Raw genomic sequence first — 71,855 nt, 5'->3', positions numbered from 1 at the left:
AAGGGTGTGCCCATCTGCAATTATAATGGCAAGATGTAATTCACTGCTGTCAGCTGAGTCCTGGCATGTCAAGTGCAGCAGTGTTTCAAATGAGACAACCAGGTGGCAGCTGGCACTGATGATGTAAGCAAGAGTGGGAAGTGGGTGGTGTTTGGCCCTGTTGGCTCTGACAAGACACAACCAGAGGCCTGAAATAGTGAATGGACTCAATAAAGTAGTAGGGGTCTGGAGCTGGAGTTATGCAAGTATGGAGACTGAATATAAGGATTTAGGGAAGCAAATGGTCTAGTTGGGGTAGGGGCTGAGCCAGGAGGCTGTGGCAGGATTGAGATATGTGCAAACAGAGGGCAATGGAAGACTAAGGAAAGTCTTCTTTTTCTTAGAGCAGAAAGTTAACCCATGGAAGTTAATTCCCTTTCAGGGAGTCTCCCTTCCCACAGCAGCTCATCCCACTGGCCCCTTCAGCCTCAAGTAAACTGGGGAACTGCAGCATCTGCTGCTGAACATCCTCTGCTGGCAAAATTGCTGGGGAGAGGGCAAGCTGTGCAAAGCTGAGGGGCAGCTCATAGATGCAAGAGAGTGTGTATGTTTTTTGGTGTGCATGTTTTTTGGGCTTTGGAGACCGAACAATACTGCACATCTTCTTGCCCCATCATTCCTCTTCTCTCCACTGGGTTCATCTTCACACAGGGGAGAACAATCTGCCACTGCTATCTGTTATTTCATTAGCAAAATTGGCAATGGTTTTCAAGCACTTAGGGGCATAGGCTTTTTAACTAAAAGGAGTTTGTCAGCTTCATAAAAAAGCTCCACAGTGTGCTGTTACATTTGTCCCAAGATTAGTGCAGTTGGTTAGAGCGTGGTGTTAATAATGCCAAGGTGGAGGGTTTGATCCCCATAGGGGCCAGTCACGTAAGAGTTGGACTTGAAGATCCTTGTGGATCCTTTCCAACTCATTTCTGTGAAATGGCAGGAAAGGTAAACATCTAGTTTCTTAACACTCAAAGTACATTTGGAGGAGTTTTGAAGCAGAAGGTGAAGCTTCTTTTGTTCTAGTCTTAAGTAAGTGATTTGCCTAAGAAGAGGACTCATGCCATTGACTAGCAGCAGCTGTTATATTTAGGTTTGATACCCAGGAAAGGAATCATAAAGGAGCAATATTTTGTAAGGGGAAGACTTCACTAAAAACTCAGTGTTAGTTACAACAGATATCTTAAAGGAAGTAAAACCCCCAAAAGTAATTTAGATGTGACTACTGAAACTCAGAAAAGGTATGCACCACCAAGAAAGAAAGGAAACCAGGGAGGCAAGAGACTTACCAGTGTAATGATAGCAATAGGGTTCTTTGAGAAAAACTCTTCAGGATTTAGAAATTTGACACAAAAAAAGTCAATTAACAAGGACATAAATTACAGTAGGAACTAGAAGAGAAAATAATTAAATTGAATTTTTCATGGCAAATAGAATGAGGCATAAAAAGAAACACGAGCGGATCTCTTAGGTGTACCTAAATAAGCAAGCCTGTGAAAGAAATGGGAGAAGTTTGAGGACTATTAATGAGAAGATATGCAGCTTCTTTGCATTAATCTTCACTGCTTCAGTAACAGCAATGAAATATCTGCTACAATGGAGGTGTCAGGGTAAAAAGTGAAAGTAAAATTATCATCTGAACAGTTCTAGATGACATACACCCACGGTTCACAACAGCAATCAGGAAAAAAGGAAACAAAAAAGGTCAGACAGGTAACAAAAACAGCAGTTACAGTCCAGTAGGTTGAAGAGTATGTAATGCATCTGTATTTAGGTCATAAATAACAAAATGTCTTAATCCTAGCCATAAATATTTGCATTATATCATTGCTAGCACAGTTAGAAATAGTTCACTTCTTTCAGTGTGCATTTAGAAGCTTGAGACTGAATTTCTTCTCAGTAAAAGAACGATTTCTATTTATAAGGATGATGTGATAACTTTACAGAGGCAAGCCTTCCTGGAGTTGAGAAGGGCCCTCCTCAGGCTGAATGTTCCTAGAACCCATCATCCTCTCTGGGACATTGATGAAGGCTCAACTTTTGAGTCCCCTTTTCCTCTACTGAAAGAAAAGAAAATTGACAACCTTAAAAATGACAGAGAGAAAAAAACTTGAAAAAAGTGTCTTCTATAGCTTTGGATTCCATTATTTTTGTATTAAGTTTTTTTTCTCCTGTCACCATTCAGTTGTTCTCTTAGTCCTTTATTATTTACTTGGCATTTTATTTTCAATTTTTTCATCACATTGTCTCCATTTGCCCCTTTTTGCCTTTCTTTCTTTCTTTCCCCTGCAAGCTTTTTTCCATAACCGAGACGTCTTATTTTTCCTCTTTGCAAACTCTGGTATAGCAGTGAATAGATAACTGATAAAACACCCCACTCTCTCTGTCTTTTCCTTATCTCATGAAGTGCTGCAACATGAACATCACTTAGGTAGTGGTCTGTGGCATCATGCTCACCCTTCTTTGCCCTCTGATGCACAACGCTTCCTTCTCAAGACAACATTCCAAGCTGAGTGTTCAGACTTGCAATCCCCAAAACTCATCCAGATTCCTGGCTTGATTTCTTCTCAGCTAAACTATTAAGAGTCCCTCTAGCCTTGCAATCTCCCTTCTCTCTCCATGTCTCCAGTTTTCCATAAAGGCACATGCATAGCCTACTACTGCTGTCAGTAGGGCTCGCACGAAACAAACCCTCCTGGAACAGCATTCCTAAACGATTTGGAAATGATTTTCATTTATGCTGCAGCTCAGTGTAAGCCAGAAGCAACATGCTTTTGTGCAAACAGCAATGCAGTTGTGCAGACACAAGCTGTGCTAATGTGTTTATCTGTGTGGGCCACACATCCTGTAGGAGACTCTCATCTGGGCAGCTGCCAGCAATGGCAGCAGCAGTCACATGGAGGCAGGAGGGCAGAAGTGGGAATGAGCTGATGTGCTTCCCCTCTCCCTTCACTGCTAGTTCAACCAGCTAGGGTAGCCTGGGCACAATTTAATCCTTCCACTACATACCAGGGCTTGCGCTCTGTTTCCCTGCAGTCATGTTTCTGAGAAGCTATCCTTCTCTGGTAGTCTGTATTGAAACCCGTGACTTGGTTCTCCAGGCTTTGGGGGCATATGTCATCACACCCACATAAAATCACAAAATGTCAGAGGAACAAAAGGACACAAACAGCAAGAACATTCTCATGCCTCCATTCCAAGCATGCAGTTCCCATTCACAGCTCTGGATCTGAAAGCTCCCTGGCAGATGTCCTCTTCACATTTTACACCCCCTGATTAAGGGTGTGGGAGCGTGTGTGTGTTACTGCAAATACCCAGCGAGAGCCCATTTTTGTTGGATGAGAGAAGCCTTCTGAACCGATATTTTGGAAGACATCATGTGATGTTTGCCAAATGCTAACATTATTTTTCTTCACCCACATACTGCTGGGAGCCAGAAAATGAGGCAGCTGCCTGCCTGCTGCTGTAAGTTTGCCAGGCTGGCACCACAGCCTGCCATCAGCTCCAATCAGCTCACAGGTAGCAACAGGCACACATAATTCACATTTATGTTTCAAGAACGAATGGAGCTCAGCATTTCTGAGGCTTGCAGCAAAATTCCCATATGCCCTTTGGTTTATTTGCTGAATTAGAAATACACTTGAAGAAAGACCATCAACTTTGAATTAAATGTGTAAGAAACTGTGTATGTATTTCAAGATATAAGCTTTTCATCAAAACTGAAATATCACCAAGTCATGGTGTGATGGTTCGAACTTGGCTCCCTGCCAAATGCCCAACCCCCCAGAAGCAGCCTCCCCCCACTTCCCCCTTCCTTCTTCCCCCAGGGCAAAGGAAAAAAACTATGCAAATTGAAGAACCCGAAAAAATCAAGCTAGTTATATAAAAAAATATATATATATTTTATGTATATTACAGTTAAGATGCTATGTACACAGCAAACGGGAATCCAAACACCCCACGAAGGGATAGGGAAAGGGGAAAAAGGGACAAAAGGAAACAAAAAGGGACACCGAATAGATATGCGCAATCAAACCCGAGAACTAGTAAAATAACTAGTAAAAGAAATCTCACCACGTCCCTTAGAAAGCAGGATTGGCAGACACGGCCAGCACTCCCCAAGCTTCCACGTGGCAGGTCAGTGGATGCTGCAGGCCTCAGCCTTAGATAAATGAGACCAACGCAGGGACCCACTGTTCCCGAACTCCGGCGGAAGAGAAGAAGAGTGAAGGCCTCTCCTCCCTTCTTATTTATACCATGATTTATGTAAAAATCGTATGGAATACTGGGAACACTGCCCCTTCCTTGGTTACAAACTGGTAACCAGGGAAGGCCTAGATTAAAACCACCACACATGGGACGACTATTCTCTTTACCAGTAAATTTTTAATGTATTCTTTTCTGCTTTTAGTTCAGCCAAGTAGGTTTTGGGTTGTCAAGCTTTCACGAGATCTAGTGCCTTGGCATGTTTCCAAAGCAAGTGATTTACTTGGAGCATCTAGATATCCCAGACATTGTTCTCTTCTTACCTAACAAATGTTTAAATAACAAATAAATTAAGTCATTTTCCCCGCTATTGCTGATGCATGTGGCTCACCTGGTGTTTGCATTTCTAACATGATTCTATTGTTGTGTCTCTTTTGGGCAGGATATTTTACGAAATTAGACAACAGGAAGCAATTTAGAGAGGCTTCTTCAAAGAGCTAAATGACTGGAACACAGCTTTTTTTATGCCTTGGAACAGAGAATTTCTAGATATCAATCATGCTGACAGCTCTTTCTACCCCAGATTTTTAATAGTCCATAAATTGTGGTCTTTTTTTTTTTTAATCCTTCTTTAGAAAACAAATTTAGTCATTTTCAAAATAGTTGTAGGTAGTGTTAAACAACATTTCCAAGAGAACATCTTACCTAAGACAACTAATCAAAAGTGCGAACAGAAGGAGAAATCATTTCAGACTTCAGTTCCTTATTAGCACATTCTGAAAAGTGGAAAAGTGTAAGACCCAACTGCTGTCACTGATGAAAGGGGTATGAAACAGCTGAACAGCACATTTTGGGACAGACTTTTCTGTGCACTTCTGCAGCCGTGAGCCAAGCCCTGAGCAGACATGGTGAACCCGACCCTCCCCTCATATAAATCAGCCTAGTTCCAGATAAATTACCAGAGCTGTCTCACGAAACACAAGAGCTCTGATACCTCAGTACTCATAAACACGCATTTCAAGTGTGAGATTATTGTGTGCTCTGAGTTCTGAAGGACAGGGAGGAGCACTTTGGCGGATTAGGGAGGGAAGAACTTACCGTAGAATAGAATAGAAACATCTTCCAAATTCTCAGTTTTAAGAGTCCTTCCTTCAGGCTGGATTTCTACCTTTTGGATTTGTCCCATGCAACTGCAGTGAAGCTGACTGTGTCACTGCTTCCTCCTTAGAAATCTTCTGGGGCCACTTTACTGCCTCTGCGTGATAGATTATAGAAATAGGCTAGCTGTTCCCTGCAGCATTGTCCTGTAGTTACAGCAACACAACACCACTGACATTCAGAGAGCTGCATCAGGTTTACACAGGCCTATGGTGTCAGGGAGAGAAAGATTCAGTGAATGGTTTATTTTATTTAAATTCATACATTTCTGAACTGAGAGAGTGCTCCACAGTAAAGTACCTTCACATGTTATCAAGTCTATTCTCATGAGGATAGGCATAGCACATGCATATTGGGAGTGGGAGGGAAACGAAGCACATCCTCAGATGTATGCATCCATATCTAAACCTGAGGACTATGTTTCTTTCCTCCACATTGCAGCCAGAAGCTGAAGCAGCACAGTGGCCTGACAGATTTGTTCCCAGGCATTTAGAAATCAAGGTGAAACATACCAACCATATCTCTTAGTCTAAGTGCCAAAAGCTTTTTCATTGTCTTCTGAGAGCAAAATCAGCTCTTAAGTTGTTTTTACATTTTCATTTATATATTGGTCCATCATATTCTCAAGACCTTGGAAAGACTTGTCTTGGCTTAACTAAGGGTTGGATCATGCCTTTAACAATGCATCAGAGAGAAAAAATTTGGGGGAAAAGGAAAGCAGAGACAGAGATAAGAAATCATTTCAGGTTTTGTTGAGTTTTCCCTTGCAGTTTTGAATTTAAGGAGGAAAATTATCTTCAAGAGCAGATAATTTTTCCCTTTTTGATGAGGGTTTGGCACAGGCTTCGATAAGGGAGCACTGGGAGATGGCGATCACAACACTGATGCTACGGATCCTACACGCGTGGTGTTGCACTTCAAAATCCTTCTCCAGCTGACAGGAGACAAAGATATACTCTTGTGTTTCTTGTGTGGGCAACTATTGGTAAAAACAGGATGTTGTGACTGGACAGTCATTTACAGAGTTAGGGAATCACAAAATCATTAGGGTTGGAAACCACCTTTAAGATCATTGAGCCCAACTGTTAACACAGCACTGACAAGTCCACACTAAACCATGTCCCCAAGTGCAACACTTACACATCTTTTAAATACCTGCAGGGATGGTAAATCAACCACTTCCTTGGGCAGCTTGTTCTAATGCTCAATAACCTTTTCAGCGAAGAAATTTTCCCTAGTGTCTGATTGACACACCCCCTGGTGCAGCTTGAGATTGTACATATACACAAGTACAATTTCAATTCTCAGTTACAACTGAAAACTGGTAATGGTAGAGGGCTGGAAGATGCTATTGACCTATCTACACTACTCCTACACAACTCACGTGTTTAGTAGGGCACATTCCCCATTGATAAGAAGTTCAACAGAATTTTTAGGAGGACCTGTTTTCTTTTCCCAGTGTGGGCAAAATATATGACTTCATGTATCCTTTATCCTAGATCTCAGTGTAATGAAATACTCTGGGCCCAGGTAGCTACTTGATCTTCCCATTCTTTGGACAATGTTTTTACCATTGAAGCAGTGTGGGTTAGTTAACTAAAGCACCTTGATATAAAAGCAGCATGGGCTTTTAGATAGGTGTGAATACCACATCCACCCTTGACAAGGGAAACATGAAAAGCAGTCATATGGACACCAGACTCAGAGAAGCTACAGTCACTCACAATTTACAATAACATTTCTATTTACAGGATGAAGAGAAGGCCTGAGTGTCTGTATGTGATCTACTGGTCAAGTAACACCTGCTAAATACTGGTTTGCTTGGGTATGAAGCTGTTGCAGTCTTCACAAAATGGAAGTGCCCTGGTTCTAAAAAAGTTAAAAATAGCCACCTTTGTACTATTTATAGTAGAAGAAATGCCATAGTTCCTAAATTCACTTAATCAACTAAGTAATATTCCTTAACCTGAGAATCCAATTCATTTTACACTTTAACAGTGTAAAACAGTGAAAAATTTGAGACAGACACAGCATTTGTAGCTGATTAAGGAAAACTGAGTAGAGCCCAGATGTGGATTATGCAAACTGATTACTGGTGTTCTTTAGAAGCTGATAATTTTGAAAGCATTTCCTTGTGTTTGCTCACTTTTTCCAGTAAACCAAGATATTCCAAAGGGAGGAAAACAGGTTTCTACAAAGCAAAACTGAAACTGTCAATGACAATTATTTCCATTATTTCAAATTTATATGTATGGTAGTTAATGACTAGGTCACAGCCATTCTTTCAATCAAATTTTGTTGTTTAGTTGCAATCCAAAATAAGCACTGCATATAGTTTTCGAGCATTTAGTGACGTTAAATGTGGAACTCCACACAGCAATTCCCACTGGGAATATCTGTGAAATAGTAATACTTAATTTGTGTTGGGAAAAAAAGGCAACTTAATAAGTACTAATTGTTAATGGTAAGATTGTGCTACGTTTAATAACACTGAGCTGCGGAAAAGAGTGAAGCTGCTTGTCAAGTAAGAAGCCAGTCAACCTAAGGAAAAGAGAGAGAATCAGACTTCATAGAAGAAACTGCCAGCACTATGCCAGGACCCTTGATACAGCATGAAGAAATACAAAAGATATGTTGCACAAATAATCAGCAAAATACCTGTAAATCTCCTTTTGAAAGAAAATTTATTATAAGATTTCTTGATAGTTTATCAAATTGCCATCAGAATATTGGGCTGGAAACTGCCAAAAAATGTAAGCAATTTGGAAATTAATTCATGCTAATTTTGTGGTGGGAAACTTGCCCATGTGCTTGATTTTACAAAAGTGAGAAGTGGTTTGGCAGTATCTGTAGTAGGTTCTGCTTTCTCTCTTTTCTCTCTCCACCTTTAAGTTCTACTGATCTTAAATATTAGCAATTTGGCATAACTGAGCCTTAGAATTCAGTAAGAAAGTTTCCAAACAGAAAAAAGTGACATTCTGCAATGCAATCACCACAAATTAACATGATTTTTAAGACCAATATGACCCTTCTGGGTTTTTGTAATCACTTGTTGAATTACTCTTCTCTATTTGTTGTAGTTAACGTTAGCAAATATTGCAGTGGAAATATAAAATATATTTTGGTTATGAAACAGAACAGATAGAATTTTCTATTTCCATTCTGCCATGGTGAACTAAATTGGACTGTCTTACATTTTCTGTTTCTGTTCTTAAGGACATTTAAGATGACTACTGTCCTATGAACACAAGGGAATTTTCCCACTCCATGATTTTCTCAGTCTACTGTCCATGGTAGCAGAGCATAATTTGTAATTCTCCTTCCTAACAGTCACCTCCCCTCCATTAAAGCTTCAGGACACCCTTGAAGCACTTGATATCTATGCCCACATCATATCTGAGATCACCTACTAAGGGATAGCATAACCAGATACGCACCTGGTGGGTGCCAAGTATAGAACCAGCCCCATGGGCTGATGCAGTGTGAAGACAAGTGGACTAGACATCCATGAGGCAGTAGAAGCTCCTTCACAGCATGTTGCCGTGGAAATACCATTGCCCAAGCAGCCTTTGATGGAAAGAGTTTGCAACCAAGGAAAGAGGTTAGAAGCAGATGCAGACAGTCTGTGAGTGCAATAACTTGCTAGTTGTCTCAATATCCCAAAAGCTCAATTGCTGTCTGCTTCTTGGAAGCACTACAGAAAAGGATGGTTTTAAAAGAAAACAAGTCTGTTTGGGGGATGTTTCCCACAAGTTCTTTTTGAACAAGAGAACAGCATCATGACAGAAACCACAAAGGCACTTGTTTGTCACTTAGAGAAGTGATGAAAACCCAGTCATTTTGGAGATTTTCAGCTAGTTCTGGACAAGATGAATGTATGGGCAGACTGGATTTTGGGGAAGCAGGTTGGTGGATGACAGTGTCTGCTTCCTTTTTATTACGAGAAACAACAGCAGGCATGAATAATGAAAAGCTGCACACTGTGCACATTTGTTAAGATTCACAGCAAACCATGCTGCATTAAAAGACTTGTTAGCAAAAGGGACTTTATCATGTTATCTAAAGCCAAAACACAAACATCTGGAAAAAAAATAAGTAGTCACAGAGTAATAAATAATTATCACACACAGGACTGACCTGTGGTTAAGCAAAGTGAGTGCAGATGCAAGAACTGGAGCTGAAATGGACTATATTTCTTTTGTGAGCATAAGTATTGCCCTCACTGTGCTGAACTCACAGAACTGCGCATACAAAATATTGTTAGAGAAAACAGGAAAACTATATTCCATATTCATTAGTCTGAGATAGAGCTCTTTCCTTATACAAAGACATATGCTGTTATTCCATGTACTCATAAAGTGTCTGCTCTGTTCTTCATTTAAATTTTGGCCTCAGCACAAAACAGCCTTTATTTTCATAGTTACATATTCCCAAACATAGCAATATATGTGGGAGAATGTATTGATATCTATGTATGGTATCTGTTCATGAGATCAAGAAATAAACCTGTCTGTATAGATAATATTCCATTCTAGTCATATTATTAAAACCTTAATTATAAGTTTCCTAGACTATTTTCATTGTTTGCAGGGACTGAAATTTAAAAAGTGACTAGCAGCAGAGAAAGTTAAAGGTGAAGTTGATTTAAAAGCCTTTCAGTTTCAATAATTTACAGTAGTAATAGTAATTCAGCTAAAGATGTTTATAGGAATGCACAAGAAAAAATTCTGCTTTATATCCATCCTTGCAGTACCAGAATTTAGCTCATAGGTTTTGCCTTGATAACATCTTAGAGACTGAAGTTGCAGTATCAACTAATGTTCTTTCCTGTACAGAGCTCTTAAAAAAGTGCATGGTGTCATCATAAGTGCCAGGTATTTTTCACAGTCTTGAATTTCCTTAGTCAGAAAGATTCCTGTAGGTAGAATAAAGGTGTGTTTTCTCAGTGACTGCAATGATACATAAAGCTTACAAAATGCAATGTAGTGATGGATACAGTCCCAAACTATTTGGGGTCTCCTAAACTTTATTCTGGGCGTACATAAGAAGGCTTAGCAAGGTGCCCTTTGAGGGGTGTGCACAAGCTCCTCAGGATCTCCTGCCCTACATGTCAGCCACATGACTTTCACACAACTTTCTTGGCTACAGTTCTCTACATCAGGAGATCCACCAATGTTGTGTTGATTTTCTCAGCCCCAAAGCCCCAGGTAATGCCCTTGCCCCACTCCCACTGGCTGAGCACCGCAGCCCTCCACTCACCTCACCCATTCCCTCCACTCACCTTCCATCTACAGCAAGTCTGTCTCAAGGCATCAGTGAGATCAGGCTCCCAGATTTATTTCCAGAACTTGCTAAATTCCAAATTTTGGATGGTTTCAACTCGAAACCAGGAATCCGACCAGATTTTCTTGAAAACAGGCCCAGTTTCATTCAAAATGTGTTACAGACTTCAACAAATAGAGCCTGGGTTTTGACTTTCTTGTGAAACTTGAAACCACATGTGTTCCACATGGTTTAGGGTTTTGTTGTGAATATCTTACACAGCTCTATGGGAATAACCTTTTCTTGTGGGCTTTTAGCATTTCCTATCCCAGCCAGAACCATAAAAAGCAAGGGCTGGAAAATACGAAAACTACAATTATATGGCAAAAAAGGGGGACTTAACTTTTTAAACCTCAGACAATGTTTGTGTTCATTTAGAATGCAGAGTGAAGTTTTGAATTAATTCATGTTTTATTTTAACTGTTAGCTTTAATTAGGTGTACTCAGGAGAAATCACTTCCCCTCCAATATAAAATCCTGGAGCTTGCGACACATGGAAATTATAAACACTTTGGAATTACTTGGGAGATGGGTGTTGGCTTTGCAGCAGCAGAAGAGCAAATATTTACAGTACATTATGCTTCGTTTCACTTCTAAATTATTATCGTCCCCTTTGGAATAATCTATTTGCCAAAGACAGATTGCTACTAATGTTAGTGTCGTCTTCATTCATTTTGTTGCAGGCAATTATTTTTACTAATTTATATATTGAAATTTCTTGCTCTAGCTCTCTGCAGAGTCAAATGAAAACTTAGGAAATTCTTAATTTGATGTCTCTTTGTTCCCTGAATCACACCGTGGCATCTGACAAATTGTTATACTTCTATGAGCCTCAGTCTTTCTTTTTTCAAAGAAATACTTAACTTCCCAATAGAGTTGTTAATTAATTCATCTCCATGATAGGACTTTAAAAAATATAAATTGATATATAATGTTAGTTAGTGGTATTATAATTGCTTATTCCAAAGGCCCAAAGAAGCTGTTACAATACAGATTACTTAAACTAATGTTAAAGTATTTCCATCTTGGTCTCAAGGGGCTCAGTTATGGGAAGTTAAATATAACAAAAGCAATGCTATGACATAAAGGGAAAGAAATAATCACATATGCTGTTTTTACTCCCCTGATATAACTTCTGCAGTGCATGATGTGCCATTAGGTTTTGCAATAAAAGTATAGCAACCTGGCTTTGCGCTTACAAAAGCTAAAACCATCTGCGTACGTGTAAAACCTTTGCTGGCAGGTTTCCATGTGTGGTTCATGCATTCCTTTGCCTGTGCAATCTGAAGCTGTCAAAAACTAATTAAATAATTATGTGGTTGTTACTGCAGCTGTGTGTATTCTTCATTACGTTATAAGGCTGTGGTTTGAGGCACTCTCCTGCTCTAGGTTTCAAACTATTAGTAATGGAAGGTGTGTTGTCAGTGCATGTTCAGCTGCTGCCAGAAAAAGCAGAGAGGGAAGGGAACAGCCTTTCATGTCAGTCTATGATTGCACTTTTTACTGTATATTTCTTCCATACAGCACAGAGGTGAAAATACAAATTGACTTCTCACAGCCTCCTCATGTTGGGCAGAATTTAGCATGGCCTATCCTGAGTACAAGACAGAGAAAAGCCCCTGCAGTACTCCATAGTGGGTGACTGTATATCTGAAACACGTATGTTTTTCTTTAGCGCCCCTCAGCCTGGTGAGGTGATTTGGAGGCTGACAGCAAAAGGAGAAGACAGAGACTGTGGAGAAGACCTGTTCCTCACCTCCCTGGCCTGGAAGAACACTGCTGTCAGTTGTGCTTTTGATTCACTCTCTGACCCCAAGGCAATGACTCTCTGGGTCTACCTGCCCTATCAATAAATCATGGATAACTTGGTATTACCTGCTCCAAAAACACATCAGCAGGGTTGTTCAGGGTAGTAATTCAACTTGATCTCTGAGGGTGCTACCCAGATGCAGTACAGTGTTACAATATTCTGTCATTGGCAGTGATGCCAAACTACCACATCACCACTCACTAGCGCTTTTAGTTGAGGAACAAGGAGCTGTCACTGTAGTAAAATAATTCCTACTCATTCCCGTGCCCCTCCTGGTGGAAATTACTCTTGTACACAGAAAAACACGGCTATTGTTTACACTGAATACAATAGTGCATATGAGCACCAGGAGTCAGCCCTGCCTCACATCTCCTGCCTAGTGTGAAATAGAAGGGTAGCAGTCCCAAAGAAGAAGGCATCTGAGATCTCTTCACTGAGGGGCACTTTTCTCAGGGCTACTTAATGAGGTCACTGAGGCAGCTAAATCCAAGTAGTGCTGCTCTTTACAGACCAAACCAGCCCATATCAAGGATGTTTTTCACTGCTACAAAAGGCATGCCCTGGTTGCACATGCCGTGTACAATTTAGAGTCAGCACAGCTGTTGGAGGAACAGTGAGTTACTGCAGCAGCAAAGCTGCATCATACAGAGTGTCTCCAATTTATTATGTTTATGGAGCAACTTTACTTGTGGTAAGTTTTTCTTCTAATTTATGGAACTGTCCCATCACATCTGCAGTTGTCTGCTTGGCTGAATGTTCAAAAATACTAATAAAGGGAAAATCCCAGATGCTAATTTTCCCTAATATTTTTCGTGTATGTACCTGCAGCATAATACATGAGAGCAGATGCCTTCTTTCTACACGTCTTCAGATGGTTTACAGCTATCAGTCTACATGCCACACAGCCTTCCCTGTTTCACCTGGCAGCCATGACAAAGTTGTTTGAATTACCTGTTATCTACAATAGCCTTTTATCTAAGAGTCTTTCTCAGACTTCCCTCCAAAAGCTTATAGGTGAGCAGTAGAAAAATTCCTCAAAGCTAAAACAAAATAAGCTGCTTTCTGAAAACCCAAGCTGGAAGCTAACGATCCTTCGAGTTTGCAGGGGATACCAGAAAGCAGTGCATGTCTTTGGGTCCCTCTTGTGGTCTTGCAGTAACTATCTGACATCACCAACATACCCTTTCATGACCTCAAACACACCAACACACGGGGAGACACGCACGTTCTCAGACACACAGCAAGATCCGGAAGACAAGGAAGACAAAGGAAGGACAGAGTGCCAGTAATCCATCTGAGAGCTGAATGTCCATTTCTCATCATTACTACAACTGAAATTCCAGGGAACTACCATGTAGAGCCAAACAGTATCTCCATTTTCTTGTTGAAACCTTCTTTATTCATAAATAATATTCATTATTTATGAAACTATTGTAGATTACAATACAACATGCATAAAGGATATCAGAACATGACTGTGTCTCAGATTATTTCCAGATATACATCCAAGATCATATATTTGAGATTTTGAGTAAATGTACACCAAATATTTTGTGCATTCAAGTTTTGTATATGATATATTTGTATACTCAAGATTTTGAACACACTCTCCTTCTGAGGCATAGCCATAGGCTTTGAGATTACTACAAAGCAAAGTTTGTTTGGGGCAATATAAATTTAGTTTTGGAGAGAATCTTTCTAATGATTAAAATATAAAAGCTAACCTTACCCACTCTTTCTGAATTTCAACCTGTTTATAACAACCTCAGAAACCACTTCAGACAATTAGGCCATAGCTTGAAATTACAAACTTGAGCAAGACAAGAGGAAGACAGAGTGAGAAAAATTCCTTTAAAACGTATAGCCCTGGTCAGAGCAGCAAGCTTCTTTTAGTATCTGTCTCCTCCAAGCACCAAGAGGGGACTCAAGGAAGGTATATGTTATCAGGTCAGGGGTGTTCCAGAGAAGCTTAAGTAGTATTGTCTTCTGCGTCCAGCTGCTCCCTTACTACTGCAGATTCTGAGAAGGCATAAAAGGGTCAAAGAGATATGAACCAACAGCTGGGCAAAGAGACCAGCGCAACATCCGAAGTCATAAAGAACAGCAACATGTGGGATCGGAGGAATGCGTGCTAATGAAGGAGCCTTATCCCAGACTGCTTGTTGCACTTCTGCCTTCACCGTCATTCAGCTGCTTGCACTGGCAGTATTGTGCTTAACTTTGCTAACAGCTTCATGTCCTTTCTATTGCCCAAGTACCTATCATCTCAGTTCATCAGTGATTTCCTACCTCTCCGAGAAATAACTGTACAGCTTTGACCATGTTCCTAAAGCAATTTTCCTGAAATGCCACTTATCCTTCCTTGCCCTTCCAACAGCTCCCCAGACCACCAGGGCTCCTCTGAGCTTCTTTCTCCTACCTCCAATTGATCCCTCCCAACTTTCTTCATCTACCTACATCTTTCTCAGGTCTAACACTTCCAGGTCTGAAGCATCAGGTCTAACACTTCCACAAAACCCCACTTTTCTGCCCCCAAAGAGTTATCTTACTTTCACCCATAGGGAAGCAAAATTCAATGTTGCCTGTGCTACAGGGAAGCCTTAAGCTACTCTCAGTTTATTTATAATGTTGGCTCACTGTTATTTGCCACAAAGGAGCTGTTAAAGGAAGAACTGATTTTCTCCAGACTGAGGGCAAAAGTACTAGTACATATATCAAACATCCAGCAGTGCTGTGTGTAACAACTTGCATCTTCAATTTTTGCAACGAAATTCCTTACAGACATTCTTGGAAATTATAAAAAACAATACATATCAGTATGTTCAAGGAAAACCTCATTGTTTCTTTCCAAATAATTCTCTAATCCATGTATCTAATGACAAAGCATCAGAAAGAAAATCTTGAGCTTTTGGCTCAAGACTGTTCACTTTTATAGCTTCCCCATTTCAAAAATATTTACATCTTCCTACATTCCTCATATACTCAAGACGCTTTATAAACTTGCCTAAATACAAATAACTTGATGCATGTGAAAAGATAATACAATGTATTTCTAATGCTGGATAATCTGAAGTGCATATTTTGATAGGAATACAAAAAACACAGTAGAATTTGTTTTATGCATTATTGTTTTTCTGTTTCCTTTCAGAGGGAAGGCAGACCTTTTCCCACATAAAGGTAATGTGTCCTAAACATTAAGCAGTGTTTTCCACTGCTTGGAAAACCATTCCATAACAATGTTAACAATTCCTTAAATGCCAGCACTAAGTAGGTAAAGCTGACTGGACCTAAACCCGCATTTCTGCATTCAACTGCCCTCTTAAGAATACACAGGCTTGCAAATGAAAACTAGTCAAAAGAAGTTATCTTATTCAGTAGTTCTTTTTATTCCTTTTTGTGACTTCCATACTGAGCTGTTCTTTGATTTTCTCAGCTATGTCCTCTTTTCCAGCTCATAGTCTTTTCTGGAAAGATTTTGGGGACTTTCAATAATTACATTAGATTTTCAGGCATCCAACAGCCTCAGCAGAGAGGCAGTACTTGTTCCCAGTAGACACCTGAAAATCCTCCATATTCCACTCTGGCAAAAATAGGGCATCCAGCCTTCAAAAGTCTGCAGCAGAAGTCCCATCTTTCTCTGTTTATCCAGAGCAGCTGAGGCAGAAGCTACAGCTGTAGAGGCACAGAGGATGTGCTGTCCCACCACAGGGGCTAGTGCAGATCCTTCAGTGAATCCATGGGGGCCACTTCCAACACAGCCGTGTTCACCTACACTTGTGCTGTGCTGCTACAGACACACAAGATAATGTCCAGAACTGAAAAATTTTCTGGGTCCTGCCCTGCTGTGTAACTGTTATTGTTAGTGCTCCAAAAGTAGCTTTTGGAGAAAAAACATGGGAAACTTCCCCCAAAAAAGAGCAGCATTACAAAGCCATATTGTCTCTCATCTGTTTGCAGCTTCTCACTTCTAACAACCTATGGTACAAAAGCACAAACACAACAAGAGTTTACTTCAAAACTGATGCAAATATTTTCAATTTCAATATCTAAAGATGACATATCACCCAACACAGCCAGCCCAATTTTTAGAGATACTTAGCACCACCACTGAATTCAGGAAGTACTGAAGATCAATATTTATGACTACACAGATTGCACTTTGAGTATTAAAGCCCAGTTGTTACAGGAAACCAACTTTAGAAAATTTTAGTGTAAAAGGATCTTTGGCCAACATTGTTTACTGAATTGTGATTGTTTTCTATTTTGCCAGTCAATAGAAATACATCAGTTCAAATGAACTGAGTATCTGACCCCTCAGATTTACATATTCACATGTGCATACATATATAAGTACATGTACATAGGCTGTATTTACTCGAAGTATTGAAGTTCTTTTACAAGATAATTCTTCTTATAAACAGTAAACTAGGGAAGTAAATGCTATCTATACACTTTTTACAACAAGAAATTCTCACAATGAGTAATTTGTCATGTTCTGTTCCTCTAATTTATTATAATGTCAAAAAATACATTAACCTGGGAACTAAAAAACATGTGGGAGTTGTAAAACTATCCACTTAATAAAAGACTTACAATGTTTTTAGCTAGCTCAGGAACCGGGATTTAGGTTGATGGAAAGGATTATTGCTTAATATTTTCCATAACGTCAGCAATCTTGTCAAAATCCCCTGGTTGCACTGAGAGTAGGAGACATCTGTTTTATGGGGTGAGCACATATTCTGGAATGTGCTGGAATGAGCACAGTCCTGGAAATATCTGCCATTAGACAGTATCACAAACGGGATTCATTATCCCTTCACAAGTTAAGCCCAGTTTACACTTCACAGTGGTATGGAAAAATCATTCTGCTTATTCCAGCAGAAGCCTTGTTGTAGGCATGGTGCTGAAGATTAGAAAATCCCTTTGCCAATATCATTTAGTTCATGTGGTGAGAGACTGCAGTCTGTACCAGCATGTGAACCATTTTGCCATTTCCATTGCACCACAGGTTCGACATGTAAGCTTCTGTCAGGAGGGTTTGACTGTGTAGTTGTCTCTCACGTTCTAGCTTTAGAATTGTGATCAGTGTCACAAAGCCGACTTGGAGGTCATTTTCTAGTGATGGGCTCTATGGATTAATGCTGCAGTTACTAGTGTTTGACATTGTCACAAATGACTAAGACACTGGTAAAGAGTACGCTCTCGCCAAGTCTGCAGAGTACAAAACTGTGAGGAGAGGATGATATATGCCAGGGGGTCCTGGACTGGCCAGAAAAATTGGGTCAGAGGAACTTCATGAAGTTCAGCTATTGACTATGAGCCAACAACGTGCCCTTGAGGCAAAGAAGGTCAACAGCTTCCTGGAAAGAACATCGCAAGCAGGTTGAGGGAGATGATAATTTTCCTCTACTCAGCACTAATGAGACATATCTGGAGCTCTGGGCCATGTTCTGGGCTCCCCAAAACAAAAGTGGAGCAAGCCCTACAAAAGGTCACAAAGATGATTGAAGGTGGTGAGAAGAGCTGGCCTTAACAGCTGCAGAAGGGAATTCTCAAGGGTGTCTCATCAGTGTACGTAACTACCTTATGTGGGACAGCAGAGATGAGAGAGCCAGGCTCTTGTAATCGGTGCCCACTGAAAGGACAAGAGACCATGAGTACAAATTAAAACATTTAATTCCATCTGAAAACACTTTTTTATTGTAAAGGTAGACAAATATGGCACAGGTTGCTCAGAGGGAAGCATCTCCATCCTTCGAGATACTCAAAATCCAGCTGGACATGGCCTTATGTAACTTGTTCCAGGTAACTCTTGACAGAGATGGGTAGACTAGGGGATCTCAAGAGGTCCCTTCCAAATTCAGCCATCCTGTGATTCTGTGGCTGTGATATTGACAAACCTTTGGAACTAGAATGAAGTTTACAGATCCATGTCCCTTGACAGGCATGTCTTCTAATTCCATCTACACCAGCAGAAGATGTTATGCTTTCAATTTATGAAATTTTTCCTCAGGCCCTTTATTTCTCAATCTATGAATTTTATAACAGGTATAGCAACTGAATCAGTTTTTAGGAAAACATCAGATATGGAGGTCTTTTGGAGCTTTTTAAGATAATGGTGATAGTTAGCTGAATAGGTTTTGCTTGCCTCTCTTTTACAGCCTCTGTATTTCAGGGCAAAGAACGTATTCAGGAGAAGGACCATTAGAATACTAAAGTCTTTACAGAGTGGGAAACTATTCTAATACATTGTCTTAGATTCTATTGACATAGAGCTCTTAGATGTGGCACAGGAAGGCACAGACATGCTAGCTTTAATCTAGTGAGCTGGGGGAAAGAATGGCAGAAACCTCAGCCTAGGAGGGATAGCAACGTAGAGATTGTACAGAAGTTGTGACAGAAGACTGTATTTACCAGACCAGACTGAAGCCTGTGCTGCCGTTTCCATCCCACCTCACCCAGATTAGCTAAATTTTTTATCACGTTTTATTATCGTACCTTCATTTTGCTGCATAAGCATGTCTTTAAACTCAGTTTTCGTGGGTAGTTTGAGCTACATTTTTTCAGCAATTCTTTTGAATCTGCTGCCATCTAGTGAGCAGAAATCACACTGAAATGTGTGGAGTTTGCGGCCAGCAGTTTTTAGCTCCTAAGATATGCACAATTTTGTTCTCTTCCTCCATGTCAAGGCATAGCTTATGGTATGGTTTTGCATACATTTCCCTAATAGGCTCCCAGATGTAAAGATATAATTGGCATAAGGTCTCCTCTGCCTTATACCTTCTCTGGCTAGTTCTAAATCACTTCATTTTTAACACCTGGAGATTTTCACTTGACTGCTCTCTACTAATAAATCCATATTTGAAAATGTTAATAAAAAAGTTGTGAACGTGTAGGATTTTGACTGGGTGTACTGATTTTGGCTGGGATAGAGTTAAATTTCTTCACAGTAGCTGCTGTGGAGCTGTGTTTTGGATCTGTGCTGTAACCAGTGCTGCTACTACAGAAATGTTTTCTTTACTGCTGAGCAGTGCACAGAGCCAAGGCCTTTTCTGCTCCTCTCCCCAGCTAAACAGAGCTGATCAAAGGGATGCTCCACTACATATAACTCTATGCTCAGCATATAGAACTGAGGGAAGGTTAGTGGGATTGGTCTTTGGGGAATAAGCAATTGTTTTAATTTACATCACTTTTCCTGGGTTCACCACCTTCTTCTCTGATGGTTTCTCCATCATTATCATAACTTTTCAGTACCTTGAAAATCCTTGTGTAGTTAAAATACTTTTATTGGTATTTATTAGAAATATTATTTTGCCTTTTTCTAAGGCCAACAAGCTATTCAGGGATATGACCAAGGACCTGTGGCAGTGTGGTCATGGGTAGTAAGCATGAGGGAGAATACGAACAAGGAAATTCTAGAAAAATCTAGAAAATTCCTCACCTCCAGTGGTGATATAGTTTCATCATAGACCTCTCAGTGTGTGGATTCCTTACCTGTTGTCTTCCCTATCACAGCTTTAGAAAGACAGGCTCTACACAGCAATCTCTACACTCAGGGTCATCTGCACTTTAGGTCTAAATGCTTCTGAAAGAAGAGATTAGTCCTCTGCAACTAATATATTCTATGATTATACATATGGTGTAGACTCTGCTCTATATATCATGCAACTGATACTACATGGAGTAAGTGGATCACACTGATAACCCAACAGGTTCACATGGGAAGCCTTAACCACTAAGGAATCCTGGAAGTGATCATGTACTGGGAAGAGGGCTGAAACTTCAGGCTGTCAGCAGAGGAGTTGACTGATGGTGAAGAGACCCCACTGTACAATAAGTTACCAGAAAATAAAAAGCAATATGCCTCATCTACAGACATATCCTGTCATGTTGTGGGAAAATATTAAAGGTGGAAAGCTGCTGTGTGGAGTCCTACATCAGCAGCTGCAGAAACTGCTGAAGGACAAGGTCAATTGAGTCAGTTTGCAGAAAATAAAGCTCTCCGTCTGGCTTTAGACATTGTTGAGAAAGCAATACTTTATCTCTGTACTGACCCACAGATCATGGCAAATGCTCTGAGAGTTGCTACAGCAATGAAAGCATAGCAGATGGCAGAGCAGAAGTAAACCCATCTGGGCTGTCGATTTGCAGTGAGATATTGCTGTTCATGTGGTAAACCTTGTTGTAAAAGTACATCACATAGATGCTCACATACTGAAGTGTCTGCCACTGAAGAACATCAAAACAATGAGCAAGCGGACCAGGCTGCTAGAATGGAAATGGTTCAGATGGATCTGGACTGGGAATACAGGGGTGAGCTATTTATATCTCAATGGGCCCACGATATATCAGAACATGTAGCAAGGTAAGAAATATACAAATGGGCTCATGATCAAGCCATGGACTTGATCACTGATGCCATTGCATAGGTTATCCATGAATGTGTGCCATAATTAAATAAGCCAAGTGGCTGAAGCCTTTTTGGTATAGAAGATGATGGCTGAAACATACATGCAGGAAAGCCTGGCAGATTGATTATATCACACAACCATGAACTTGACATAGCAAGCACTGTGTGTTTACAGTGCTGGAATTGATTACTGGATGGTTAGAAACATAACCTGTGGCCCATGCCACTGCCCATATTACTATTTCGGACTTTGAAAATTAAGTTTTGTGGCTGCCATATATTGAAGGTATTATAGCAGGAACCTCTTACTTATAGCAAGGTTAGATGGAATTCATTGTCATGTTAAAACATACAGGCTAGTCTGAAGGGACTAGAGCTGGGGAATGTAATGGGTATACTCTTAAATTGTTGTAAACCATTATGTGAGTTGGATGTTACAGAAGGTCCTACAGCAGAAATGACCTGAACCAATGAAGGATTAACCTTAAGAAGCACTGGTGCAAGTGCAGCAGTGTCCTAACCTGAGCTGGCTTTTGTGCCAAATAACTCTACGCAACACACCATCTTTTCCATCCTGAGTGACCACCATAACAGATGGAGCCCAAAGTCAAAGACCAAATGAACACAGTGAGCATTTTGTGGATATCTGGAGACACTTCACAAACATATTATGGGGAAATGGGATGTATTGAGATAGGGTGTGACCTGAACATGGCATAAATTATATGGGATAACAGGTGGGGAATGTACTGGTTTGGGCTGGGATAGAGTTAGGTTTCCTCATGACAGCTTTTACAGGGGTGATGGTTTCAATTTATGCTGGAAACAGTGCTGATAGTACAGAGATGTTTTAGTTACTGCTGAGCAGCACTTACACGGCAACAAGGCCATTTGTGCTTCTCACGTCACCCCACCAGCAAGTAGTCTGGAGGTATACGCAGGAAGCTGGGAGGAGACACCACAGTGGGTCAGGTCATCTTCAGGTGTAAATGGTCATATCCGCTGTCTTCAGAAAATACCACTGTAAAATACCTGTCAGTAGAGTTCTATCTGCAAGTGATGCAACCTTTCACTGATGAAGACAAACAGCAACATTTTCAGTACTTCTTGCAGTTTTTCAAGCTGGAGAGTGTTACAACAGTGAAATGATGAGGTGACAAAGACAGCAGGCATGGGTGGGGCTCCAAGAGATGTCTGAGTCATAGTCAAAACAGGCAGTGTATCTCTGCTTCCTACCACTTCTAGGCCTGGGCAAACCCACGCTGTTAGCACAAGTACGGCAGGTTTTGGATCCTGAAGTGCTCCAGTTTATCTCACAAACCAACAGAAAAAAATGCAATCTTTTACTTCTTGATGGACAAGCTTTTGTAAAGGAAAACAGTATCTTTTGTATGACAACAGTAAAACACAACAAAACTATTTAAAAGATATACAAAATACTTGTTTTGAAGTCATTAAGAGCTCAAGCTGGAGAAACTGGGAATGTAGTGACTTGCTCTAAGCTGGACCAAAAAGTCTGCAGCAGATTCAAGATCAGCACTCAAAAAATTCCAGAGACTACATCTCTTAAAAAATAAAATATGATTCTGTGATGCCAAATACCACTATTTGTTCTTTAAGCTCAGTCTTACAATTTATATGCATCTGGCTGATCTTACTTGACTTAGTGAGTTGTAGTCTTTTACTGTTTTTCAATTTTTTCTCTCTCTTGTTTTCTTTTATTACGGGCAAATTTAGCAAGATTTGCTAATTACCTTTCCCATTTCAGTTTATTTGTAATCAGTATAATAAGTCTACTTTTTCTCATAAAAACTGACTCATTGCATCTTCATGCTATCTATTTAGAAAAAAATCTCAGCTGATCAAAATCTGGGTTTTCCAAGCAACAAGTGTGTTTAGGACATATGACACTCTTAGCTCACTTCCTCTTCTTTCATCTGATCACATAAAATGCTAATATTTGAGTATATAATAATCCACGCAATTGAAATATAAACAAGAATCTGTAAGTTTTATAGGAACTACAGGAATTTTAGTTTAATAAAAATTACAGAAAGTTTAGACAGTGTTCTATATGTGCACTAGTGAGGAGTTTCCATAAAACTAAAAACTCTTTCACTCACCACAGTCAATATGACAGAAAACTGCTCAGTCTGCAACCATTTAACAATTTTATGGAAAAAAAAGAGGCAAGACAGGGCTCAGAAACATTTCTGAGTTTGGTACCTGTATGGGTTTTGGCTGGGTAAGAGTTAACTTTTTTCACAGTGACTTGTATGGGGCTGTGTTTTGGTTTTGTGCTGAACACAGGGTTGATAATGGAGAAATGTTTTTGTTATTGCTGAGCAGGGTTTACACAGAGCCAAGGCCTTTTCTGCTTTTCTTACTCCCTCACTGGTGAGTGGGCTGGGAGCACACGGGAGGTTGAGAGAACACAGCCAGAACAGATGAATCCAGTCGACTAAAGGAATATTCCAGACCATACGAAATCATGCTCAGTATATGAAGCTGGGGAAAAGGAGGAAGAAGGGGGCGTTTGGAGTGATGGTGTTTGTCTTCCCAAGTAACTGTTACACGTGATAGGACTCTGTTCTCCTGGGGATGGCTGAGCCCACCCACGAGAAGTAGTAAATTAATTTTTGTTTTTCTTTGCTTGTGTGTGTGGCATTTGCTTTCCCTATTAAACTATATTTATCTCAACCCACAAGTTCTCTGGCTTATACCCTTCCAGTTCTTCCTCTGATCCCGCTGGTGAAGCAGTGAGCAAGCGGCTGCATGGGGCTTGGTTGCTGGCTGAGATTAAACCATGCCAGTCCCCCAGCCACATCTGCTCACAGCAATTGTTTTGGTAAGTTAAGGTATCCTTCCATGCCAGGCCTTCTCCAGAAACTGTCTTACCAGGAAAGCGTAATAGAGGGGAAGGCAAAAGTATCTTGCAAGTGTTAATACGAAGCACCAGGCTATAAAGCCTTGTATGGAAAGGTGCCATAAATGATTTTGGGAAATCTCTGCTATTTACCTCCTTTCAAAACCTGTATACATTTGTGCATTTTGCTAGTGAAGTCTGAATTGGAATGGGAAGGTGAATTCGCATGAGATTTGATAAGAGCACCTCTTTTCCATAAAGATGAATGCAAAAGAGCAGCAGGAAAAGACCTTCCTAAACCAGGCAGTAATCAGGTAATGAAGAGGGCATGCAGAAACAGGATGAAGTTGTAGGAGGAAGAGGCTGAACAAATGCAAGCAATATTCACAAAATGTACAGGTCACTTAATCCAGTGAGAAGGGTAACTTAGTGCAACAGGAAGTAGAACTTACTTTTTTTTTCTACAAGAAAGCAGTTCCATTTCCCCACCTGCCCCAGGTTTTCCCACTTCCTGTAATTTGTGTTTATGTTTCTCACAGGTAATTTGCTCTGAACATTAGCTGCTGCAACCAAGGGTCTTGTTTGATCAGACACACAGGCTGTATGACTGGGTTGGGTTGGGTTGGGTAGCTGGTAGTGCAGCAGTGTCTTCAGTTCTCTCACACAAGAGACAACAACATCACATTCAGAAACTATTATGCTTATATTGTGCTAGTTTTGTGACTGCTGTGCCAATCCATGTATTTTCAATTGGATTTCCTGGGAGATGACTACAATGCACATCTTCCAACACCCGGGAAGTGATTATTTCCCTGTACTTGGCACTGGTGACGCCGCACCTCGAATATTGTGTCCAGTTCTGGGCCATTCACTTCAAGAACATTACTGTGCTGGAGGGAATCTAGAGAAGGGCAGTGAAGCTAGTGAAGGGTCTGGAGCACAAGCCCTGTGAGGAGTAGCTGAGGGAGATGGGGTTGTTTAGCCTGGAGGAGGCTCAGGTGCGACCTTACCTCTCTCTTCAGCTATCTAAAAGAAGGCTGTAGGCAAGTGGGTATCGGTCTTTTCTCACAGACAACCAGCGATAGAACAAAAGGACACAGTCTTAAGCTGTGGGGGAGGTTTAGGTTGTATATCAACAGAAATTTCTTCTCAGAAAGGGTGATTGGCCTTTGGAATGGGCTGCCCAGGGAGGTGGTGGAGTCACCACCCCTAGAGGTGTTTAAGGAAACACTACACATGGCACTTAGTGCTATGTTCGAGTTGACGAGCTGGTGTTCGGTCACAAGTTGGACCCGATGACCTCAGAGATCTTCTCCAAGCTAATTTATTCTATGATTCTGTGACTGGAGTTGGGTCCCGCAGAAAACGAACTGCCGCGTTCAACCCGTCTGCGGGTACGAGCTTCCAGCACCCGCTCCCCGCGCCGCCTCGGGCTCTCCCTGCTCATAGGTGCGTACCGCCTCCCCGCTCTTCCCCTATCCCTATCCCCATCCCTCTCCCTCCCCGCCCCTCCGGGCCGGAGGGCGGGCCCGCTCAGCCGGAAGAACCGCGCCGATCGGGCGCGCCGAGGACCCAGCGCTGCTTCCGCCGCGGCACAATGGCGGGCGCCGGCCGGGCCGGCCGTAGCGGGCGGTGAGTCCCCTTCTCTCAGCAGGCGGCGGCGGGGCAAGGCCTTTCCTGAGGGCGGGCGGTGTCCCCCGGCGTCCTGTCCTGCTCGCCCGCCCTGCGCCTCTCTCCCTCCCTTCCTCCCTGGCCGGCCCGTCCGTGCCGTGGCCGGTCCGCCCGTGGGCTGTGTCCCGCTGAGGCGGCGGGGCCGGTTTGTGTGTCGCCATAGCCCCTGCACCGGGGTCGGGGTGGGCAGGAGGGGGCTGGGGGCCTTCGTCAGCCGGTGTGAAACGGGGAGAGGGGAGCCGGGAGCTGCGGCGTGCGGACGAGGGAGCCCTGGCCCACGTAGCGTGTTTCCTTCGCTGGTATCCGAACACCTCTGCCTGCGTCCCGCTGGCAGCTGGGCCGGCGCTGCCTGCTGCTTCTGGCCCCGCAGGAGCTTGGTCGACCCCTCTGTGATGCCGCTGACCCTCCAGGCCAGCCCCCCTTCCCCCTGCCCGCGCCGGGCTCGCACCTTGAGTCGTGGTTGGGAGTCAGAGGCGAGCGCAAACTTTGACTTTTTGCTTCGTTCCAGTACAGAGAAGTGTCGTCATCCATCCTGGCGGCAGAGTGTGGGCGTTGCTTCTGGGGATGACTCTAAAACAAGCTGATTTTAGGTTACTGTGAAATTCGGATTTGACAGCAGTTTCTTTCCTAAAATAAGAAGCAAGTACTTTAAGCATTTGAAACTTTTTTTTAGCACTTACCCGTAGTAGCTTCATTTTCACAGTTGTACATAACTGGCTAAGAACTGTGGTCTTTAGGACAGGAATCATACTTGTTTTGTTGCTTATGTAGGAGCAAAAAAAAACCAAAAAAAACCAACTGCTTAAGAGGGGGATACAACTAAAAGCCTCAGGCCTATAAAAAGCAGACACTGAGATGCTTAAGAGTTCCTTTGTGGCCTGCAGAATTTAAAAAAAAAAGTAAGACAATCAGGTATGCTACTCCAATATTAAAACCAACAGAAGGGCATCTCCTGCTGCTTAAGTGCTTCTTAAAAATGCCCTACAACTTTATCTGCATCATTAAGCACCTGCACATATTTTGAGAGAGAAAACCTTTGTTTTTGGTTGTAAATCATACAATATTTGGTGTCATCAAGACCATTGCTGTTTGTGTTTTATACAGTCTCTTCTAGTAGTTTGCCCTTACACAGACCACATGGGTTTATGCCAGCATGGGAGTTACAGCTGCCTGGAAATGTTTTACAGTAAGAACAGGGATGTGGCTGGGGAAGGGGGTGGAGGTACACAAGCTAATCGGTAGCCCAGATGTTTTAGACAATGCTAAAATATTATGAATGTGAGTACTCTATACTGAGCGCTGTGAGACTTCACATTGATGGTCTGGGTAAAATGTGCAGGGTCCACAGGAATTACATTGTTTCTAAATAATTGTATCATATTTGCCTGACAGCTAGATTGTAACTCAACTTCTTCATCTCTGTCTCCTCTGATCATCATAATTTTCATTCTTAACAGGCTGAACAGTTTCAAGGTGAACAGATATGTAGAATGGCTTTGGGGCCATCCTAGTTATCGTCTCCTACATTATCGACATGCCACAAAATTCCTTCAGTTATTCTTTCAAAGCTTTCCTGTACTGAGCTGAAATTCTGATGTAGACTCGTAAAATTAACTATTTTAAAGGCATCTAGACCTTAATGCTGGAAAAGCCATAGGCTGTCTCTGTATTTTATGAACAACCTATAGGTTTTAGACATTTTAAAAGAAGAAACTGAGCTGAGTTTTGGGCTGCCTTTTGTTTTGTTTGGATTAAACTCTGCTTTTCACCAAGACTTGTTTGCCTTATTTCAGAGCCAGGGCTTTGATTGTTGAGATTTCCATAACAAATAACAACCAGCATTTATTGCTTGATTGTTTTTAAAATACAGCTTTTATGTTTTTGATTTCTAGGTGGGAATCACTGAATTGAACAGCAGTAACCATGGGAGATGCTGCAAAACCTTGCTTTGCCAAACAAAAGAAGGAACAGGACATTTTACATCAAGAAGAATTAAAAGGAAGTCCCTTACAGAAAGACTACCGAGCCATGGATGAATATGGAAATGGCCATAGCAATAAAATAGATACCAACCTGCAAAAGAGAAAGGGAACACCAAGTCATTATGGAAGCAGTCCGAGACGAGGGCCACGCAGTATACCGAGTAACTCAAACTCACTTAAAAACACAACTTCCAGTCAAGGGTCAAAGTTAAATGATACACAAAGAGACCAAATGAAGAAGTGGGTATCTGATGACTACTGTTGTACTTCTGACACCTGGAGAGAGTACCGATCTGTTTCCTGGACTCCTGTGCATGGCAGGACAAGAAAGGGTTCCTTTCATGAGGTGGAAGGTGCCGGAAAAAGAAACGTAAGACGGCAACTTCAGGAAGATTTAATGAGTGAAGATGTGCCAGACGTACAGAAAGGAACTGCTGGTAATCAACATGTTTGTTTGTTTTTACATAGCTATCTAGTGAAGTAGCTTCCTACATGTGTTACTGAAAAGTAAAATTTCAAGAATTCACTGTTAAAGCAAAAAATTGTTTTGTCATATATTGCAAACTGTTGACTGAACTGTACTGCAGCATTTTTAACAAGTTGTTACAGCAGATGGTACAGAACTTGTTTTATAAATTGTGTTGTCCTTGTAAGCTAGTTTGTACATGGTAGGAGTGCATAGATTGCAGTGTCTGTGGTGTCCCTATTTGCAGTTTTCCCTGTACAATTTGATTGAGTCATCGAGGCTGGGAAGGGATGTCGATACAGTTGATACAGATTTTGGAGCTACTTATGAGGTCTATAACAGTGTATCTTAATTAAGATTGAGAACAATGCCTTGTCAGTGTTGTGAGAACCTAGTACAGCAATAACACGAATCTGATTCTCCATACATATTGAACTTCTCTGTGCATGGTTGGTACTAATAATGAGAGTACAAGCCCAAAGCATTGAAATGCAAGGAAGGACAGGCTAAGGGGAGTACAAAGTGATCAGTACTCCTGATATCTTCATTGAATGCAAGTAAAGCAGAAGGAGGAAGCTCTAAAGAAGAGGCTATGATTAGAAAAATAGGAAAGTCTTAAGGCACAAATAAGGTGCTACTAACACAGAACATCTGTTGACAAAAATCTATCTTGTTTTAGTTAAGACTGGGAGCAAAAGACAGCATTAATCTGACCCCCTGCTGAGAGGAAAAGCTATTGCTGGTTGATACTAGGAAGTCCAGGAATTAAATGTCCTTTCCCTTGATATTAACTGTCACTTAAAAGATAAACTGTTAGCAGGTGCCCAGTGTCTCATTGTTAGAAGTAAACTGCACACAGCTCAACTTTATATGAGGAAAGAGCAGAATTAGAATGCTTTCACAAGTTTATTCTCAAATTTACTGGATCTAATGAACTTTTTTTTGTGAAACTTCAGGAAATCACTGAAATAGATTTTTGGAAACACTGGCAATGATACTCAGGGGAAGTGAGCTACTCATATATAGGGAAGTGCAAGTGTCTCTTAAAAGTGGAATTGAAAAAACTGGTATGCAGTTTTAATCTTGGGAGTCTGTTTTGGAAAAAATAAAGCAATCTATTGTAAGTATTTGAAAAGTAACAGAGATAAGTAGTAGTAAGTATGGATTTGTAAAGAAAAAGGTATGTCAAGTCCCAGTTTGTTTCTGTAAAGTGGACGTGGGAAAAGCAGATGGTAAATATTGCTATTTTGTACTACTTTAGGTACTCCTTTGTGACAGTTCTGTAAGTAAACTAGAGGAAAATTCTCTCAATTAAATTAATGTAAGAGACTTGCAGAGCTAATTAGGTAACTATACTCAAAAAATACTAAAGATTTTGTCAAAATTTTAAGAAGTAGTGAGTGGACATCCTGTGAGTGAGGATTCTATCCCACTCAATGTTTATTATACTACTCTAATGATGAATGGAGATGGCATGCTTATTAATTGTGTGTTGTTAAAATTGAGTATGCTGTGGAGCTGGTAGGAATGGAATGCAGAAAAGCAGGAAGGTCAATTAAAATAACTTTGCAGAATTGGAGAAATGACCTTACATATAGGATGAAATATCAACTATACAAATAAAGGAGGAAAAGTTATTATAAAGCAGTACTTCTTCCAGAGAAGAATCTGAAATCATAGTGAATGAAAAGATGATAATGAGTAAAGTGTCACAATGTTGTGAGGCATGAAAAATACAGCTTCAAGTACCCCTTTTTCTAAAAGCTTTTTGTAAACTCAGTTGCAGTACTTTACTGAGTCCAGTTTTGGCACCCCAGTTATATGAATAAAATAGAAATAGTTAAAAGAAGAGCAAGAAGATTGTCAAAACATACAGAAAACAGAAACTACAGTGCCTAACCTTTCTGCTAAATGAAAGGGTAGGGAGGCGTTATTCCGCTGTCTAGGAAGATAGTAAAAATCTGGTGTAGTAATCTGTCTTGTTTCTTTCCAATAGATGAGACACAAAGCAATGGGCCCAAAATTGATTAAGAAAGATTCAGATGAGGAATAAAGGGAAAGTTTCTGATGGTTAAGCTAGGAAAAACGTAACTGAAGGTCTTTAAGAACTGGTTAGCTGAGCATTGCTCAGGATTGACAAGGTTCATTTCATCCTGCTGTGAAGCACGGGCTTGGCATAGCTCGCCTCTTGAGGTCCCTTCAGAAGCTCTACTTCTATATCAATAGCAAAGAATCATTAAAAATGTCTCTTTTAGCATTTTCTTTTACTTGAAATATTTTGCGCAGTTGTCCTTTTCCATTACCTTCACGTCTTTTTACCACAGCTCATAAGGAAGGAGTTTACAACATCTCTGAGGCACTGTTTTTTCTGCTGGAGCTTTATCTTGCCTTGCATTTAGTACTTTATTTAATCATTAGCCTGTAATTAGATTGTCACTGTTGTAACTACCAAATATTAGAAGTATTTATGTACTTCCGCTCTTTTTAAAGTTACTTAGTTGTTACAGAAATAATTCATAAGTAGATAGTTGTCACAGGCTTTCCTGTGAAGACATTAATACACCTTTTTTTCAGTTTCTGTCTACAGTGATCAGTTAAAAACTATGTAGCCAAACAGTTGTGGCAGGTCTTAGAAATTTAAGCAGGAGAACCAATGCAAAAATGGAAGGGTTGTGTAAAGTTCAGAAGCTCAGGCATCTGTTTCTTCTCCTTGGAGGTTCCTTTGGAGTACTGCCTCTGCAACCTATTAAGCCTTAGTTCAGTTTATTCCTCGTGCTGCTGCTGAAAGAAGTTATGTTACCATTCTTGTCCTGGTCCTCTTTACTCTGCTAGCACGTGTATGCTGCTTAGTGAACTGAATCAAATAACTGTTTGAAAATACACAACCATGTTATTTCTCTTTTGCCAATTATTAAAAACAAAAAAATGTTTTCACAGGAAACAAACTTTTTAAATGTATTTGGTACAGCAGTTGGGGTTTATCATGTTAAAATAAAGGTTTGGGGTCTAAGGAAGTTACATAAACTTTTATAGGAGAATGCATCTGGATATCCTGTATAGCTGTACAAGTGAAAGATAAGATCTGAAGTCAGTGTGAAAATCTGACCTATGTGTATTCATTCCAGAGATGATTTTTACAGGTATGCTTTGGACCAATAGCAATTTCTGCTTCAAAATCTGCTTAAAAGCAGATGTGGTATTTACACTATTTTGTTCCAGAACTTTTGCTGTAAACATAACAAACTTTCTAAACATTATTAGTATGTTTTGCAGGTTTATTAAGCAATGCGTGCAAATACTTAGCAAGTCTATTCTTTATTGATTTCAGTTGCCAACAGGGCGTCTAATTTTTTTCACTTGTCTATTTAATAATGGGAAGGCAACACTATACTGGTTTCATTGAAAGGCAGATGACATTATCTTCAGTAATAACCATCTGTTAATAAATTGTTTTATGTCATGTAAGCCACAGCAGTGCTATGTCATAGTGCTGTTAGCCCTTAGAAATTATTCAAATTGTCCTGCTCTTTTTAATTCTGTGATACTTGTAGTGGTTAACGGGTCTAGCTTATTCTTCTACCAAAGCCTGACCAGGCATCCTGAAATCTTTGGATATATTTTGCCTTATCATTATGATGACATACAGGTACATCTCAGCTAGGCAATGAAATTTATTGCATCAAGTTTAGATTTTTTGCAGTTTTAACAGAGGTATCTAAATAAGGTCATTGTTTTCAATGGGACAAATCAGTAGGGTTTTTTGTAGTTCAGAACAAAGGTACTGTAGATTTTGAAACTAATATACACACTTATTAGTATCATACTTGCACAGAAGAGATTATGAAACTGTACAGAGTGGATGAATTGTGCTTCTTTGATTTGCACATAAGTAGAATGGTAATTAGGGAAAAATAAAAAAGAAATGCTGTGTGGTACTCTGCAGTTATTTGATATATTTGCTCTTATAACTCTTTATAAGAAATGAAGAAGCTTAGAAAACCAAGAAGATCAAGAAGAACTAGAAAAGATGAGTGTGATCAAGATGAATTGGATGGTCCAGTCATAGATGAATCTGGGCTGTCAGCAAAAGAACTTCTTCGACTGCAGCAAGCTGAAGAACGATTGAAGCGAGACTGCATTTACAGACTGAAGAAGGTGCCACTGTCTTTACTTGTATAGACCTCTCCTATTGTTTTATTCTGTAAATACAGTATAGAGAGTATGCTTTGAGCAATTTCTCTGATTGTAGCAAGAAAGCTTAGTTACGGAATTTAAGTAAAATAAATATGGGTACTGTTAATGAATTGTCAGGCAAAGGTAGGTTATCCTTTTGGGTTTTTTACTACAATAAGTCTTTCTTTGACAACAGTTTACTGTCTGCTCCTTTAGTTAATGAATTAACACCAGATGTTAATTAAAATGCTGGAGCAGTTGTTTAGTTAGTATATTCTTCCATGGGCACTGGGTACTTTTTACTGTAAAAGACATGGTGATTGACAAAGTAGCATCATTATTCTGGCATTATATTTGATATGCAAACTTTCTGACTGTAAATGTGGAATTAGGAAAGCTAGAGTAGTTCTGGATTTCAGAGTTAGTCATTCAAATTAGAAAGAGTATTGAATGAAGGTAATGTCTTTGTATATTTTAGGGTTTTTTTACTATCTTTATTTTAGCAACCTCGAAGCTACCCATCAGCAAAATATACCTGCAAATTGTGTGATGTTTTGATTGAATCGGTGGCTTTTGCTCATAAGCATATTAAAGATAAAAGACACAAGAAAAACCTGAAGGTGAGTTAAGGACAAGAAAAAGTATAAAGTACATATTTATGATATCTTTCTTACCCCACTAATGACAGTGAAACTGCACTGCTTTTAAAATCATTCCCCTTTTTTTTTTTTTTGCTATGTTTCGATCTTGGGATCTGGACTTTGGAATGAGCAGTAGCAATAAGCAAATGTAGTTGGTATGGCAGAATTAGAAATTATAACCTGTATGTCAGAGTGAATATTTCAATTCAGAAATAATGTAAAAATTAAGAACTTGTTGATTAAGAACTTGTTTATATTCAAAGAAAATTGGATTCGTTTTTATTGTGAGCATCGAAATAACTTCCAGCACAATGTCAATTTTATTTTCTATTTTTTTTAATGAAATATCTTCTGTTCCTTCTGCTTTCTCCTCTTGAAATGGACAAAAATATGTCCGGTACAGGTTTTCTGTTTTTTCCTCTTTAACTCCTACCTTTTCTCACCTCGTAGGTGATGAAAGAATCAGTGATTTCTTTTTTTTTTTTAACATACCAAGTACATGTATATAGACCTCTGCACACTGGAGGCTCCTGGAGTATCAGATTCTTTATTGTTTCTGGTTGCCTGCATTATCTGGAAAACCTGTGGTTGTGTTCCTTGGGATGAGGTGTTGGTGTTCATTGTAGTACATTAGGCAACTCAAGGAAACCATTAAAACATCAGTCTTATTATCTCAAAAGGAAAAGCGAGAGGAACAGCTGCTGACCGCTCTGCCTCCTCCGACGGCTTCCCAGATACAAGCTATTGGTGTTGCTATTGAAAATGTAGTGCAGGAGTTTGGCTTAAATAATGAAGATCTAGAAGAAAGGCTCAACATTAAAACAGTGATGGAAAACTTACTGCGTCAAAAATTGCCAGGTATTATTTGCAATTTGTTTTAAGTGTTAAATATGCCAACTTAAAACAGTCACAACAAAAAACAAGGAAATAAAAAAGAAATCACTAAAAGAACCCAAAACCCAGACAGCTTGTAAAGTGAAAACTGAATTAAAAATCTTGGCTAGGCAAATTCTAAACCAGTGTATTTTTTTACTAGTCTGTTGAATGACATGATACATCAATACAACCATGTTTTAGAATTAAATTACAATGGTGCTCATGACTCAAACAGACCTGCAGTAACAAGTGAAGATGAAAAGGACCTGGGGTTCATTTGACCTTCATGATAAGCCTTTACTAGCAGCAGCAGGAAAGACAGAGTTTACTAACAGTTCTGGGTTGTTGGAAGACCTTCTTCTTTTTCTGGGGTTATTCAAACCAGGTGTAGGTTTAAGATTATTGAGAATGCTATAAAGTAGCTACAGACTTAGAATTAGGCATAGAGTAAATGCGGTATGATTCTTTTTGTTGCAGAGTGTTCATTAAGATTGTATGGCTCCTCCTATAGCAGATTTGGTTTCAAAACTTCAGACATAAACATAGATACCCAGTTTCCTGCCCATGTAAGTAAGGCCATTTTATTAAGTATGTATAAGTGGTTTTGAATGTTTGTATCTTATATAGATTATAGTTTAAATATATCTTACAGTGTGGTAGTAATAGTTTTTCTGAAAACCCAGTGAGTAAATAAGGCAGGTCTGGTCTTGGGATAAAATTCCTTTCTTCAGACAACAGTAACGATCAGGCAGTACAATACAGCTTTGTGTTTTGTTGAAACTTCCTTCTGAAAAACTGAAAACATTTAAAACATCTGTGCTCTAGCAGACCTATGAGACAGATCATTATTTATCTTCTCTTGTATGTGGATTAAATGCCACTTTTGTGATCTTGTTTCTGTACTGATCTTGTTACTGTAATGATGTATTCTCATATATGCACGTTTTGACTACTAGGTTGTATTTGAGCCATGAAACCATATTACATGCTTTATAGGTAGAGTAATTTAAAGTCTTGATTTGTCATGCTACTTGTTTCTATGCATCTTTGTGCTTGAACACTGAAAAGGAATTAAGGACTTGACTCCATACTTAAACTTACTCCTGCTGTAGTTGATTTGGCAGTGCCGTTGTTAGAATTCAGCATTTCCCTTAGGAAACAAAGAATGATCCAAGTTCCTGAAGTGCATATGATTTTAAAAAGCTATGATTCCGGTCTTTGACCTGATGTAGATCCACTATGTCAAAATGCAGTCATATTTAAGCATTGAAATAGAGTTCTCATAGTGTTTTTTTCCCACAACCAAGTCTTTCATAGAGGTAAAAATAACTTACAATTACTTCAGGATTTTTTTTCCTTCAAATTAAGAAGAGTTCCTATTCCTTTTGATGCAACTTAATAATAGCCAAGTACACCTAGAGGCAATATTTTGAATTGTAGAAAATCACCTTTTTGACAGCTATGAAAACAGCTTTATTCCTTTTATTGACAGATGGCTCAACCAGATGTTCTCTTACTTGTGCAAGAAAGTCTCCAGAGCAGTGGTAAGAAAAAATTGCTGCCTTCTCAATTCCGTTAAGCTGTTACTGCCTGGCATGGTTGAATTTCATCTCTGTTGAACAGATATGCCACATGGTATCCCTTTTTTAGAAAGATGTGAGACTGAAAAATACTGCAGGACAGAATACATTGGCAGAACTGCTTTTGATTTGATATTCAGTGTTATGAGGGTTGAAGTTCCACTACTTGTGCTGATGTGAGAAATTCCTAGTGGGAAGCTTTCTTCTACATTTTAAGTGAAGGTGTCATTACACATAAGGTAGACTCTGCTGTCTTTCTTTCCCCAGACTGCTCTATTAGCCATACATGGTACAGAAAGTAGCCTAAGGTCTTTGGCATGTAACACGAACTTGGTAACGTACTTTCATGTTGTGTTCTCTTTTCCTGTAATCATGCACATGCCTGTTAGTGCAGTGAGGACATGTACAAATGTCTGCTTACAGTCACATGGGGTTTTTTTGGGGTAACTAATGCGACTCTATGCGTTAATACAGGGAAGTGAATTTTAAAATCTTTTTAAAAGAGTGCACTTACTCAAACCAACTCAAGCATATGCAGGCAAAAAAAAAATGCAGAAAAAAAGTCCGTACTTTTAAATGCAGATTGCGAAAAGCTTCACTACTTTCTTGCCTTGCATTATGGCCACATTTGAAAAATCAGGCCATATGGTTCCAAACGTATATTAAACATGCATACATTTACTAACCTAGATTTTTCTCAGTGCCACCCCTACCCTTATTGTATGTGTATTTCATTGTCTAGTCAAATGGCCATTATGGTCTTGGAGAAGATTAGAGAGATCTCGTAAGAAGTTAGGATCTCTAATGTGTTTCAAATCCAAGTAATATTTGCATTAACGTGTTGTGCAAAACCTTTTCTATGAGTGAGAAGATACAGGGATAGAGCATTAGGTGTTTGAGGTACCCCAGAGGCAAAAGTAAGATACTTTTTGAAGAAATTAGGTGTCCAGTTGGCTAGGTAACATCAAGAAAACCTTTTCATTTCAGAATTTTTCAGCTATCTAAAATTGTTTCATAGTTTTCTCTCTTCATGGCCCAGTGAAACAGTGAGGCATCAAAAAATTAGTCCAGTTTGAAGCAATAAACACTACTGGAGAAGACTCCAGTGGGATTCCTACTTTTTTAGTGTTTTTTAGTGAAACTGAATTGTATTTGGAAATACAATTTGGAAAACTGTATAAAGAATAGGAGGAAAAAAGATTTTAAAAGCATAGCAAAAAGACATTACGTCTTGTAGGCAAACCAGTTCTGTACTTACATACAGCACTGTCAGATAATCAAGGAAAACAAACCTTGATTCTTTCTGTATAATATTGGTGTAATGCTCTGGATTTTCATTTTTCACACTAGCATTTTTCCACAGGTGTCATTTGTCTGTACGTATGCCTGAATTACTGAAACCAGCTCTTAACCAAAATATACCTCCTTAATTACAGCTACTGTGTCTGTGTATATATGAATTTTGAAAAGTTCCATTTTTCTTCAGTATTTTCTTAACAATGCTTATTGTATAGACCATACTCTTTCCATCACATGTGAAAAAGTTAAATTAATCCAGGCACTCTTGTAAATCATCGGATATAATTTTTGGTTTTCTCAAAATTAGTCGTCGTATTAGAAGCTAAAATTCTAGCTGTGCTCCTCTAGTTCCATCCAGTTCAACATATTTTTTCTTAACATGCTTAACATGGCTTCTTTTTCTTTCTCCTATCTAGAATCTTTTACGGAAGTTGATGCAGATTTCCATGCTAGAGTACCAGTGGTGGTGTGCAGAGAAAAGCAAAGGTCTCAGTTGTCACTTTGTGTGTTCTAATAGTATATAGCAATGTAAAATTATGTGTACCAACATCTGATAAATGACGTTTCTGTACTAAATTATTACAGTTCCATGGATCTTGAAACACAAACTAACACTCATGGGCAAGTCATTCCTAGCCTAGAATAAGAGGGTAAGGGTTGTTCTGTCATCAGCTGTGTATTTCCCAATCCCTTCAACCATTATGGCTTCCAGCATGTACCCTTACCCTTCCATTTGGGATAATTGCTTAAGCAGAAACTTTCCTTTCTTATAGGTAGTGTATTAAATACCATATTAAATTATGAATTTCTATAAGGACAAGATCAGTTCGCTTAGCATTGCTAGTATTTTGAGAACAAGTGAAAGTTATTTTATTTTGCCCATTTAATGGATATCAGTTAAGATTCATGAAACATTCTATAAACAACTACTGATAAAAATGTTACCAGTATTTGCTGCTACCTTTATTTTTTAGTGTTTGGAAATATTTCATGAGCTGTGTAAACAGCACAGAAACTTTTTTCTGGTGGTTGTGGTATGGGAAGATACTTTTATTTCATGAAGGAAATTAATACTGTAACTTTTTCAGTTCAGTAAATTAATATCGTTAGAAACAAGTACTTAAATTTGAATTGTATTTTAAAACACTTGTACATGAAATTATAATGCATATGTCTTCAACCTAACCATAAATCAAATTGGTATTGCATGCTGCTTTTCATGCAGAGACGCTGTCTTTGAGAGGTTGTCAAGTCTTTCTTTACAGCCTTCTGCTACACTGTTCTATGAGATATTATGAGATATTATCTGGACTGTGGGTGTTGCTACAAAACCTCCAACATATTTTGTTTCTTTTTGGCTTTTAGTGGCCTTATTTGTAAAGTGAGTGCAGGGAATGAGAACGCTTGTCTGACAACAAAGCATTTGGCTACACTTGGAAAGCTGGAACCTACTGTTGTACCTTTAGTGATTGCCTTCAGGTACTGGGCAAAGGTAAGAGTCGTTTGTGTTCCCCCATCTATGAATAATTATTGAATGAACTTCTATTTTACTCTGCTAAGACTATTACTGTGGTTGAGAAAACAGCTGTTGAAACAGTCCTTGGAAAAAGAGTTGGAATAATGGTATAGATTTTTATAAATGGTAAATTTTGGAAATTATGTAACTATCATCATTTGCCTGCAATAATGTTCTGCTAAATATCAAAAGGGGAATTTTAAGCTTCATTCAGTCACATGCAGACTGTAAGTATCCTGCTTTTTTACCAAACTAGTCAGAGGAATGTATATGAAATGGAATTGTGAGTTCCCCCTAAACTTAATCCATTAGGAAAAAAAGGAAAAAAATGTTTTTCTCCATTGTAGATGAAAACCATCTTGTGAATAAACATAATGTGTTCTAAAATTTTGTGTGCCCACCATTAAAATATTATTTAATTTAAAAAAATTGAAAAACTTTTGTCTTCACTAAAAGGGGCACATTTTCTGAAAATGTGCCGTATGCTACCTGGTTTGCCAGTCTGCATTCTGTGACTCTTAGACTGAGAATGTTATAGTAGTAACATAACTGCAGTAAATATACAGGCCTTAAGAACAAATTCCATACATTAAGAGCTCAAAGATATCTGAATTTCTGTCAGTATTTAATGTGACAGGCTTCTGAACAGTAATTAAAAGAATATTTTTCATGGTATCCCTTCAGAATTTAATGACTGCACAATTCGTTTTTGCAGTTGTGCTGTGTTGATCGTCCTGAAGAGGGAGGCTTGTCACCTTATGTGTTCGCTTTAATGGTTATTTTCTTCCTACAACAGAGGAAAGAGCCTTTACTGCCTGTCTATTTGGGATCATGGGTATGTGTATTTATACTCTGAATAGTGTAAATGAGAGGACCAGTCACCTGTGGTGCTGTGTAAGCTGTCAGCTTCATGATATTCTGAGCAAGCCATAAGAAAACCATTTCTGCAGGAATTAAGAATGTGAATTCATCCAGACTCCACCTAACCTTTGTATGCTTGGCTGTGAGATTGCATTTCACAATCCTAGCCATCAAATTAAGTGCTCTGTTGCCCCTTTTGTGAATAAGGAGAGCTGGACATTGAATAATGCATTTTGCAACAATTTATTTTTTCTTCTTTTTTGGCCTTTCTTCCAGACTCTTGTGAACTCAGTCCACATAGCTACATCCCAAAACAGTGTCTTGGAATTTGACATCTAATTCTTCAAAACATAGACCGTATTTGGGGAGCACTCTGGTGTCATACCTGCCCAGGGGATCAGATTAGAAGTTTAGAGCATGTATTTCTTAGTTTTAGAAACTGAAATGCTTCTTAATATCAAGAGTTGTATAATGGACACAAATCCAGAATCCAGTTCTCCAGGACACCATTTAAGTGTTATATTCATGGCACCCATTTTTGTTCTTTTAGTCTCTTGTTATGTTTACTGTGTACATTCCAGTTTCTGTAACCAATTACATGGAGCTTGTAGTTAAGAATTCAGTACATTAGTGACTCATTCCAAAGCCCCTCTGCTCTCTGGATGAGAGAACTGAATGAGAAAAATGTCCTGTTGTGCATGGTCATGCAAGTAAAAGTTTATGGTTGTCTAATGTGCAAAGACAAGGTTGCATGATACGGAATCACAGGATCAGTAAGGTTGAAAGGGTCCGCAGTTGGTCATGTGGTCCAGTCTCCCTGCTCAGGCAGCGTCATCCTAGAGCATATGGGACAGGATTGCATCCAGACAATTCTTGAATATCCCCAGAGAGGATACACAACCTCTCTGTGCAGTCTGTTCCACTGCACAGTCACCTACACAGTAAAGAAGTTCTTCCTCGTGTTCAGGTAGAGCTTGCTGTTCATCATTTTCTGCCCGTGGCATCTTGTGCTGTTTGTTGGCACCACTGAGAAGAGCCTGGCTGCATCCTCTTGCACCCTCCCTGCAGATACTCGTATACATTGATGAGTTTCCTCTCCTAGCTGTCTCTTCTTAAGAATGAACAGGCCAGACTCTCTCGCCCTTTCTTCATGAGGTGATCCAGTGCTTTAATCAACTTTATAGCCCTCTGCTAGACCTGCTTCAGGAGCTCCACGTATGATGGTTGGGACCTGGCTCCCTGCCAAATGCCCAAAATCCCAGTAGCAGCCCCCCTTCCCCCTCCCTTTTTCCCCCAGGGCAAAGAACTATGCAAATTGAAAAAAAAACCAAAGCCAAGTTAGTTATATAACAATATATATTTTATGGATATTACAGTTATATACAGTTAAGATGCTAGGTGCACAGCAAAAGGGAATCCAAACACCCCCCGAAGGGATAGGGAAAGGGGAAAAAGGAACAAAAGGAGACAAAAAAGGGACACCGAGCAGATATATGCAATCAAACCCGAGAACTAGTAAAATAACTAGTAAAATAAATCTCACCACGTCCCTTAGAAAGCAGGATTGGCAGACACGGCCAGCGCTCTCAAAGCCTCCACGTGGCAGGTCAGTGGATGCTGCAGGCTCCAGCCTTCGATAAGCGAGACCAATGCAGGGACCCACTGTTCCCGAACCTCGCCGGAAGAGAAGAAAGAGAGCAAAGGCTTCTCCTCTCTTCTTATTTATACCCCGATTTACATAAAAATCGTATGGAATACTGGGAACACTGCCCCTTCCTTGGGTACAGACTGGTCACCAAGGAAGGCCTAGATTAAAACTACCACACCATGTTTCTCTTGTCCTAAGGAAGGCAGAACTGGGCACAGCACTCCAGACGTGGCTTCATTAGGGACAAGTAGAGGGGCAGGATCACCTCCCTCAATCTGTTGGCAATGCTCTTCCTAATGCACCCACAGTACCATTGGCCTTCTTGGCCACATGGACACACAGCTGTCTCATGGACAGTTTGTTGTCCTCCAAGTCCTTCCCCAAAGAGCTGCTTTCCAACAGGTCAGTCTCCAACCTGTGCTGGTACCTGAGATTATTATTCCTCCCCAGGTCAGGACCCTGCACTTGCCTTTGCTGAATTTCACAGTGTTGCTCTCTGCCCATCTCTCCAACCTGCTGAGGTCCTCCTGAAGGGCTGCACAACCCCCTGGGGTATCAACCACTCCTCCCAGCTTTGTCATCAGTGACCTGACTGAGGAAGCATCTGTCCTTTCCATCCCAGTCACTGACAAGAAGGTTAAAACAACAGTGGGCCCAGTGTTGAGCCCTGGTGACACCACCAGTGACAGGCATCCAACTAGACCCCGTGACACTGCCTACAAACCTCTTGCAGATCCTCTTGGATCTGCCATACAGCCAGTTCTTAGTCCACCTCATGTTTGTCCACATTTCCTGAGTGCATAGCCTTCTGAAAGCACTAAGCTCTAGAGAGCTTTTTGTAGAGAAGTATGTGGAGAAGAGAGAAACAGATTGAGGCATATTCTAGACCTGCAACAGCTATTTTTAAACTTTACTCTCTTCTCATTTTGCTTACTGTCAGAGGGAGTGGGGGTAAGATTTAAAGCTCATATGATGTTTAGCTCTTTGTTTCTTTTTCTGTTTCTTTAGATTGGAGGATTCTCGTTAAACAAATTAAGTAATTTTCATCTGAAAGAAGTCAAGAATGATGCTGTGGTTTGGAAGCATGACCCTACTGATGATTCTGACTTGCCACAAGAAACTTGTCCTAGAGAGGGCAAGGTTGGAACTCTTAAATTTATTTCTATAGTAGTCTAGCAATTGTTTTTGACCACAAAAAAGAACCATCTTCTATTTTAGTTTTGTATTTATGTTTCAAAACCATGAGCTGAACTAAGAGATTGCATGACTGCTTGCCTCGCTGTCCTTACCTACTGGTGCTAAGAAGCTGGCAGGCAAATAGAGGTTATTTCAAACCATTTGATAAGACCCTGGGTTTTAATCTGTCAGGGGAGAATAGTTTATATAGTTGGAGCAGTTTTATCTCAGAACTGAGATTATTGTATGAAAAATATTTCCTCTTTGCTTTGAACTGTTCTTGCAACTTATTTCTACTATAACAACTTTGTAAGAAACAGTATCACTGTATGATTGCATGTTATTAGAGTTAACAATACAGCCTAGGCTTAGCTAAAAAATAAGCTGTCCTGTTAGATTTGTTAATTTCTTGAAAATTTATAAAAACCATGGCATAAACACTTGAAGAAGCAATTGTTATTCATCATTGATGCTACTCTTTACCATTGCTGCAGTCTTTAATTTTGAAGTTTTATAATATGATTTTATACTGTGGCTTCGAATTTTTTAATTGCAGTTGTATTGCAATTACAGGAGTATAGCAGCAATGATAAATTCTGTCGTACTGTATTACAGATGAATTACGAAGTAGTGTAACAGTTGAACACCTGTGAATTAAATATTATATAATATTTTCTTCTGTAATTGACAGGTTCCCTTAGTATTTCATTTAGGTCAGCAGTGTTCAGCACCTGTTGGTCAGCTCTGGCTTGAACTGCTTCGTTTTTATGCCTTGGAGTTCAATATGGCTGATTTGGTGATTAGCATACGACTCAAAGAAGCGGTGTCTCGTGAATCAAAGGATTGGCCTAAAAAGCGCATTGCTGTGGAAGGTATCTCAACAAACTTCAAAGAACTGTTGTTTTAATTTTATAGGGTACTGACTTGGCTATTGATATTGTGTATTATAACATGGAAATTTTCAATATTGAACTGTGCATTCCAATATAGTAGAATATGTTTCGAAAAGAATCAATTTAAGTAGTATTTCTCTTGTGTATTATTTTCAACATTATCATAAGTACTTGAGTGAAACCTAAATATTGTCTTCATCACAATTCGTAGATCGTTATGTCCTTACACAATGTTTAAGAGTAACTTAACAGTAGTATATTCAAATTCTGTAAGGCTGCAAGTGTATTCTTTTTTTAAAAAGTGAACTCCTTCACTGCTGGCTTGCTTCTTCTTTTTACTAGATCCATATTCAATCAAAAGGAATGTGGCAAGAACTCTGAACAGCCAGCTAATGTATGAGTATATTCTTCACTGCCTGAGGGTAACTTACAAGTATTTTGCCTTGCCTCATAAAAGAAATGCAAAATTGAACAAAAGATCCTCTTCAAATGCCAGTGAGGAGAAATCCCAAACGCCAAACCATGGAAAAGATGCTATAAAGCATGAGGATTCTGACTTGCGAAACTTGGATGGTAGAACAAACACAGCAGTAGGGGAAGATTGCGTAACAGAGACTACACGCACACCCAAGGAACATAAAATTGGTCCTTCAAAACTTTGTGATGGCTCAGAAAGTTTCACGGAAGAAGAATTGGCTGATGATATAAGTCATTTGGTAATTACCCATGAAGACTCAGACTGTATAATCGAGGAAATTATTTCTGGAGATAATGAGGATTTTAAACCAAGTTGTGAAGAGACAGAGAGTGGAAATGAAGATGAAGAAGAGGAGGAAGAGGAGGAACATGAACAACAAAAAAGACAATGGAATAATACTTTGGCTGCTGAGCAGAGAATAGATGAAGATAGTGACAGTGGAGATCTCCTAGTTACAGGAAATGAGCATGATGTAGAGACATGTAGTATTTCAGACTTAGAAGGTTTTCAATATGCTGCACTTACAGAGAATGATGGGTTTGGTTTAGAGTGCGGTGGTATAATGGATGACAAGATTGACATTGATGAGGATAGCACTGAAGGTACTGATGAACTGGATGAATCCCCCAAAAAGTTCGTACATTCAACACGGAGTCAAATATCCCAAATTATTAACTCAGATGATGAAGAGGAAGAGGAGGAAGCACCAAGCCTTCAGAGAGAATGCAGTGTCACCATAGGAGCTGGAGATGAACTAGATAACATATACACTGGATCTGGAGAGGATGATGCACTGTCAGAGGAAGAAGGTGGTTTGTCCATCCTAAGTGAATATGAGAATAAACGTTTCCAAGAGATTGTAGATGGACCTCTGCAGATTAATTTGAGTCAAGAGGATCTTAATGAGAAGAAAAGCCACTTTGAAGAGGACACGACAACGGTGGAGTGCTTAGAATCTGAACTTTTTTATGAATTCAGTAAACAAGCTTTTACAAAGGGCAAGGTAAACAAGCTGTGTCAGAATATAAACATTTTGCTTATATTCTATTAGAAGTTATATGAATGTGTTGCTCAAGTTCATTAAAGGACTGTAGATTTTAAAACCAATCTTGCTTTCTGTTCATGCAGTCTCCTACAGTAGTATGTAGCTTGTGCAAACGAGAAGGTCATTTAAAGAATGATTGTCCAGAAGACTTCAAGAAAATTGAGCTTGACCCACTGCCACCACTGACACCCAAATTTTCAGTTATTCTAGATCAAGTTTGTGTCCAGTGTTACCGTAAGTTTCTTCCTTTGAATATTGTTGTACCATAAAAAACAAATCAGAAAAATAATGAAATAACCACAGGCTAATGGCATTACAAAGGGTGACCATTTATTTGCTTCACAGCCTCCAACTCTTAGATACAATTCTAAGATTTGTAACAGCTTATTAGGACTATTGAGTAGTTTGTATCTAGAGAAACAGAAAGTGTTTAGACTTGTCTTTCACTGAGTGGCTGGCTGATTACTCATATAGGCAAATAAATTTAATTTCTGAGAGTCTAATTTTGGGTGGGGGGGCTTGACTGATGCTTTTACATTTGTCTGCTTTGAATTTTGTTACTGTTACTTGTGGTTTTTAGTAAACAAAGACTTCAGTGTTCTAGGAAAAAACAGTCAAAATACTGGTTTGTAATACTTCTCCACTTTTGTTCTTTTCAGAGTGACCCAACTTTCCTCCTTTCTCTCTCGCCATTTCTGACCAGACAAAATGCATTATTTGTCTAATTAATGTTTTTCTTTGAACAGGTATTTTTCTCCTACATCCTTGCTTTCTTTCCTTCATATGTGAATCTTCTCTTGCTTTTTCTTTCCCCTCCCCTGCCCTACTGTAAACCCCTCACTATTTTCGTTTGAATCTTTGCCGTTTGCTCTTTCTACAGATGCCTAAATTGTTGTCTTTTGTTTTTAAGATGATTTTGCTCCAAATATAGTAGAGGATCAGGCTCGGGAATATATAAGACGAAACCTGGAAACTTTCATTAGACAGGATTTCCCAGGTAAAAAGGCCAATTCTAACTTCATATTTATACTTTTGACTATTCATACTTGAGTGTTTTCCAAGAAAACCTATCATTTCAGCATAATAAACACTTTACTTTGAACATTTAACATATAAATGTTGCATTTGTATCAGCATTGCAACACTTCATTACATGAATTTCTGTTCTAAGTCTTTTAAGACTTTCATTTAAATTTGGGGGGGGTTTATTTATTTTTATATAGAACACAGTAGGAAGGAACAATAGCAAGTTAAGGAAAAAAAATGGAAGCATCAGAGGAGTAGTTTTGTAGTAATTATTTTAACTTATTAGCTCAACTTCTGCTTGTTGTGTCTGCTCTTACAAACAAGTTTTTTGTGGTACTTCCTACTGAAATGGGCTTGGAATATTTTAAAATACAGCCACAACATCAGTCCTGTTCACAGAACCTAGGTATTTGAATTTTTTTTCTTTCTTTGTTTCTGGATTTCTTATCTGTAACACTTGGACTTCAATACATGGTCTTTTAAAAGTAGCAGAAGTGTTTTTTTTTTTTGGCTGGAGCCAGGTATATCCCTTACCCTGCAAATCTCTGTACAGAGCAGTCTTACATTTTTTATCAGATTTCAGCTTGAACCCACGTGCTGATGAAGCTAACTTGTTTCTGGATTTGTCAGACTTCTTATTTGAAACAACAAAAATATCAAAAAACCAAACAAGTAAAAAATTCTGTCTCAATATGTGGTTGTAATACATCACATCTCTTACAGGAACCAAGCTGGATTTGTTTGGCTCCTCAAAAAATGGCTTTGGCTTCAAACAAAGTGACCTTGATATCTGTATGACAATAGATGGTCTGAAAACAGCTGAGGTAGTTTGAAAATATTTTGGGTTTGTTGTTAAAAAAATACAAAATGTTATTGTTATATTGTGTATCTACTGTTAACAAATTTATTATTTTATAAAAGCTTTTCATATTAGAAGAAGGTGCCACAAAGGCAGATTTTTTTTGAGGTCTTTGCTGTTGATCTAAGCGTGAGTTTAAGAATAACTTTCAGTAACCAGTTTTCTTCCGAATGCTGCACTTCTACTTTTATCTGTGCACATAAATAACATGCTTTGTAGCATAAACAACTAGGAATGGGAAACAGTGGAAGGGCACAACACTCTCCCTTCATGCCTGATACCAGTTTCTTAAAAGCTTACTTTAATATATTATCTACTGTTGATTTTACCCATGCTATTTTGAAACAATTCAAATATATACACTTCTGTATAACCTGAAACCTTCAATTATGCATCTTTAAGCTTAATGGCACATAATAAAAGGTTTGCTAAAATAAAGCATATAAATCTTTAATTTTTTTTCCTCATGTCTAAGGGACTGGATTGCATCAGAATCATTGAAGATTTAGCAAAAGTTCTCAAGAAACAGTCAGGTAACTTTCTGGAAAATTAAAATAAATGATTCAGTTCATGTGACTTCAGTTTGAAGTAGTGAGAATGTTCTGGGGCACTGTAGATGAAAATCCATAAGATATAACTAGATCGAAGAGAATGTTAGTAAGAATGAGATTAAATATAGTGAACATTTGGATTTATTTTTGTTTGCATATATAGGTCTATGAGGTTATAATGTAATAGGTCCACATCTGAACTGGACAAATAGTATATTTATAACCTGCATGCATAAGAAGAAACTATTTAAGATTTGAGGCTTCAAGTTAGTAGTTATGTTGTATTTGCATGTTCAGTGATTAGTAAGTTGATAGTCAAAGATATTCTGATACAAGTTTGCAATGGGAATTCTGTTTTTTCTGCAAGAAATCATTATTTTTTTAGTGCTTGTTTTGATGGATCTCAAGTTAATTACATATTATTGGAGTGAACTATCAATTCTCTTTAGCCTATTTCTCTATAGAGAAATTCTGTTCTCTATTTAGATTGATCTTGGTTTTTGAGGGGGCTAAATGTATATTTGCATAAAATATATTTAGCAGATAGATCATGTTTGACACATGTCTAAAATCACTACTAAAACATAACCGACCAGCATAAGTTTGGTGTCAACTAAGATTTTATTTTGTAGCATTTTTGCTACAGTTAGAAGTTATTTGATAATATGAGGACCGTATTGTAGTCATTCAGTAATAAAACATTTCATCCTAGGTTTAAGAAATGTCTTGCCTATAACAACTGCTAAAGTCCCCATTGTCAAATTTTTCCATGTCAGAAGTGGTCTTGAAGTAGACATCAGTTTATATAATACTCTGGTAAGGTTATCTCCTTTTCTTATTTTATGTTTTATAGCAAAAAACTGCAGATCTGTTTTGTTATCTGGTATTGTCATGACAATCAATTTAAGGTGGCAAGCCCTTCCCACGTGACTTGAGAAGAATAGGATTCTGTAGTTAAAAGGAATTCTTCAATACGTGTGGAAAGCCAATCCCAAATTAGAGTAAGAGAATAAATATCCGACAGGCTTAAGGTGTTCTCCGTATCTAAAACAAACAGCAGATTGTCAAGGACTTGAAGTTTTGCGGAGCCTTCAATCAGACTTGAATCAGCAAAATTTTGAAGAGACACCAGGGCATTGGTAGTGTCCACATCCCCTTTGGAGAGCATGTGATCTCCTTTACCCCACAGTTATCAAATGGATCTTGTTCACCGTGTTACTGATCACAATATCCTGACACCCCAGGCTGTAGTGCTCCTCCATGGAAATGAAGGTTGACTTTATCTGTCCTTATAATTTTTTTCCTGTAGTCATGTCCATCTTCTTAATGGCTTCCTGCGCTTTAACAAGTGGGAGACACATAATGCAGAAACATCCATTGCTTGTGAGAATGAACATGTGATAAGCATCTGCATTATCTTTTACTATAAAGAGGTTTAAGTACACCTTTTCACTTGAAGAATTTTCAACCAAAATCTTAGTTAGTAAGGTTTGTTTGAATGGAATGTGAATAGGATGGGAATTGCCACTTCTCTCACCAACCACAAGGAATTGTTTTTCTTGACGCATACCAACTACATTCAGTTTAGTATCAAACTGAATGTGGAGCAGAAGAGACAGCCTGGTGCTGTGTAGCAGTGCCACTGATCTGTCAGCAACAACTACAATGCTGCCATCCCTTCAGCTGCAGCCTTGGAGCTGTGGGTTAACAGAGACCTTTTCTGAAGATGTGATTTGCTGCTGTGTATCCACCTGGTACAATGCAGTGCCACATTCCTGTCACAAACCCACAGGGAGCAGGTCATCACTGACCAGGAGCTTGATGCCATTCCACATCTTCCCCAGTGATCCCCCATGCCCTCAGTGCCCATGAGATCCCCTCACGACACCCCCTCTCCCCTTCTTGAGACTGAAGTCTTGACTGAAGATTGACAGTTTCCAATTAGCTATTGCAGATTTATATTGTAAAAAAACTTTTTTTTTTACTTGACTGTTAGTGGAATCAGCTGCACAATTGCAACTTTGGAGTTACCTCTTTTATAAGAAAATTTGTTAGTTCTTCACTAAGAGTAAGAAATAGGCTCTTGCCTAGCCTTGAGAGCTGAAATAGTGATTTTGAACCCAGTTTGCCTGAACTAAAACATATTTTTGGCCAAATACTTTAAAACCAGTTTTTGTTTATTTCAGTATCTCTAAATTTTGAAAGCCAGTTCCTTGAAACAAAGGAAAGTTAAATCTCAAAGCAAATTCTAAAACTTTCTCAAGGTTTTGTATGATTTCAAGGGCAGTCTTGAGAAATACACCTCAACCACTAAGTAAGTCTGAAAGTTTTCTTGCAGTTATACATCCATATGAGTCCATTGGTAGCTCTCACATTTCTGAACTGACTCTTGGTTCAAGAAGTTACCTTCTACCAAATATTAAACTGCAGTAGTAGATTAATACTTCTTGTTTTGAAATACTGTTCTGTGAGTGCTGCTTTGTACCACCTCCACAGAGATTAAAGAAGCTGATTGCTTTTTTAACAGAGCAGTTGATACCCTCCGGGTGGAATACTTCCATTCTTAATCTGTGTTGCTACTCTGCAGGGCTTCACATCTGCATTTCCTGAGGACACAACTTAGAGTTTTTGGTTTTCATGTTTCCAGCTTATTTCCTTAATGTCTTCAGAACTCCAGTGTTTTCTATATGACTTTCTTATTTTTGTAGGCCTTGCATAACACAAGACTCCTGTCGTCATATGCAGCTATTGATCCTAGAGTAAAATACCTGTGTTACACAATGAAGGTCTTCACAAAGGTGAGTATATTTCAGACATTTAGAAGGAGTAGTGCCTGAAGCAGGGGATGATAACCAAGATACAAATCATGTTTCTTTTTCTAGATGTGTGACATTGGAGATGCATCTCGAGGTAGCTTGTCATCTTATGCATATACTCTTATGGTGCTTTATTTTCTTCAACAGAGAAATCCACCTGTCATCCCTGTTCTTCAAGAGGTACAGTATATTGGAAAGAAATGCGTATCCATGCACAGTATTGACCAGAAGAATGTCAGTGCTGAATATGAGAGGCTCTTCTAACGAGTTTTAATGTTATACTTTCAGATCTACAAAGAACCGAAAAAGCCTGAAATTTTAGTTGATGGCTGGAACATATATTTCTTTGATAAGATAGACGAGTTGGTGAGTAAAGCAGGCTAATTGGAAATGCTGTTACCCGTAGCTTGGCAAATAAAAAGAAATTCCTTTTAAAGACATTATTCCCAAACAGAGTGACTGAATATTGTGGTTTAACCCCAGCTAGCAACTAAGTACCACACAGCCAATCCCTCGTTCACCCCACCCTCTCCTGACAGGAAGGAGACTCAAAAGAAAAAAAACCTGTGGATTGAATTAAGAACAGTTTGTTAATTTAAACAATATAAAATAATAATACTCATAATACTTACAATACTACTACTGCTAATAATAATAATAATTAGAAAAGAGAGGAATAAACCCAAAAGAAACAAGAGACACACAGCACAATCTTCAGCACCCGCTGACCAATGCCCAGCCCATCCCCCAGCAGCCATGGGGCTTTCCTGGCCAGTGCCTCCCAGTTTATATACTGAGTATGATGTTCTATGGTATGGAATGTCCCTTTGGCGAGTTCGGATCAGCTGTCCTGGCTATGCTCCCTCCCAGCTTCTTGTGCACCTGCTGGCTGGCCGAGCATGGGAAACTGGAAAGTTCCTGACTCAGGGTAAGCCCTACTTGGCAACAACTAAAACATCAGCATGTTGTCAATATTATTCACATACTAAATCTGAATTGCAGCACTTTACCAGCTGCAAAGAAGAAAACTAACTCTGTCTAACACAACTGAAAAAAACAACAAATATAGGAATGGAAGTAGAGGAACTGCTGCTTTGAAATCCCAGTTCTGTGCTGTAAAGCTTTTAGAATATGGTTGGTTGTAATTCATCTGTGAAAAATTAATCTCCAAAATCTGCAAAGATAGATCAAAAAGTTATTTTAAGGTGTTTATGATGATTAGTTGGTCTGTATGTCTCACTGAGTGGAGATAACTCTTACAAATACCCCCTGTGTATCTGGGCATAGCTGGTTAATCCTGTTGAATAATTTTGTTTTATATATAGATACATAAAGTGAATTAATAAATTCTTTTTTATACAGGCAAAACCTAATGCTACAAGTTTTGTTAATTGTCCACTTTTGTTTTTAATGGATAAAAAATATACCATTTTAAATCAATGTTGTGTTATTAATACCAATTATGAAAGGAAGTATTCTGGTATAATTCAGTTGTGTTTCTTTATAAAATAAGACTTCTATTGTTTGAGTTTGGAAATTAATAAAAATTACTCTGCTTAATGTAAATACTGGACATAAAAATATTTCTGTCATTTTCAGTCAGCTGTTTGGCCAGACTATGGCAAAAACACTGAATCTGTTGGGCAGCTGTGGCTGGGACTTCTCCGATTCTACACAGAAGAATTTGATTTTAAAGAGCATGTCATCTGCATTAGGAGAAAAAATCTTCTCACAACTTTCAAGAAGCAGTGGACCTCGAAATATATTGTAATTGAAGGTAAAAGCATATGAAGTATGTGAATACACGGAATTTCTTTAATGCCCATTTGAAAATTTTGGTTTTCTCACAAGGCTTATTTATTTTGCTCTTACTAGGTTATGAGTTATTTGCTCCTGTTTTGAAATCATCACAGAATTGTGATTCAGTTCTGGTAGTGCTTAAGGGTTGTGTTTTTTTGCTTCTGAAAAGAAGTTGCATAGCAGACTTTTTTTAGTCTTCATTATGTTTTCATTTAGTTTTCATTATGACAGTAGCTGACAGAAAAATAGATTTAAGGAAATGCTTTGGTAAAGCAATTAATTATAATGCAGTTGATGTTTTCTCAAATACTAAGTTTAACTGAGCCCATAATAATGTAACTCATTTAACCCTGTGTATGATTCCACTGTTAAGTGTTACTGTGGTCTTTGACAAGAAAATGCAGTGACACATTTTAGAAGTGTTCTATAAACCATTTTCTGGCCCATTTCACTTTCAGGGAAAGAATTTCTATTCCCTTGCTTGCATGTCCAGCTTACTCTTTTACAGTAATTCAGTTGGTTCACAGCTGGACAACTGTGATCCTTTGTCCGTGGACTTAATTTATTCCCAGTAGATTTGTGAACAGATCAATTTCACTGTCTTAATTGTGCATCTGGAATAGTTGCCTTGGGTTGTTCATATGTATGTATACACTACTGATCTTGCCCTGAACTTGAGTAATGTTTTTTCTACAGATCCCTTTGATTTGAACCACAATCTTGGAGCGGGATTGTCAAGAAAAAGTAAGTCTTCTGTTAACAATTTCGGTTACAAAGTGAAGATCTTGTCTTGGATGTCATTTTACTTTCTGATTTGATATTTAGATGATTATTTCAGTTTGTTTTTCTTTTTCTTCTCCAGTGACAAATTTTATAATGAAGGCTTTTATCAATGGCAGAAGGGTGTTTGGTACCCCTATAAAAATATTTCCTAAAGAATACCCATCAAAAATGGTAAGTTTCTTCTAAGAGGAGTATATGTGTGCTCTTTGGCATGTTAAATTACTGTTAGCAGGAATATGGCTACTTTAAGCTATTTCTCTTAAATTTCCACAGTACTCTACAAATTTTTATGGGATTTATTGCTGAGTACTGTTTTAATGTTATTTGCATGTAAATATGTTGGTAAGCAGAATGCTAGTCAAGTCACAGTTTCATTGTACAGACTTACATATTTTAATCCTGATCAAAACCACCATTTTTTTTTTAAAAAGGTCAGTGGCCAGTTAGCTTATCAGGTCTTTCAGGGTTCATCTGCAGACACCAAGTTTATTCTTTTCTGTAACTCTTACTGTTGTTTTAACACTTTACTTATCTGTCCTTATACCCAGGTGTATGGATTTTCATTTTAAATGCATGGTTTCTTCCACAGGAGTACTTTTTTGATCCTGAGGTACTAACAGAAGGAGAATTGGCACCAAATGATAGATGCTGCAGAACTTGTGGTAAAATTGGCCATTTCATGAAAGATTGTCCCATGAGACGAAAGTGAGTATAGTACTGGCATCTGTGTGTAGCTTTTTTTCCTTAGGTTTGTTTAAGAAAGATTAGAATAGTAATGCTAAAGCAAAACTTGTACATGCTGCAGATTATTTCCTTCACTGCTGAAATTAAGATATATCAGTAGCAATTTTGACAGCGGTGGATGATATTGCTGCAAAACTATTTAGCTTAAGGTAGCAATGCTGACTCTGCACTTCATTATATAGGAAAGTCAAAGAGAAAAACAGAGCTCAATAACTGTGGTTTGTGAAAAGCATTCATGGGTGCATTTTGTACTTCTTTTATTCAATAGCTTCTCCTGCCAGAACTGTGCTGCTCCCAGCAAGACATAATTTTATCATGTTCACAGAATCCTGTGATTAATGTCAAAAAGCGAAACAAGAATGTATTACTTTTTGTAAGCACACACATATGAGAACAGTGTTCCGTTTTACATCCAAGAGAATGTTTCCTGACCCTGAGCGACCACATGTCAAATACCGAACAATTTTCTTCTTGCAGCAAATGAATTGGCTATGTGGCTTTTGTTGCTCTTCCTGTTATGAGATGTCTAAACTTGAAACTGATTATTTCATTTTATTTTCTAGTTTAGACAAACATTTTTAAAGTCTTCACATCTATAAAATAGTGAAAACAGACAAATAAAACTTAAAGAGAATGAAATCTTGAAAGCCCTTATGCTCACTTGTGACGTGGATGGCAAAATCTAACCATTGTTTAAAGTCTATCTATGTTAAAAGCTGTAACTAAAAATCAACTGTGCTTTTATATAACTAAGTAAAAAAAAATACATTGGGTTGAATGAAGTAGCTGTTCTGCTACACATTAGAGAATTGTGAAGTTATATTGTTGAGACTATTAATTTGGACTTTTACTCAACTTCAGCAAATGCAAGTACAGTGCTGATGATAATTTGAAACTAAGGAGTGCTGAATTTGGTGTGAAATGTCTAAACTACTGTCTCACGTGGAGTTTTAATCTTGCATTCTAAAGTGAAACACCAATTCTTTGCACAGACTCAACTATGTTCAATAAAACATCAGAGGGAAAGTAAGTGGATTATGCATCTAAGAAGAGAAATGCCTTAGAGAGTAAAACCACTGATACATTGAGTCCTCTGTCTATTCACTGCAATAAGGGTGCTGTCTATGGAGGTCAAACTAAGTTGTCTGTTTTCTGTAGTCTCTTCTTATTCCCTCAGCATCTGCAGTTGCTGTATGAGAGATGTTAGAGTGCATACATACCCTGGTCTGGTAATGCTCATTTGTGGATTGGATTTGTTTATGATTTTGTCCTTTTAGTTGTTGGTTTGGGTTTTTTTCCTGAACCTGATTGTCCTGATTTCCTTAACAGTCTTCTCTGGCAACCGGTTCCATAAGGGTTCTGACTGAAGTGTAAAGTAATACTTTCTTGTATCTATTTGAAGGCAATCTCATTTTAGTCATCCATTAACTTGATATGTCCCTAATAAAAATGTTAAATAATATTGGTCCAAATACAGACCTTTAGGAACACCACCCATAGCTGGTCTTCACATGAACACCAGGCCATTGACCACAACACTTGGAGTGCAGCTACCCAGCCAGTTCCTTATCCAATGAGTGGTCCATCTATCAAGTCCATGTCTTTCCATTTTAGAGACAAGGATGTTGTGTGGGACAGTGCTAAATACTTTGCACAAGTCTAGGTAGATGATATCGGTCACTCTTACCCTCAACTCACCCTTACCTACCAACTCTGTAGCCCTCTTATAGAAAGCTACCAAATTTGTCAGGTGTGATTTGTCTTAGTGAAGGTGTGTTGGCTGTCGCATTTGCCTCTCTGTTTTCCACGTGCCTTAGCAGCAGGTTCCAGGAGGATCTGCTCTGTGATCTTACCAGGCAGAGGTGAAACTAAATAGCCCCAGGTCTTCCTTTTCACTTTTTTTAAGGAAGTTCACCTTGAAGCTCATGCCATTCTTCTGCCCATTCATTCAGTTTTGTGGAGTATTTTCAAGTTGCTTGCAATTAACACTGCATCTCATGACTGAAGGAGCCTAGTATCATTTTCAGAGTTGGAAGTTTCACTGATGTTTCCGTCTCTAGGTCTTGTATAAAGATGTTATATGAAACAAGTCTGGCGGTGGTAGCTGTTTCCCTACTGCTAGATCTTTAAGTTACATAGAATGATAGAAGCTTCTCCCCGTAGGAGAGACTTTTAGAGTGAATATGCACAGTTTCAAAAGGAAGGAACTGAGTTCTGGTCAAGTTGTACAAATAGGAAAAAAATAGAACAATAGCCCTATTTTTTTACACTTTGCTGACATTTTGCTTGGTGTTTCTTTTCTTCCACTGTCTGTAACTTGAGCACCCAGAATTGCAGTTGTGTTTATACTTTTTGAGTTATAATTATTAGAATTTAGGACTGCATTGTCATCTAATTGTAAAGTTAAGTTATTAAATATATGTCACATCACTGTTTGATAAGAGCATCAAAGGGAAAGGTACATCAATTCACTTTATTTAACCCACTGAAGAACTACAGTTGTCTGCAAACAGCACATAGTTTTTCATTCTGGGTTTTTTTGGACTCTGTGTATGAACATAAAGCCTATGAACTCTGCAGCATTTCTCTACTTCTGCAGACTAAGACGGCGTCGTGATTATGAAGGCACACAAAGATATGCTGAAGTCAAGGAGAAAAGCAAAGAAGACAGAGAAATACAGAGTAAATCAACAGAAAAGGAGAGCTCAATCAAGGAGGGGAAGTTGCATGTATGTACACCTCAGAAGAGGAAACTAGCAAGGGTAGTAGTGGAAAGTGGAAGAGAGAAGACTCCCAGGCAATCAGCAGAGAAGTGGAAGCGCCTGGAAGACAGAGACTTAAGAGAAAAACGTTGTTTTATCTGTGGAAGAGAAGGTCATATTAAAAAGGAATGCCCACACTATAAAGGAGTTGCAGGTATGAAGCAGATCATGCTGAGCGGTTTAAAGAGCACTTATGGATTTTTGGTAATTTTTTGAGGGTTAACTAATGGGTAAGGTTTTTACCTTGAAAGACATCACGTAAATGCTATTTTTTTTTAAATGTAGTCACATTTACCTCTTTTCCCCTCGTCCTCACCTTCCATTCAGAAATTTGCTGTATCCCTAGGGATCTGGCATGGTTTCCCTTAGCAGATAAGATATTTTTAAGGAAAAGGGCTTAAGTATCAGGTATGTTGAAATTGCTTCCAGTGTTGTCACAATATATGAGCTTGCTAACACTTCAGATTACAGCTTCTCTTCCAGTACATCATAATTGCAACAAAAGCTAGCATTATAGAACTCTTCACATCACCTAAATCAGAATTATTCCATATGAACCTGAAGTCAATAGGAAAGTATACAGATTGCCCAGGTAAAACACTGTGAATGAAATAAAGAATATTTCTGCCAGTTCAGCAGTTGGAGGGATACAGCCGTCTGTCTTACAGATCCTTACTGGCAGATCCGAATGAAAAAAATTAAATACGTCTGCTTAGCAGTATCTAAGTCATGCTTCAAATAAGTTGGATCACTTATGTTGTAAAGAAATATCTTTCTAAGATGAAACTGAGACTTAAGACAGTAGATGGTACTTGTGATTAGGTTCCAAAGGAATACTGTGTCTCTGTTTCTCTGTAGGTAAACCTAAGTGCATTTAAATTCAGGCTGGGATTACAGATTACTCATGACTTGACCTCTTAAAGGAACAGATAGGAATCTTGTGTATGAATATTTCTCAAACCAGTTTTTTTTATAGCAAAAATATTCAGTCTGGATTAGGTTAGGAGACCCTTCATAATCAGATGTATTTAGTGAAAGAGGACATAAGACTTTGTTAAAATACTGGAAAAGGGAGAAAAGTGGTGCAAATATATTCAGAACTGTGAAGGTATTTAGAAGGATTCTTAGTTTGATAGACCATTGCTAGTACTGGATGGACAGAAAAGGTATTTAAAAATTGAAGTCATGCTTCATTCAGCCTCTGACCTTTTGAAGGTGTACGTCAAGTCTAAATTTAACTTTTGAGTTAGTTTATCATTGACCTTGTCTCGTTCAGCTTTTCTTTCTTTCTACCATTCTGTTTGCCATGATACTGAGCTTGCTAAGGTGGAGGGGAATATGCCTGACTTGTAGTTAATAGTTAATTTAACATTTAGTTAATTTAGCATTCATCATAGGGGAACTGTGCTTAGGCTGTATGGTATATATGTCTAAAATAATAAATTCTGGAGTATGTGTTTTTATCTGTTACCTGAATTTTGGGAACTTCTGTATTTGAATTTGAAAGGAATTGCTGTAGGTTGGGCTTTGTCTTTTATTGCTTGCTTAGTGTCTGAAGTGTTCTTTCTAGTTGAATAAAGTACTGTGAACAAATGAACCTGAGAGGTCAGACTTTGCTCTTTGATCTGCTACGTATTGTAAGACTATGGACAATTCACTTACCACCATGTCTTCATTCAAAGTTCCCTGGTTCTGGGTGGGTTTCTAACTTAGATGCATGTCACCTATGTAAGTTTTCCATGTTACAAAATTGAGGAAATTTACAATGTCTTGCCTTCTACTTTCTGTGATTCTAGATTGCAAATATTTTGATACATTTCTCTTATGATATCTGTCATGGAAACTAGTTTCAAATTATCAGCGCATTGTTATGACCTTTTCAGGTGGCTCAAAACCAGAAGTGTTGTGTGGATCTCCTTCTTTGCCCAGTGCTGTCAAGCATGCTGGTAGATTAAATCAGGTAAACACCAAGAGTCCCTTTTGTTTGATCTTTTATTTTTTATATGTTTTTAAGCCCATATAAAGTAATTAAGAATAACTTTCAGGAAAAACCTTTTATGTTGTGGAATGACATATTTCAATTTTGTTGATGTGTGTATGTTTTTTATAGGGAGTGCTTATACACGAAGAAAAAAAGAAACAAAAAGGAAAAGTGTTTTTGAGTCCCCAGTCAGGTTTGTATCTCTTCGTTTCAATTTAGAAGCTCTGTGTAAAAGCAGTGTGGCCAGCAGGTTGAGGGCAGTGCTCCACTCTGGTGAGAACCCACCTGGAGCACTGCATCCAGCTCTGGGGTCCCCAGCACAGGAAGCACCCCAACAAATCAACCTATTGAAGCAAGCCTGGAAGAGAGACACAATAATGATTAGAGGGATGGAGCACCTTCCCTATGGACAGGCTGAGTAGGTTGGAGTTGTTCGACCTGGAGAAGAGTTGAAGGCTCTAGGAAAACTATTTTGGCCTTTCAGTTTTAGAAAGGGGCTTGTAAGAAAGGTGGGGACAAACTTTTTAGCAGGGACTATTGCAGTAGGACATGGGGTGATGTTTTAAAACTGGCAGTCAGCTTTAAGATCAGATTAAAGAAAGAAGTTCTTCACAATGAGGGCGGTAAAACACTGGCAGAGGTTGCCCAGAGAGGCGGTAGATGCTCCATCCCAGGGAACATTCAAAGTCAGGTTGTGTGTGGCTCTGAGCAGCCTGATCTAGGTAAAGAAGTCCCTGCTCATGGTGGGGCAGTTGGACTAGATGACCTTTAGAGGCCCCTTCCAACTCTTAACTATTCTATAATTATATGATTCTCCATCACTCCATGTGGGAACTCTGCCTAATTTGCTGAACACAGTGGCAGTCTGGATAAATTGAAAACACACTTTTTTTTTCTTTTTTTTCTTTTTTTTTTCAGCTGGAAACATTTTTGACAATTTTTGAGTTTTTGTTTTGGAAGCAAAACTTTGCTGTAAAAATTTTGTGCACTTATTTCATTGTGAAGGATAATGGTGGGTTTTTATCAATACCTCTCTCCTGTTTTGGCACAGGTGGAGTTCTTTGATTGTTCAGGGACAAAACATGGAGTGCTTTCTTGGGCATCTTCCTCAGAGTAATTGTCTAGAATTATACATGATGAAATAACTTAAGAAAGACATCCTTGGTCTGAGCTGCCAAAATGCAAACTAGTTGGAATTACATTTAAAAGTAGTAGTGAGATTGTATTATAAAGGCCTTTATGTATTCTTTCTGGACCAGAGATGTTTTGCTTCAGATGCATGATTACAAGTGTAGCTTCCTTACAGTAATTTCACACACTTATTAACAGGTACAATTAAGATTTTAAAAACAACTGGGCTTTTTTTCAATTATTTTGATTTTCTAGTACAACTCTGCAAACCTTTTAGCAGCTTGGATGTATAATACACAAATATCTTCTAAGACAGCTGAAGGGGGACCTAATTAGTTTTCCAAATATTGTAAAGACTTTACGGCAATTGGCTATCTCAAATCATCAGTTTCGTTGGAAAGACGCAGTGGTTTCTGTCTTCACTGCAAGTTTTTTTTAAATCTGTGTTTGGGGATTTTTAACACAAAGTGATTTTGAAAAAAAAAAGTGATTTTCAATTTTGTATTTTAATATTTCTTACTTTCCTTCAGCAGGTAATGATCTAAACTTGATCTGTGTGTCCTTTCATTATTACAGTTTGACTTAACAGTAATTTTCCCCTTTCTGATAGCTTCAGTTGGTTTATACCTTGTCCTTTTTTAAAAAAGAAAAAAAAATACCTTTAAAGTGTGATGCTTTCTTCCTCCCAATCTTAGGCAGCCTTTCCAATAAATACATGACTCAGGGAAAAGCCTCACAGAAGAGGACCCAACAAGAATCATGAGGGTTATTAAGCCCTGGCAAATTGCAATACAGACCCGTCATTCATTTAAAAGAAACGTCCTTGGCTAAAGCATCTGGATTCACAGGACAGCAGCACAAACAACATTCAATTTAAGTTTTGTTTTAGATTGCTAGTACAAGCAACTATGTGTTTTAATATGGAACCCTGCTCTTAAATAGATTGTTTAAACATTTTCATAGAAAGCCATGTTTTGTATTTGTTTACTAGGTAAATCATCTAGAAAGGGGCAGGTACTAAAAATGAACTGTTTTCAAGTTTTTTGTTGTTCCACCTGACCATCTTAAACTGCACTAAAATTGTGTGCAAGCCAAATAAATTATATTTTCTTCAAAAATTAATTTTTTGAAGGAGCAAATTATATTTATTGTTAATTGTTTACTGAATCCTTGTGTAAGTGTTTGAAATGTTTGTAGAGTGGTACATTATCTTTAATTTCTGTAGAGAACTGAAAACATAGACACTAGTAAACGTACGTAAAACAGTCTCTGGCCAAGCAGCACTGCTGAAATTTTGTGAGGTTTTTTTTCTGTTCTGTGAATTCATGGGAGTTCATTTGCTGCTGTGCTTGTGTTCAAGAAGAAAAAGAAAAAAAAAAAAAAAAAAGAAACAGGTCTGTCCTGTTTTGTTGCTGCTAAGAATCTTTTTCAAGGCCTTGGGGATACAGACAAAAAGACTAGAGGTATTTTACGGAATAGAGGTATTATATTTGGCAAATGGGGAAAAACACACATCCATTTTCATAGAATGTGAAGAGAATCCTTGTACCAGTCAAAAACTTACATTCATTAGTAGTATGAACTTGAGCTTTACTTGAAGTCCTTCCAGAGCTGGTAATGTACCATTTTATCTTGTTTAGGAAAGAATAAATTACATGTTAAAATGGAAACCACTGTTAATTTATGAATCTGAAATAAATTTTTAAAAATAAATAAAAATAAGATTTAAGTTCTTGTACTTCTTTTTAGGCTGTAGTTTTCAATGTTCCTGACATAAATGTAGAATTAATGATGAATTGTTTGAATTATCTTGGTTTAGAAATATGTTCAATTTCTTTTCCTTGTCCATCTATTTTTATTAAAGTTGAAAACTAGAATTGCCAAAGTGGTCTTAAAGAACTAGGATCCTAACTTGTGTTTTGGTTTTCATCCATTTGAAGTCAGCTATTTGTGAACTTCTGGATGTGCTACTTTCACAAATAATTTGTTCTATGTTCTTTCCTAAACATATTTTTGGGCAAAATATTAGCCAGCAACAAAGAGAAAATAATTCCAACTTTGTCTTCTATAGCATATTTCATCATCTGAAATAAAGTCAGTTTTTCCCTCAAAAAAAAGTTAATTATCGTAGTTTTTCATTCATATATATATATATAAAAAAAGGCTGACATGAATGCTATGTGCTTTATTTAGACTTCTGTTCAGAGTTCCTGTTTTGCTGACAAGAATGACCTGTGTAAACCTCCCGGGGACTATGGCTTAATCTCAAAGACTGAAGTTATTTTTAACAGAAAAACATAATGAGATTTATATATAATCACCCTTTTCTGTTAGTGATACTTTGTAGTTCAGTGGTGACATTTTCAACAGTGAAATTTCTAAACTTGCATCTGGATAAAAACTCATTCTGCAGATCTATTGAGTCTTCTCATTCGAAGATGCTGTTTTAGTAACTATATAGTTACTAATCTCATAGCCCTGAAATGAAATGCCCAAACTTGGGATATACATTACAGACATTAAACTATTTACCAATCCTTTGTTTGCTTTAAAAGTTTTTAAATACCACAATTATAATTTACAGGATGTGTGACAGAAGAAACACAGTTGAGGAGGCATAGCATATATATCTGCTGTATTAGGTTGTAAAATGTAGGAGATTGATTGAAAATTAAAATTGAAGACATGTAAGTTCTTTAAAACAATTCTTGACATACAAGATACCCTGTTTGCCTTATGAGAATATGTTCTCAAGGGAGCAACTTTGCATATAGACACACTGTATGGGGCTGATCCTGGCCAGATGTCAGGTACCCACTAAAGCCACTCTCTCACTCTCCCTCTGCAACTGGACAGAGGAGAGAGAAAAAAAAAACAGCTAAGGATTCATGAGTTGAGGTAACAGCTGGGAGAGGTCACTTATTGATTACCTTCACAGGCAAAACAGACTCAAATTGGAGATAGTACTTAAATTTATTATTAACAGAATAAAAGCCAAAGTGAAAAATAAAACAGTCTTAAAAACACCTTCCCTCACCCCTCTTTCCTTCCATGTTCTCCCTCCCCCTGCCCCAGCGGTGCAGGGAAATAGGGAATGGACTTAACAGTCAGTTGTTTCTGCTGCTGCTCAGGGAGAGTCCTTCCTCTCCTCCCATGGGGTCCCTCCTACAGGAGACAGTCCTTGATGGACCTCTCTGGCGTGGGACCATCCCTTGGGCAGCAGCTCTTCCCAAACTGCTGTCCTGTGGGTCAGTCCTCCATGGGGTGCAGTCCTTCAGGAATGACCTGTACTGGCATGAGTCCCCGACAGGGGCCACAAGTCCTACCCAGGAAAAACCTGCTCCAGTGGCTGCAGGTCTCCGGCAGGACCTGCTCCATCCTGGGCTTCCCACGGGGTCACAGCCTCCTTCATGCATCCACCTGCTCCAGGATGGCCTCCTCCATGGGCTGCAGGGGGGTCTCTGCACCCCGATGGTCCTCCATGGGCTGCAGGGGCACAGCTGCCCCACCATGGTCTGCACCACGGGCTGCAGGAGCCTCAGCTCTGGTGGCTGGAGCACCTCCTGCCCCTCCTTCTGCACCGACCTTGGTATCTGCATTGTTGTTCACTTGTTCTCACTCTGCTCTTCCCTGGCTGGAATTCTTTCTGTGCCACAGCCTTCTGTTCTTAAATGTGTTATCACAGAGGTGTTATTGTTACTCCTCAATGGCTCAGCCTTGGCCAGCAGCAGGAAGTCCGTCCTGGAGCCGGCTGGCATTGGCTCCATTGGACAGGGGAAGCTTCTAGCAGCTTCTAACAGAAGCCACCCTTGTAGTCCCCCCACTACCAAAACCCAGCCACAGAAACCCACTACAGTGATTAAGGAGGTATTAGTTGCATTTGTACATAGGCTTCCCCCCTCCCAAGAGGGGAAGACTTTAGCTTCAGGCCAAAGGTGCATTTAAACCCACCTGCCCCTAAGTTGGAGTGGTTTAGTTGAGATGCTCGCACAAATTGTGTGTGAAAAGACAGATTTTTTGTATCTAAAGACAATGAAACTTTCTTAATTATGTGTGGAAAAAGATAGTGTACACTTACTACCAAACTCTTCAGAACTGCTAAGCCCAGAATTGGGGATCCCAAGTAAGAGGTGGTAAGACCTAGATGTGTTGCTTGTGCTTGGGCTTCATAAATACAAGTTTAAAGTATTATCTAGCATGTTTAAGGATGCTGTTAGAGGAAATTAGAAAAAAAAAAAAAAAAAAAAAAAAGGTAGTTGTTTTCCTTCTGACATTACTATCATTCAATTTAAAGTAATGGGATGAGTATCCCTGTACCAAAGCTGTGGGAATTTCTTGAAGTCAAGTGGCTGCAGCCACAAGCCGTTTGGGAATGGCAGTACAATTCAGCCAGCAGCTTCCAAACTGTCCTCCCATGATGACTGTGCACCAGTCAGGGATCAAGATGGACAGTTGAGCCCTGACCACTGCACAGCCCCCACCTTAGCCAGCCCCAGATGGGCATAAAACCTGGCGGGGAGGACAGGACCCTGGTGAGTAGGACAGCAAACTGTTGGGCATGTATCGCACTAGTTGCAAGTTCTGAGTCCTGTGCACTTTGCTCAGGGATTTGTCTAAACTGGATCACCCCACGCACATCTTTTGCCTGCTGAGCCAAAGCTTCCTATGGAATAGCCATATGCACAGTTGTTTTTAAATGCTTGTCTATGTGACTGTCAATAAATATTCACGTTCTGTGCATGTATTTCCTAGGTGAGGGACTATGGGCCTCCTTTGTTCTCCAGTGTGGGAACGTGTCTGGGGACAAAAAGACTACAGTACAAAAATTATAGGAGAAAATATGGTTGCTACTCCCTGGACAGAAAGCAGTCAGCATACCCAATCTCCCACACACTATACAATCAAAAGGGGACTGTTGCCTAAAAAGAAACCTCTAAGACTCAATTTGTGAGTTTTTGGCAGGTAGGCATTCTTTTATTACAGCGTCCTGGAGGATTCCAGCATGCTGAGTGCACCAGTAATTGTTTTGCCAAAGTGCACACAGAGGTATCTCCACTACAGCTTCATGTCAGCATTACATGATTATTAATTTTTGTTCTCTGCATTCCTATTACATATTCATGACAATCTCAATACCTATTAGCATATATACATATCCTTATTAGGTCTCTGAGTGGCTTCACCAGAGGTCTCTGGTGGTCATTTCTATCTGGAGTCCCCAAAGTTCTACGTGACTGCCTTAGGAACATGTTTAAGAAAATACACTTGATTACAGAGTAACTTGGTGTTGCCTACTTGGCTGTTTTGGTTCCCTTCTTCATTGTTTCTTTACTTTACTTGGCTAGTTTCTTTAAATTGCTTGTCTCAGCTATAGGTAATTTTCCATGGTACATTCTGTTGCAAGCCATACTAGTCCTGTTACATCTCAAAACTCTAGTACTGGGACTAAATGGAGTGTGGAGCAGTATGGAGACACTCCCAAGCCAAACTCCCTTGCACAGGAGGGAACTTGGTGGTACTTTCTAGCTGCTAAGCTGCACAGCAGCTGAAAACCAAGGGAGACAAGGAAAACATCCCACTGTTGAATCGGCAACCACGATGAAATCATTCTCCTTGGGCTGATGCATTTCCCATCCCAAGGTTATCTCAGGTACTAACTGAGATATCCACCCCCAGGGTATGACCACTGCTCACTGGGTAAGATGTATGACTGGAGTCACTCAAGCTCTACCTAAACATAAGGAAACAATACAAAAGTGAGTTAAAGAATAGGGGGAAACTAGGGAAGACTCCATCGTAACTTCTGGGGTCAGTCAACAGGCTGAACCTATCTTCTCCCCAGTAGGGATGCCTATCCGGTAAGAAATCACTGAAACTTGCTCCGTCAGAATCCTTGGGCTGCATCAAAAGCAGCATAGCCAGCAGGTCGAGGGAGACGGTCCTGCTCCTCTGCTCTTCTCTGGGGAGACCTCACCCCCAGTATTTGCGCACCGCTCTGGTGTCCCCCAACATAAGAAGGACATGGAGCCGCCGGAGCAAGTCCAGAGGAGGGCAGCGAAATTTCGTCAGAGGACTGGAGCGCCTCCCCCTAACCAAGAGAGGCTGAGAAACTTGGGACTGTTCAGCCTGGAGAAGGTGGCGCTTGGAGGACCGAGTGACCTTTTTTTTTTTTTTTTGCTGCGTCCTCCGCGGGCCCGGCCGGGGCGGCGCCGATCGCGGTGTCGTCAGTGCGGGCTGGGCGGGCGTGCGGGCGGCGCTGCCCATGGCCGAGGGCGCCGGTGGGCCATGGCCTCGTCCGTGGTGCGGGCCACGGTGCGCGCCGTCAGCAAGCGCCGGATCCAGGCGACCCGCGCCGCCCTCACCCTGGTCAGTGCCGCCCGGTGCGGGCAGCGGGCGGGGGGTTGGGGCCGCGGCTCGTCGGCTGCGGGAGGGAGTTGCGCCGCGGCCTCCCCGGCCCCCCTGGCCCGCGGAGGGGAGGCCGCCCCTGGCGGCGGCGGGTGGGGACGGGGAACGGGGACAGGGAGGGGGGGGGGTCGCCCCGCCGGGCCGGCTGGGGAACCGCGGGGTGCCGCGGGGCGGCACCGGGGCCGGGCCCCTGGGTGCGCGGGGCCTAATGTTGCGCGGGCGCCCGAATGAGTGTGTTTTGTGTATTTGTTTAAAATTTTTTTTTTTAATTTTTTTTTTTTTTTAAATTTTAAATTTTAAAAATTTTCACCCACCGAAGCTGACGAGTGGTTGTTTTCGCGAAGGCTTTGTATATCCTGTTGTTGATGATGGAAGGAAGCGCGTTCCGTGCTAGCGGTCGTACTTGGGGGAGGAGGCCGCGCTTGAAAACTCAGTGTTCGGTCGTAGGTTGGGCTCGATGATCTCAGAGGTCTCTTCCAACCTGGCTGATCGTGAGGGATAAGTGCAGAGAAAATTACAGTTTAAAGTCTTTTCCCTGCAGGAGCAAGGGCAGATCGTGTGTACGCACAGTTTATAGTCGTTTGTCAGAGCAGGTGATTCCTTTCCAGTAGTGGTTCTGTAACAAACGAAGAGTGGTAGCAGTAATTAGAAAAAAATTTCTATTGCAAGGCTGTTTGTCGTTTGTTTTGTGTGTTTAAGGCAGCTCATAGTAAGAACTTCATCTTACTAATGCTTTTGCTTTTCTCAGTGTCTTAGAAACTTGTAGGCATGTAATGGAAATTTTAATGTTTATGTTGCATTCTTGAATTTCTGCAACAACTAAATCTGCACAAACGGTGAATTTTATCTGCTGTAAAGTCACCCTCGAGGACAGTGGTAAGAGAGAAGTAGGCTGCAAGCCCTCCTGTGCCTAGCTGAGAAGAACTTGGGGGTGCTGGTGGATGATAGCTGGACATGACCCAGCAGTGTGCACCTGCAGACCAGAAAGTCAGTCATATCCTGAGCTACATCAAAAGCAGTGTGGCCAACAGGGTGAAAGAGGTGAATCTGCTGCTCTACTCTGCTCTAGTGAAATGTCACCTAAGTACTGCATTCAGCTCTGGTGCCCCCAGCACAAAACAGACATGGAACCGTTGGAGCAAGTCCAGAGGAGGCCATGAAGTTGATAACGGGAGCAGAGCACCTCCCCTACCAAGACAGGCTGAGAAAGTTGGGGCTGTTCTGCCTGGAGAAGAGAAGGTTTTGTGCAGACCTCATGGCAACAAGTACCCAAAGGGGGCCTGCAGGGAAGCCAGAGGGGGACTCTTCATCAGGAACTGTAGTGATAGGACAAGGAGTAGTGGGTTCAGACTGAAAGAGGGAAATTTAGGTCAGATTTATGGAAGCAGCTCTTCCTGGTGAGGGTGCTGAGGCACTGGAACAGGTTGCCCAGCGAAGCTGTGAATGCTCCATCCCTGGCAATGTTCAAGGCCACACTGAATGGGGCACTGAGCGGCCTGGTCTAGTGGAAGGTTCCCTGCCCGCAACAGATGGGTTGGAACAAGATGATCTTTAAGATCCCTTCCAACCCAAACCATTCTATGATTCTAACAACCAAAACCCCTACTTTAATAGGACTGCAGTTCTTGAGGTATATGTTTGCTGACAGTGTGGAGGCGAGGGGAGAGTTACTGTGTTCTGTATAGATTAGTTTCAACCGACATCTGTTTTACAGCAGAGTGCTTATCTTCAGCACAGGCATCAGTTTCAAGTAGAACGCAGAATAGTCAATACTGATAGGTGGCTGAAGGGGGACTTTGCAGGTAGAAAACAAATGTAAACTAAGAAAATCTGAGTACACGTAGTTGGAATAATAGATTTTTTTATAGTGAAATTAAGTACATTGCACGCTTTAATACTTGCAAACACTGCAAATAAACAAACAGGAAAATTTCAAATTTATGTGTATGGTTCTGTCTTTCAGACCCCATCTGCTGTTCAGAAGATAAAAGAGCTTCTGAAAGATAAACCCGAGCATGTAAGTATAGATAGGCGGGGTCAGTCTGTAGATGGTGCTAAGGTATTAGCACAGCTCATGATTGCAAACAATTTGTGGCTAACTTAGAAGTTTGAAATAAACACTGACGTGTTCATTAGCAATATCTACATCTTTTTTTGGAGGGCAATGCATAAGCTTGTTTCTCTGTCAAGCCTCATTTTGTTATAAAATGAAATGCAGGAATGAAATGAAATGTAGGAAATAACTGACTATAATGAGATTTCAGTGTACAGTTACCATTGAGATTAAAGAAGCTGAAGAAATTTTAAGTCACAGTGGTGACTTCTAGAGGGGAAAGAGATCTTCAGCTGTTGATATTAAGAAGTTATTTAAGTTCTTTTAGAAATTCTCACTGTGAAGTATGCAATAATAAAATTATGTTCATATGCATTAGAAAACATCTAATTCTTAGGAAACTTGCCAGACAGTGTATTTTTTCAAGTAATCAGTATTTCCCCAAATAACTAATTGAGCCTGTCATCTTTTCTTCTTTGGCAAAAGACACAAGTCTTCCTTTATAGCCATTGTAAAAAAGAAGCATTTGATTTTCTTTACTGTAAATATTATTATTACAAGAAGAACATTTCTCTTTTGTACAAGGCCCATTGTTTGTTTTGCTTCCTGCACATCTGCAATTCATTAGACTACTTGTTCTAATGTTTTAAACCATCCTAAGGAAGCCTTGGGCCTACAAGTTACATGGCAGTTCCCTTGCTATAAATGGTGTTTACGTTTTCCAAGCTGTTACTTGGTAGCAGTTCCTGTAGAGAAAGGTCTGAAAGGATCAGATGCAGTTTGTCTGAGAGCCCATTTGATGACAAGTAATATGTTTTGATACATTTTTATCATAACATTGATTATAGAGATAGATAATAAAATTTGCCTCTTCAGTTATGAAGCATTGGTGTGCGGAAGGTGATACAGATACTTCTGAAAGATTGTTGTGCACAAATACTTTTCAATTTCATTAAAACCTTTTCTCAGCTCTTTCCTTACAGATATGCTCTTTTTGTCAGACTTGTTGAATGCTGTGTTACAAACATTGACTAGGTTAGCTTTTAAGGTCAATTAAAACAGTAAGCAAATACACATACTTGATTTAAGGGAAGGGATTGCTTTTTAGGTGAAACTGGAAGTAAAGCTAATGAAATCAGCAAGTCAGTTTTTCAGAACTTTAGTTTGAAGTAAGTTTTCTGATGGTGTCATTACAAGAGTTCTGTGAAAATCTAGTAACTACCCTTGTTTGGCCTCACAGCTTTATAATTAATTTACCATTAATAATCTTAACGTAGCACCCAAATTAGCATCCGAGTAAATTTCCATTTAAAGTCACAAAAATACTGTCTTTGAAATTTGACTATCTTATGAGACCTGGTACCTACTAGGATGCCAAAAATATGTTATTTCAAAACTTTGACGTCCTTTAAGGCTTGATACACAGCAGCAAGTATCTGATGTTTTCTTTTACCTTGGCAGTCAAATTTGTAAAAGGAAAAACATATTACCTCTTAATCCATTAAGGAAATTCACTGGTGTATTAAGGCAGTGAAGAATAATAAATGTCAGCATTTTGTTGTTCGGCATACTTTTTAACTTGATATTCCATAATAGGTTTTAAAAGGCAAGTCATGCACGTGGTGGTGGCTTTCTGTTATCTTTTTTTTTTTAGGTGGGTGTGAAAGTGGGTGTTCGTACAAGGGGATGCAATGGACTTTCTTACACGTTAGAATATACAAAATCAAAAGGAGACTCTGACGAAGAAGTAGTTCAAGATGGTGAGTTTCTGGTGCAACAGAAGAACATTCGGTGGGGGGGGGGGGATAAAAACCAGTCATTCTGAGAGAAGAACATTTGTTTTTTTACAAAGTTTTGGGTCATCTTGTTGGATTCACAGACTTTAAGAAGGGTATGAAAGGGTTTACTGTCTGTATTGCATGGGAATTTTGTACTGAAGCTGAGATTCATTCACAAGTTCTACAGCTTCTTTCTCTCATTATCATTGTTTTTTGTCCCCCATCAAAATACAGACATGCATGTCCACACACAAGTAACAGTTCTAGACTGTTGCCAGACTTCTGTATGTAGAGTGAAAACAGTGATGAAAGTGCCCCAAATTAGACCAGGGAAACCAAGTTGTACTGGTAGTCTTCTTATTTAGCTCCATTTTTTTAATCACCTGTCAGAAGAGAATTTCGAAGTGAACAATGATTTTGCTGTATGTAATTCCTTCTTTTGTTGTCTTCAAGGGGTTAGAGTGTTTATTGAGAAGAAGGCACAGCTGACACTTCTAGGAACTGAAATGGACTATGTAGAAGATAAGCTGTCCAGTGAATTTGTTTTCAATAACCCAAACATCAAAGGAACATGTGGCTGTGGAGAAAGCTTTAACATCTGAAATCTCAGGACTACTTCTTTGACTTTGAACAGCCCATACTATTATGACGTTTGGAAGCAGATGTGTTTCCTTCAGGTTCGTAGGCTGTGTAAAGTGGGGATATTATTAAGAAAAATAAATAATTTTGAAAATGTAAGTTGTGTGGTAAATTCCACCGCTGATGTAGTTATCCTGTAATTTGTGATGAGTTAGGATCTAAAAGGTAAGAACAGTAAGTGCTACAAGTAACATCTCTGTACTTCCACTTGCCAAGGAAATAAAATCTCACTGTTCTTTTCCTTTGTCATTTTCTTTGTCCATCCTACTCCAATGCCCGTCCAAAACCCATTTGAAAGAATAGATTGTGTTCTGCTTTGATTCGGAGAAAACAAAAAAATGAACAAAAAACCCCAACCATTTATACATGTGTGTTTATAGCAATTTTTACATACAGGCACACAGTCCTTGCTTGCTTTATAGTTTTCTGATGCTTTCTTCATTTTGCAAGTGCATTTCTGGTGTTTTATGTGCCCTTAAATCCAGGGAAATAAAAGTGTTGTTCATGTATTAATATAGTGGCTACACTGCTTGTAGAAATGCTTCAAAGAGGGCTAAATGTAATTCTTTTCCTTTCCTTGTTGAAGGAACAGTCTCTGCTGTACTTGGTCATTTTCAGAACATGAAATATTTGGGCACTGGAGGACTAAACAGCGATACACATGGGCCTTGTTTTTCACACTTCTGTTGTTTTGTCATTCCTCAATTAAATTGCAAAGTTGGTAAAACTGCCTCCACGTTCTGATTCCCTGCATTCACAAGATGTGCTCTGTGTGTGCACCAAAAGCTATGAATGCTTTTTTTGAGAGACAGATCTTAGATTTCTCATTACTACTATTTTTTTTGTTTGTAGTCACATCTGCTACTAATTTTGTTACAGTGTGAACTCTTCTTCGTAACTCTCTAGGTTTTTTCACCAAAGCTTATGGTAACTTCTATTTAACTCCTGTCTTGAGGTTAACTTGGTAACAGGAGAACATGTGTTTGTAATTTTAAAAAAATTAGTATTTCATAGTAGTTTTAATCTAGACAGTAATTAAAATAGTATAAAAGGCCATTTTTTCTTTGGAATTTAAATGTACTTAATCAGAATTTTTTAAACAAATGTTTTTCAAGCTTATCCAGTCTTCAGCACTTCTTTGCTGGTGCTGAGGTGGAAGTGTAAAATCTCTCCAGATGTTCCCAAAATCTGTTGTGAGAGAGGAACTGTTCTGCCCATTTATGTCCTGATTATCCAAAGATGACATTGTGCAGCTAAGCTGCTCACTTGTGCATGAGCGAAGGTAACATCTGCCTGGTCAACTGATTGGAACAGGTGGTGAAATGGATGCAAATAAAAAGTAGGGGACAGCAGAGATCTTGCAGTCAAGAACAAGAAGGTGTTGAGATAGGAGGGAACTGAGAGCATTAAGGATGCATGTTGACAATCTGGAGGTCATCTTGATCTGGACACTTGTGCCCATATGCCTGTCACCATCTGCTGTAGATGTAGAATTGCAGCTAGAGTTTGGTTCTTCCCTCTTTACTTTCCCCAGGCCAGAGGGAAGAATAAAAATTGAAAAATGAAATAATGCTTCATCTGCTTTATGTAGTGCACAGGAACAGAAAGTCAGAATTACCTATAGTCTAACACTAAATACTTGAATTGTGACTGTATGTCAACTTTTGAAATAAAAACACTTTCCTTGAACAGTCAAGTGCTGTGCACAGTTACTTTATATAGTAATTCGGAAATCACTGGTAATACACTGGCTAAGTGCCTCTGTAGTGCCGTAAGTCTTTCAGTCTTGCCAAACAAAAACATGACATCACTGCATTACACCTAAAACTCCAATCCAAGAGCATTTCTTCAAACTGCATTTCTCTGCTTCTTGCTAGAAATAAGACTTCAAATGTGGTGACACTGGTGGTTGCTAAAAGTGCTGGTACTTACTCATTTAACTTGTTTTGTGGTGGAGGGGATTGGTTTGAGATTTATTTTAGACCTGTGGCATGTATAGCAATCCTTTTCATGTGTTTGTGTGTATGCCCTGAATGAAAGTTTGCACTTTTGTATTCCCATTAAATAATTATCTAAGTTGTCACCTTACTAGGACAACTAATGCACAATGTGTTAAACTTCTGCTAAAGTGCTATTTACAGTTGCATATGAACATGATTTTGTTGATTGATCTATTATAATTTTATGCAACTATATATGTAGAGTTCACGATTATAATAATAAATATTGCCTGTTGATAACCATGAAATATTCCTATCTTGAACAGTTTTTTAAAGTAATAAAGCACGGGTAGAAAACAGGTTTGTGTGCTGGGATTACAAAGTAGAGGCAATGCTATTGTTACCTGAGTTAATATTTCTCAAAAATACTCAACATTTCCAGATATTATTATATTCCACCACTGAAAGGGCACAGAAATA

The 71,855-nt window shown here is 39.3% G+C and overlaps 2 protein-coding genes across 4 annotated transcripts; both read left to right on the top strand.

Moving 5' to 3' along the window:
• Positions 1–25,341: 25,341 nt before the first annotated feature.
• On the top strand, positions 25,342–60,710 carry TUT7 (terminal uridylyl transferase 7). 3 transcript variants are annotated; one of them, XM_027880746.1, is made up of 29 exons: positions 25,342–25,434; positions 27,366–27,892; positions 31,901–32,076; positions 32,598–32,714; positions 33,416–33,593; positions 34,089–34,177; positions 35,104–35,155; positions 36,907–36,976; positions 37,856–37,982; positions 38,722–38,841; positions 41,524–41,655; positions 42,383–42,563; positions 42,927–44,065; positions 44,191–44,341; positions 45,018–45,104; positions 45,857–45,957; positions 46,468–46,525; positions 47,256–47,359; positions 49,252–49,341; positions 49,426–49,539; positions 49,648–49,725; positions 50,959–51,136; positions 51,856–51,903; positions 52,022–52,113; positions 52,532–52,647; positions 55,286–55,602; positions 57,332–57,408; positions 57,559–57,622; positions 59,256–60,710. In XM_027880746.1, the coding sequence occupies exons 2-29, from the start codon at positions 27,397–27,399 to the stop codon at positions 59,321–59,323; spliced, it is 4,620 nt and encodes a 1,539-aa protein (XP_027736547.1). In that variant the 5' UTR covers positions 25,342–25,434; positions 27,366–27,396; the 3' UTR covers positions 59,324–60,710. The 3 variants fall into 3 exon arrangements, with proteins under 3 accessions (XP_027736547.1, XP_027736565.1, XP_027736556.1); XM_027880764.1 differs by lacking the exon at positions 25,342–25,434 and adding an exon at positions 26,000–26,016; XM_027880755.1 differs by lacking the exon at positions 25,342–25,434 and adding an exon at positions 26,038–26,123.
• A 4,060-nt stretch (positions 60,711–64,770) lies between these two features.
• On the top strand, positions 64,771–69,676 carry ISCA1 (iron-sulfur cluster assembly 1). The gene is made up of 4 exons (XM_027880733.1): positions 64,771–64,926; positions 66,929–66,982; positions 68,673–68,778; positions 69,250–69,676. Exons 1-4 carry the CDS (start codon positions 64,846–64,848, stop codon positions 69,396–69,398), a joined length of 390 nt encoding a protein of 129 aa, XP_027736534.1. The 5' UTR covers positions 64,771–64,845; the 3' UTR covers positions 69,399–69,676.
• The last annotated feature ends 2,179 nt before the right edge of the window (positions 69,677–71,855 follow it).

Source organism: Empidonax traillii, unplaced genomic scaffold (assembly GCF_003031625.1).
Source record: "Empidonax traillii isolate 1590-97213 ecotype Southwest subspecies unplaced genomic scaffold, ASM303162v1 scaffold6:size4315531, whole genome shotgun sequence".
Lineage (NCBI taxonomy): Eukaryota > Metazoa > Chordata > Aves > Passeriformes > Tyrannidae > Empidonax > Empidonax traillii.
The sequence above is the reverse complement of the archived record's forward strand: the minus strand, read 5'-3'. Positions and strand labels throughout refer to the sequence as shown.

Excerpts from the sequence above, each read along its gene's own strand:
- TUT7 (XM_027880746.1), top strand. The coding sequence starts at position 27,397 with ATGGGAGATGCTGCAAAACCTTGCTTTGCCAAACAAAAGAAGGAACAG. Across the intron at positions 42,564-42,926 it reads AAAGCGCATTGCTGTGGAAG|ATCCATATTCAATCAAAAGG; the intron begins GTATCTCAACAA and ends TCTTTTTACTAG. Across the intron at positions 44,342-45,017 it reads AGTTTGTGTCCAGTGTTACC|ATGATTTTGCTCCAAATATA; the intron begins GTAAGTTTCTTC and ends TTTGTTTTTAAG.
- ISCA1 (XM_027880733.1), top strand. The coding sequence starts at position 64,846 with ATGGCCTCGTCCGTGGTGCGGGCCACGGTGCGCGCCGTCAGCAAGCGC. Across the intron at positions 66,983-68,672 it reads TGAAAGATAAACCCGAGCAT|GTGGGTGTGAAAGTGGGTGT; the intron begins GTAAGTATAGAT and ends TTTTTTTTTTAG. Across the intron at positions 68,779-69,249 it reads CGAAGAAGTAGTTCAAGATG|GGGTTAGAGTGTTTATTGAG; the intron begins GTGAGTTTCTGG and ends GTTGTCTTCAAG.